At 32.1% G+C, this 72,089-nt stretch overlaps 6 protein-coding genes and 1 pseudogene across 7 annotated transcripts; 5 read left to right on the top strand and 2 right to left on the bottom strand.

Moving 5' to 3' along the window:
- Positions 1 to 618: 618 nt before the first annotated feature.
- Positions 619 to 3,990, top strand: LOC122585240 (probable leucine-rich repeat receptor-like protein kinase IMK3). Its single transcript, XM_043757360.1, has 2 exons — positions 619 to 2,468; positions 3,192 to 3,990. Exons 1-2 carry the CDS (start codon positions 656 to 658, stop codon positions 3,803 to 3,805), a joined length of 2,427 nt encoding a protein of 808 aa, XP_043613295.1. The 5' UTR covers positions 619 to 655; the 3' UTR covers positions 3,806 to 3,990.
- A 573-nt stretch (positions 3,991 to 4,563) lies between these two features.
- On the bottom strand, positions 4,564 to 10,674 carry LOC122585711 (annotated as a pseudogene).
- A 13,382-nt stretch (positions 10,675 to 24,056) lies between these two features.
- Positions 24,057 to 27,013, top strand: LOC122586712 (laccase-12-like). Its single transcript, XM_043758702.1, has 6 exons — positions 24,057 to 24,205; positions 24,302 to 24,453; positions 24,559 to 24,803; positions 24,888 to 25,016; positions 25,417 to 26,352; positions 26,641 to 27,013. The coding sequence occupies exons 1-6, from the start codon at positions 24,080 to 24,082 to the stop codon at positions 26,769 to 26,771; spliced, it is 1,719 nt and encodes a 572-aa protein (XP_043614637.1). The 5' UTR covers positions 24,057 to 24,079; the 3' UTR covers positions 26,772 to 27,013.
- Positions 27,014 to 29,905: 2,892 nt separating this feature from the next.
- LOC122584567 (laccase-12-like) lies at positions 29,906 to 32,812 on the top strand. Its single transcript, XM_043756652.1, has 6 exons — positions 29,906 to 30,041; positions 30,149 to 30,300; positions 30,406 to 30,650; positions 30,736 to 30,864; positions 31,173 to 32,108; positions 32,449 to 32,812. Exons 1-6 carry the CDS (start codon positions 29,916 to 29,918, stop codon positions 32,577 to 32,579), a joined length of 1,719 nt encoding a protein of 572 aa, XP_043612587.1. The 5' UTR covers positions 29,906 to 29,915; the 3' UTR covers positions 32,580 to 32,812.
- A 3,265-nt stretch (positions 32,813 to 36,077) lies between these two features.
- LOC122585791 (laccase-12-like) lies at positions 36,078 to 38,953 on the top strand. Its single transcript, XM_043757915.1, has 6 exons — positions 36,078 to 36,210; positions 36,292 to 36,443; positions 36,557 to 36,801; positions 36,887 to 37,015; positions 37,518 to 38,453; positions 38,823 to 38,953. The coding sequence occupies exons 1-6, from the start codon at positions 36,085 to 36,087 to the stop codon at positions 38,951 to 38,953; spliced, it is 1,719 nt and encodes a 572-aa protein (XP_043613850.1). The 5' UTR covers positions 36,078 to 36,084.
- On the bottom strand, positions 36,784 to 40,801 carry LOC122585790 (putative pentatricopeptide repeat-containing protein At5g40405). Of its 2 annotated transcripts, XR_006321782.1 has the most exons (4): positions 39,235 to 40,801; positions 38,827 to 39,075; positions 37,624 to 38,731; positions 36,784 to 37,058 (listed from the first exon to the last, which is right to left on the bottom strand). XR_006321782.1 is itself a non-coding variant. In XM_043757914.1 (1 exon), the coding sequence occupies exon 1, from the start codon at positions 40,799 to 40,801 to the stop codon at positions 39,308 to 39,310; it is 1,494 nt and encodes a 497-aa protein (XP_043613849.1). In that variant the 3' UTR covers positions 39,133 to 39,307. The 2 variants fall into 2 exon arrangements, 1 of the variants encoding a protein (XP_043613849.1); XM_043757914.1 differs by lacking the exons at positions 36,784 to 37,058; positions 37,624 to 38,731; positions 38,827 to 39,075 and having other exon boundaries at positions 39,133 to 40,801.
- A 2,420-nt stretch (positions 40,802 to 43,221) lies between these two features.
- On the top strand, positions 43,222 to 44,810 carry LOC122585049 (dehydration-responsive element-binding protein 2C-like). The gene is made up of 2 exons (XM_043757148.1): positions 43,222 to 43,423; positions 43,662 to 44,810. The coding sequence occupies exons 1-2, from the start codon at positions 43,401 to 43,403 to the stop codon at positions 44,584 to 44,586; spliced, it is 948 nt and encodes a 315-aa protein (XP_043613083.1). The 5' UTR covers positions 43,222 to 43,400; the 3' UTR covers positions 44,587 to 44,810.
- Positions 44,811 to 72,089: the final 27,279 nt, after the last annotated feature.

A 72,089-nucleotide genomic window follows, 5' to 3' on the forward strand; every position in this document is an offset into this window, starting at 1 on the left:
AGAATGATGTTGTAATGATAAATGATAAAAGAAAAGCCAATGACATCCATCTCAATTGATAATGGAAAGTGATATTAGTATTATGATACCAAATTACCAATATCATTTCTCATCTTGTCAAAATAGCACAAAGTTTTGGATTCACATCTGCACCCGTATAAGCACAACATTAGAGTGAGTAATTATCTTTTCATGTTATGAATAGGCAACTGATTTTGGTTATTGATTATTAAAATCAGGTCTTCCTACAAATAATATAAAAGAAAAACTATAACTCATAACTCACTTTTTTTGTCCCTAACTCCCTATTTTATAACATCTATTTTTTTTACATCAGTTTACAAAATCAAGGCAATTATTTAATTCTCATTCATCTTTTTCTTCGGCTTATATAAAGAGTCTACAATATTCTATTCAAAAAGTTAATATTAAAATTTTTTATTTTACTCAGTGTCGTAAAATTTCAACTCTATTCTTTTTACCAAGGTATCTGCATCTATCTCTGTGTCAAAGAAGCGTGCCCATCACGTGCAAACATCATCATCTTTAATCCTCACACTACAAAACCACTATTTCTTCTCACTGTTCCTTTAACACACTCTCACACTCACACAACAATAAAAAAGAGAGGATCTTCCTTCTCTTTGTTCCATCAATGGAGTCCAACTTTACTTTACAAAAATACCCTTTTCAAACAACCTTACCTTATGACCATTCCTGTGATTTCCAAAAATACCCATCTCAAAAAACACTTCATTTTTCAACAAAAACTGCATCTTTAGACCAATGCAACAACAAAAAGAAACAAATATGGAACAAAAACACACACTATTTCACCTTAATAGTACACCTACTAATTTTCACTTTCCCTTTTGTTGTTTCATCACAATCGTGGGATGGAATCATAGTCACAGAATCAAACCTTGAAGCACTAGAATCTTTAAAACAAGAACTCATTGACCCAAATGGTTTCTTGAAAAGCTGGAATGATAGTGGCTATGGTGCTTGTTCTGGTGGTTGGGAAGGCATCAAGTGTGCTCATGGTCAAGTTATTGTCATACAGCTACCATGGAGAGGTTTAGGTGGTCAACTCACTTCAAAAATTGGTCAGTTTCAAGCACTTAGAAAACTTAGTCTTCATGATAATGCCATAGGTGGTTCAATACCAAAAGAGTTGGGTTTCTTGCCAAATCTTAGAGGGATTCAGTTATACAACAACAAATTTACAGGTTCAATCCCACCTACATTGGGTTCATGCACATTGCTTCAAAATCTTGACTTTAGTAATAATTCTTTGATGGGTCAAATTCCTGATTCCTTTGAGAACTGCAGTATGCTTTTTAATGTCAATTTGAGTTTCAATTCATTGTCAAATTCCATTCCTTTGTCACTTACACAATCCAAATCTCTTATGTTTTTGTCACTTCAATACAACAACTTTTCAGGGGTGATTCCTGATTCCTGGGGTGGTGAGGGAAATGGTAGTAAATCAGTGGTCAAATCTTTGACCTTTGACCATAATTTCTTCACTGGAAAGATTCCTGTCTCTTTAAGCAAATTGACTGAACTTGAACATATTTCATTTAGCCATAACAAACTTAATGAGAAAATCCCAAATGAACTTGGGAAGCTTGTTAATTTAAGAAGCTTGGATCTTTCTTATAACTCAATTAATGGCAGCATACCTTTTGACTTTTCTAGTTTGACTTCACTCACTTCATTGAACTTAGCTCATAACAATATCACTGGTCAAATTCCTATTTTCTTAGGTAGTCAAATAAATGTTGCATTCTTGAATGTGTCATACAACAATCTTTCTGGTCAAGTCCCAATGCAACTTTCTAAAAAATTTGATCCAAGTGCTTTTGTTGGTAATCTTGATCTTTGTGGCTATAGCCCTTCAACCATGTGTCCGACATCTCCAGCGGAAAGCCGCCGCCACCGGAACGGTAACACCAGAGAGAAGTATCTCATTGTTGGTGTAGCTTTAATAGCAGCTTTGCTGTTACTTTGCATTGTATTTTTGTGTTGCTTGTTAAAGAAAAGAAACACAATGAAACAAAAGGATAGTGAAAAGGGTGTTGTAGGCACTAAAAAGGGGGTTGCGGCTAGCAAGAATACGGATGAGGCGGTGGCGGGAGACGGTGGTGGGAAACTAGTGCATTTTGAAGGTGGAATGGAGTTCACAGCTGATGATCTTTTGTGTGCAACAGCAGAGATAATGGGAAAAAGTACTTATGGAACTGTTTACAAGGCTACATTAGTGGAAGGGAATCAAGTGGCTGTGAAGAGATTAAGAGAAAGAATTACAAAGAGTCCAAAGGATTTTCAAAATGAAGTTAATTCAATTGGGAAAATTAGGCATCAAAATTTATTGGCAATGAGGGCTTATTACATGGGTCCGAAAGGGGAGAAGCTACTTGTTTTTGATTATATGCCTAAAGGAAGCCTTGCTTCATTCCTCCATGGTAATTTCCCTACATACATACATCTAATATACACATAAATATGATACATACATACATATACACGCACATTTGTGATATACATGTATATTTTTATTTGATATATAAATGTGCACACATACAGTACATATATGATATATGATGGTCCCTCCACATAGTGTTGGATGGGAGGTTGCATAATGTAAGTATGTCATGGGATCCACCATGTTAGTGTATACAGTGTTGTGTGCCTAAAGGTGGATCCATGATTTCTCATAACAGGTTCCATTAAGATACCTAATTACCTATATGTGTAGTGTGCTGCTTTGTACATATGTTCAATATGTATTATATGCAGATTTTAAAACCCGCGCCGTGAATTTTCAGTTTATTGAGATACAGCAAATTTTTAGGTAGTCTATATAGCCACTCCCCAACTTTATTCAACAGGTCTACCACGATCCGCAGTCTTGTAGGAATCTGTTTATATCTTGATGTCATTCATGTTACGTACTTAATATGTATATATACTAATGCATAGCTATACCCCTCCTATATACACGAAGGCCACTATCTACAGCATAAGGTAGGAGTTCATTGAAGTTAGCGATTCTAATAATTTAACAAATCCTAATAATTTGCAGGATGGGACTTTGAAAATTAAGACTCTGTGGTCATGAATCGAGATTTTTATTAGTATTATATTATATTGTTTGGAAATTAATCTTTTATTAAAATCTGATGTAGCCCGAGGACCCAATACACCGGTTGATTGGCCAACACGAATGGGAATAGCGAAAGGAATGACAAGAGGCTTACTCAACCTCCACACAGTTCAAAACATTATCCATGGAAACCTAACATCAAACAATGTTCTTCTTGATGACGATCTAAACCCAAAGATTGCAGATTTTGGGTTGTCACGGCTAATGACGACAGCTGCAAACTCGAACGTGATTGCAACTGCTGGTGCACTTGGGTATCGGGCACCTGAGCTTTCCAAGCTGAAAAAAGCCACCACCAAGACAGATATATACAGTCTTGGTGTCATTATGTTGGAACTTCTAACTGGAAAATCACCAGGAGAGGCAGAGGATGGTGTTGATTTACCACAATGGGTGGCTTCGATAGTGAAGGAAGAGTGGACTAATGAAGTTTTTGATTTGGAACTGATGAAAGATGCTTCTGCCATTGGTGATGAATTGTTGAATACGCTGAAATTGGCTTTGCATTGTGTTGATCCATCCCCGTCTGCTCGTCCAGAGGCTCAATTAGTTCTTCAGCAGCTGGAACAGATTAGACCAGACACCCCCACAAGTTCTGGTGATGATGGTGGTGGCGCTGGCCCATCAATGGGGTGAATTTTCTAAGTAGTAGTTTATGGACCATTCATTCATTCTTGAGTTTTTGGGGGGTTTTGTTGTAAATACAAGTTTATCAACTTGATTCAGTTTTTTAAAGCAGAAAGTTCTTTTTGGTAGTATTTGACTATTTGTCTAGGGTACTTGTGGAACTCAATAATCCTATTAAGAGTATGTTTGGTAAATGGTAAAGTAGCAGGCAGCGGAAGCTAAAACTCAAAGCTTATATTTACAGATACAAACTAAAAGTTATATTTTGTAAAGTGGCTGCAGCCATTATTTAAAATGTAAAATTACATAACAGTGCATCAAGAAAGCAAAAACATTTTAAGAGGTATTTATTTTTATAATTTAAAATATATTAAAGTGAAAGCTTAAACAAAAATTTACAAGCTATTAAAATGAGAAATAATATTAATACCATAAATTTTAATAAATCTATCATACTAATGAAGTACCCACATATACACTCTACTGTGAAAGTTATATATAGTGTGGTAATATAATCAAAATATGTGGTACATTCATCATCTTTCATTTAAAATGCTTTACTTTTTAAATACATTCAAAGCAAATGGTAAACTTAACAAAGACAGGGGCATAAAGCTAATAAAGAAGCTCAAGCCAAAAATAAGCTTCTGCAAGCTTAAGTCAAGAACTGATGTACAAAAAATGGTCAACTCTGATGTTCTAGTTTGGACAGGGGCCAGTGGGCCACTCAAAATATACAGGTACTAGAAGTCTAGAACGCTATTTTGGAGGGTTCAATTAAAATTTATCTAGGTCATTAATATGATGTTTTAATTGGACATGGGGGCCTCTCAAATACAAGTTCTAATACATTATTTGACCCATCTAGAAAAAAGGAAAAAAAAATACATTATTTGAGCGGGTGGTTGCTTCTGCACAAACTTTATGTACTTTTAAAACACTATTTCGGTGGTTGCCTGCAAAAATTTTTATGTACTTTTAAAACACCATTTGGGTGGGGCTGCAGAAATTTATGCAGTGACAGTTAGTAACATATACTGAAAAGATTTATTAACAAAAACGTACTTCCTAATCTCAGCTACACCTTTGGTGCATATCCACTTGTTTTGTTTGCAATCTTTTCCCATACATTTGCCAGCTTCTCTGCATACCCTGCCTGTTACACAAATGAGCTGTAACTTAAAAGGGTCAAATCTGACTAAATGATGAGAAATGATATACCCTCCTAGAAATCCATTGGTCATATTCATGTGATTTTAAGAGAATTTGTAGAAGAATAACTTAGGAGGATAAATCACTTTCCCTAATTTAAGTAACAACATATGAATGACTTGTTTTGGATATATCAGGTAAAGTGTGTAAAATAGAAATTACTTACATATTAAACGAGTCCAACATGTGGAAAATCGTAAATCTCTTAAATGATTTTATCCAAAAAGGCTATTATTATCGTAATAACAGTCACTGCATCATAAGGTAGAAAGCTAATTATTTTCTATTTGAGAAACTACAATCTTTTTCTTCACTATTACAGAATTTAAGTTCTTTTGCCACCATAATGAACATTCAATACATTTTAGTCAGTCCAAAAAACCTTAAATATCTTATTTAAGTAGTGAAAACTAGTCTCTACTTAAAAATACTCTAATTAATACCTTTGATTATTAAAAAAAAAGAAAATTTACTAATTTTTTGTTGCGTCCATTTTTTTTTATAAAAAAGCAAGAGTGTTTGCGGATCAGCCTAATAGGGCCCTCTTACAAAATTACCAGTTTTGCCCGAATCCGGTTTTGACAGCTACCCAATATGCCACATCTTACAAATTTACTACCTGACCACTTTGCCATATCTACCCAATATGCTCATCCATATATTTATTCGAAAAGATGACACGGCCTCCATGTCCATATCACAATTTCCAGTGGAATGGAATGACCTCCAACTCCCAGTACCAAGCATCATAGATAATAAAGGGTACCTGGTTAGCGACGAATCCTCTCAACATCACAGTGAAATCGTCATGCCTCTCTTTGTCAAGTCTCTCGAATTCAGTCTTATTTATCTCCTGCATTACAGTATAGTAATAATAATCAACCATCGAGATTCGAGAACTCTCGATAGTAGTAAGAACGATCAAGATGGGGGTACATATAGACATGAAAAAGTGGGAGGCTTGGGTAACCAACTAGATAGTCGAAATATATAATTATGAAAGTGATACATAAAAAGGTTGGATTTAGCAATCCGATTTACTCTGTTTATTTTCCATTCATGAACAATCTTGGAGGTGGACATATGGGTGGGTTGGGTCACGGGTCAAATGTGTAAGTGTTTGACAGGTCAAAATGCATGAGGTTCACGCAAATCAATTCTAGCTCTATACATGTCTTATTTACAATTAAAAGTAACTAGTATGTCATATATACACTTTTAAAACCATATTATTTCAACCATAACCTATCTATTTGGATTAAATCATGGGCTTTTATGCATTATAATATAACTTGGGTGACTACCAATCCAGTTTCCCGTTAGCTATATTTTGAAGTTATTTTAACAATCAGACTCGTCAACCAAAGAACATAACCTGAATCAACACCGCCATAAGTAGATGGGTTAAAATCGCCACCTTTTGACCAAAATACTGAAGTAACAAAATAATACGTCAATCAATTTTTTATTCGCATGGCCACATATATACCTCAGTCATACAGATGCAAATACATAATTTTAAATTATAACAAAATTATAAAACTTAATATATGATTTAAAATCCAGGTCATTTTTAATGTTCATCAAGCAAGCGATACCACCAATTTAGCACAGCCATATACCCCATACGCCACAGCCCAATCGATCCATCTGGGCCCTTTAAGAGTCCACATTACAAGACACAAAGCATAGTAAAAAGTCCCATTTCTTTTTTGCATGTAAATGGTCATTTGGGCTAATTAAAATGCATATGGGCGATGTATGGTTTGGGTTATGTCACCTTTATACGTTCATATTCTTTGACTGCACGACTTTTAGCATCCTCCGTAACTCTCATGGTTTCTTTCAACTCCTCTATTTTCTGGATTCGAGACCTATCTTCACCAAATATCTTGAATGCAACTGCTTCAAGTTTTCTAATTCTTGAATGTAAAGTTGTAAGCTCTGATAGAAGAGTCTGTACTGTCAACAAAGCATTTGATCGATCTAAATATGCACTATTCACATCTAACATCACCCCAAGGTAGTCATGAAGTTTGTCCTGTGCCACCAAAGCAAATTTAAATTAATAAGGGAAAAACAGTATGTTACTCGTACAGATTAACGTATAGAACAGTTACCAGATGTTTGATCGTTTGTGCATTCAATTCCCGATACAATCTACTTGCATTAACAGTGGAATTAGCCATGTTTTTCATATCTCCAGCTCTCGTTTTCTGAGCGACAAACACGGCTTCCTCAGTCTCGAATTTAGCTAATTTAACAAATGCTAGCCCCAATTCACCCATGGTTTCTGCAGTGTCTTGTTAGCTTTTACAAGAAATTCAGCCTGTATTTTCATAAGATAAGGAAATTAACTTGTATAACATTATGATCAGACGTTAACCTATTGTGCCAAAAGAAGATAGTGTTCACCAAGTCAACTAACTATACCTACACCTAATGTTCAAGTCAGTAACCAGTTTGAGGGCCTCTGTGGGATTAATACTGAGATGTTAGCATTCCTATTGTTTCACCTAATGAGAGAGCTAATCCAGACCCGGTTAATAAACCAGATGACCCTAGTGACCCTAATGGCCATATCGACGAGGGGGGGGAAGTAAAATAGAATAATGGTCACTCTGCCCACCTCATGATGCTGGATAGTTAGGGGTTTCCTTGTTAGTCCAGCTCTTATGTATTGTGTTATTTCAGATTGCTACACTAATTTCATTTGTTCTCATATGGGAGTACTGGGACTGTCTGGGACTCCCTAACTGATTTATTTATTCTATGCAACTTGGGCTTACCACTGGTGCCCAAGAGTGCTAGTTTATAATTATTATTTTATTTCATTTTAGTAAAATTTTCCAAGGGACAACTTGTCCATTTACCAAAACAAAAAAGAATTACACAACAAATAGGTTGGAGCATTTTGAAAAAGGTACTGATAGTTAAGTTTTGGGCAAATTAGTTTTTAAGGTATCCAAGTTTTCAGTGGTTGACTTGGTTAACACAATTTTCTCTTTCTGCCAACAAAATTAGTTTTTAAGGTATCCAACTCTTCGTTTTTAAGGTATCCAACCAGTGGTTATAGTTAACTTGGATACCAATTTTCATAACTTAAATACCATTTTTCTCACTGGTTGACCTGGTTAACACAATTTTCTCTTTTTGCCAACAAAGTTACTCCTCTATTTATATTTAAACGATCTCAAGAAGGTTAGGCTAAGTTTAGTGACTACAGACCTACAGTCATACCATATCTTCAAAAACAAACAAAACAACAAAGTAAGCAACAATTTTGGGAATTTAACTACCAATTTAGAGCCTACTCAAGATAATACCAACTTGTTACTTTACTTAATTAACAATGGGATCTCTACATAGCACTGAGAACTATTACAGAACAACACACTACTAAAGCATACCAGACTCTCTCACCATAAAACACAGAATCAGAAGTATAAGTAAGCTTAAAGATTTACAACGGAGATTCATATAAACCTTACAGAACCCAAATAATTCATTTGACTTGAAGAAACATAAGTAGAGAAAAGCATGAATCTTGCAGAGAGGCTTTCAGTAGATGGGAAGTATTTAAACTTCATGAACCGATTTCTTTTTTGGCCATTTATATTCTTTCCTCTCCTCTCTGTAAATACAATATTACTTTCATGGAATGATGCTTTTTCTCGTAATCCCGAAAAACTCCTCAAAAGAAGAATAATAACTACTGTATTTAAAAAAATAAGAGTTGAAGTAAATAAAGAAGAGAACGACTTCATATATATGCATTCAATAGAAAACAATAACAGTTAGGAAATAACATAATTAGCAAATAATTCAAGAAATAGATAGATTAAAATTCAAAAATTAAATCCATCATGAACTATCATGTCCTAGGGAAATACATCTGATCAAAGACTCTTAATTATACTTCAAAGATGTTGTATATGCTTATAACCACCACCAAGGTGGCCTAGTGGTCAAGCTCCCTGATGATCTCACGTCTCAGGTTCAAACCTCCCTACAAAGCATCTTGAGATGGACAGAGAGGGATAGCTCGGCTAGGCTGCATATATGAGAGTGAAAGACTCGCCTCCCCGAATCCCCGGGTAACAAACTCAGGGAAACCTCCCCGTTTACTATTTTAGATGGTTTATCTGTATATGGTTGTGTCTACTACTACAGTTTGATATTCCTCGATAATTATCTGTGTTTTACTCAATTAAAACTTTACCTTGCATCTAAGCATTTCAATTGCTAGCATCTCCTAACCTGCCAATCGCCATATTACACAACACCCACGGCCTAGAGTCCTAGACAACTATGAGTATCTTTCTCTGCATACATTGAGAATTTAGCAACATATTAAATCTCTCATAGTCATTTACAGGTGTTCGGATATGTGTTTTGAGAAGATTATCAAACTATTATGTTTAATATGTTTGCACTGTGTATTGCTAAGTTCCCTTCCAAAACTTCTAATCGTCGACATTTCCTACTTTCCGGTCACCACATTACACAATGCCACGCCCAAAACTGCTCTAAGTATCCTTCTCTGTACAAGTAGAAACATATACAATCTCGGAAATGCGTCTTGAGTATATCATCCAACCATTACATTTGTAAAATGCAAATAATCAGGTAACATCATTTAGGGAAATTAATAAAAGTGGCTCTCTGCATTTCCTGTTTTGATAAAAACCAGCTTTTACAAAAATGCTAAGTCAATCCCAAACTCCCTCTTAAGCGCATGTAGTTCACCAATCAAAATCCAAATATCATAATCAAACAAGCCAACTAACAACTAATTCGACATTAAAAACAACACAATAAAGAAAAAAACGAACCTGAGTACACACTTTACCCAACCGCACCTCAAACTCCCTCAACTTCCTCTTCTTCTCCAAAAACTCCATATCGTCTTCCACAACCAAAGGCGCCTTCGTCGCACCCCATCCAAACGTAACCGACTGCTTCAACTCCTTAAACCGTCTAACCAACTCTCCTCTTCCTATCATACTCTCACTCTTCACCCATTCCACCTTCTCTTTCGTCAAAAACACTCTCAAAATCTCACTATTCCGAATAACCGAATGATCACAAAGCTTCCTCAGATACCTCTCCAAATCATTCCTCCTCATTTCAACAAACTCAACCTTTTGCATCACTTTACTCTCAACCACACTTTTATCCGGCCTTATCGGCACGAAATAGCCTCGATAACATTCCGATAACCGGTCCGATACCTTCACAAATTCATTAAACCTTCTCCTAACACTAAATTCACTTCCATTAAATTCATTCAAATTCGTCCGTGTTGTTATTAAGTAAGTCGTGTATGTATTGTTATTACTTTTATTAACTGTATCTATATCTATTTCCTTTTTAGGATCAGTGACGGTTATTTTTAAGTAATCGGAAACTGTCTCCGGAGATGACGTGGCGCCGGAGTTTTCGCCGGAATTAAGATTGAAGGATTTGGAAACGGCTTCAGCGTATGACGAAGGTTCGATGAAGGAAGTGGAGGTAAACGACGTCGTTTGAGTTTCTTCATCCTCGTGTGTCATCATTTTGTAATATTATTATATAAATGTATGTAGACAGATTATTAATAGTGGTGGTCTGGCGGAGCGATTGAGATCATCGCCCGCGGTGGAGATTACACGGCGAGGGTTGACTTTTTATTAAGTTTTTCATTTTTTTATTAAGTTTGACTTTTGAGATATCTATATCTATACTTCTATACTACTCGTACTATATAAAAATTATAACCAAATGTTAAAAGTTTACATTTTTAAAACGCGCAAAATTACTATTTAACCCTTAATTACACAATCATGATTACATTATCTTTTAAAAGATATATACTACTCTTTTAAATCAAATATCTTTATATCAAATACCTACACCACTTAATGCATCAGCCGCCACTAACTATCACTATAATCGCTGCCGCATTGCGCAGGTAAAAATGTGTATATATAAGAATCAATTAAATTGTATAACTATATAAGAATCAATTAAATTGTAATTTTATTTTGTTTTTTGGAACATTAAATTGTAAAAATGTGTTTTTGTGGTGTTACCGTGCTACTTAATGATTTGGGCTTTGCAAATGTACAGCTAAAGCCCATATGTAGTAAGTACACCATAAACGTATGACTAGAAGACATTTTCTAATAAAAAATTTACTCTTATATTGTTGTGATACATTTCATATAAGCAATTTGTAATTAGTTCTAATTCTTATTCTTATTTACGTTGAACCCTCGATGCAACCGTTTGAAAATTTGTTTGAAACCTAACATGGTGTACTCATATCAACTTGTCACATCTCATTAGTGTTTTTTTATTAATTATTTCAAATAAAATAAGATCGAATCAGAACGAGATCATCTTATTATCAGGATCGAGATCCTATACAGATATTACACTTTTCTATAGATCCATTATAGAGATTTTAACACTCTTGATTTTAGGTTTATATATCAATGATTAAATGGAATCAACATTTTCAACTAGTAACATTATTTCGATATATTTTTAGACACTGCACTTGGAAGTCTATGTGTGTGACTTTGGCAATGTTCACCAAAAGGTATTATCTCATACGAGCCACATTTATCAAAACAATTTTCATTTTCACAGATAGTCATTAAGAATATGAATGTGGTACTTCATATGCTATAAGCCTATAAATACATACCAGTATGCGATTCAAAGACATAAATCGAGTAATCCGGGCCTTTGGCTTTCTTATCTAGACTTTATTTTCCTAAAGACCTTGTCTAACCATATATATGTTGGAAACAACTTATCAAATAATTCTATCTATATTTATTAATTTACAAATGTGATAAGGAAGCCGAAAAATCTTTGTTGTTCCACTCTTCAATTGAAAGCAAGATAGTTCTTTTCTACTTTGTTTTTTGTCATTTCAAATGTTACTTCATACACCTAAATCATTTGAAAACTTAGCTTTTCGTAACCACTATTTTCAATATTGTAATCAACTGCTTTACAAGAAGAAATTAAGAAAAGGAAAACACATGTGGTGCATATAATCCATATATACACTTTAATCCAAACTAATGTTCCATCACAAATGGAAAAGAAGAAAATTCATAAGTGTATACATTCAAAATGGATATTCGTATCATTGTATCATTCCACTTCCCCTTTTTTAAGATGCGTTTGGTCATACGAAATTACGAAGTATATTGTTGCTTTTAAGGTTACAAGTAATTATTGAGTAAAAATATATATACCAAAACTCCAAACAAGAAATCAAATATTTAAAAACCGTTGAACCGACAACTCATTCTGCTAAGAGGACTCACGGCACCCTTGTCCTTAGCTCGTCTTCCATCCATTCTCCGATGAAGGACGACTGCACACCACTAGGTGTGCAGTGCCGGCCCTGCTGCTGGGCTAAGTGGGCTCAAGCCCATAGAAGCAAACTTGTAGGGGGAATGGGCTTTTAATCCAAATTACTCGTAGTATATAATTGGTTCATGTTTTGTTTTCCACATTTATTATATTAAGCTCATTGAGGATTTGCATTATATAATTATATATAAGATAGAATCATGGAATTATAGAAAATTATAAACGACAATAATATCATGCTTTTTTTTCCACCGTTTATTTAATCTATATATATGAACTAGTTGTCAAATCTTTTGTTTGTCATTTTTCAGCCACAAACTTTAATACTCCGTAATTTCTATAAATTATTTGATCAGACAATTTTTTCTTTTCAAAAACCCACCAAATATATTAGTAAAAAAAAAATGCATAGCTTTTTTCTAACTATTTTGGCTTATGCTTTAAGTGATATCTATCTATAATTTTTGATTTCTTTTTATATTTTTGTTTATGCATGTAGTTTAATATAGCCTATTATACTTATATGTTTAGATTATGACAAATGAATTGAAGTTTTTGTATAAAAAATGTACGTTGATATCATTTTAAAGATTTGTATGTTGTAATCTCAATTCAAAGTTTACCTCCTTAAATTGTAAGTTTGTAATTTTTTATTTTATAATTAAAATCGGTACGGGGACGAGGCATCTAGCTGGACTAGGTTTCAAACCCTTATAAAAACTTGTCTCGTGTTATGTTAAGTTATTGAAATGGGCAAATTTATGAGCATCTAGCCCTGAGCATCCAAATCCCCAGGACCAGCTCTGTAGGTGTGACTCGTCCGCCCTCCATTTTCTGCTTGTCCGTCCCCACAGGGGCGGAACTCGTTCTTGTTTTCTATTTTATTATTTTTTTTTTTTAGATTTTAACGGCTTTATCCAAAGTTTTCAAAAAAGATACACATTTAGTCCCTTTAACGGCCAGATTCCACATTTTGAATAATTTTACATTTTTGGTTCTTATTTATCATCTATATATACAAACCATTTATTTTTTTTATTTTTTACATAAAAAACACATTCTTTTAAACAAAATAACAAATATTCATAAACACAGACACATTTTCAAAAGAAGCATGACAAACAACATACCAAATATGACCGTCTTTGATGCAAAAATAGTTATGCAGAATCACATGCTTAACGATTATAGACACAGATCTGGAGTTAACAATGTGACTCAGAGCATAACTTCTAATACAAGGCGGCTTACACAACTAAAATTGGACGACTTGAAACTGTAGGCCGGATTCGTAATACGTCAAAGATGAGTATGTTATTTATCTTCACGGAAGATCAAGTGGCTGGATTAAATTATTTTCCAGCTTACCACTGTCTCTTTCACTTTGAGTGCCACGTTAGACCACACAGTATTCTGGCAAGGCAATGTCATTAGTGGTTGTCCTATAGATTACCAGACTGACCTTGGGAAGGTGTACGCATCTTCTCAACCCGGTGACGCTGTCGGGTCTCTTGAACCCTATCGATACATTCATCGCAATGACAGTGACAGTACTGTGGACTCAGACTATTCAGAGTGTTAGTATTATGTATTTTAATATTATTTAATGTTTTAGTATTATGTGTGTTATAACTATTATGTAGGTTTTAGTATTATGTATGCTTTTTAGTCTTTATTAATGTTTTATTATGTACGTTTTTATTAAAATGAAAGAAAAAATATTATTGTAGTATGTTTTTTTTATTAATGGAGTATATGAATTTTGTTATAATTTTGGAGGGTTAAAAGTGAAAAGTTTAGATAAAAGTGTAGAATTAAATAAATAGTGGGTCCTAGATTAGTCTTGGCATTGTGAGTGTTTTGAGAGATTAATCCTTGGTTAGCCCTTAGGCTGATATAGAGCTGATTTGGTGCTGACATGAATTAGTCCTTGGAGAATGAGTAAAAAACACTGTGAGTGCTCTAACTACACAAAACTTTTTAGTCACTTCGTTGCTCCATTGAAATGTACAAACTGAACTTGGATATTGTGAGTTTGTGATACTTCTACATGTTTAAATTTTGAAGGATCTCGTGCCGTAGAAATAATTCCTCTTTTCTTTTTTTGATTTTGAGGGTTTTCTTTTTGGTCGTTGAATCGATGGCTAAAAAATGTATCGGATTCATTGCCAAGGTTAGTAGCTATCGAAAAAGCACATATTTTTCTTAGAGGCCACGTCACTTGGTACTTTGAATGAAAACCATATATACAATTGTCATTGTCATCTTTGTGTGAACGAGTTCAATGATAATGAATTAATTTAATCATCCATCCGATGTTGATGAATTAAATCCAATGCAAGTGTCATCTCATGTTCAACATATATAATATCTATATAATATTGTATGTATCTTATGAGCACATAAAAAGATCCATTCCATAGTAGCCATAAAATATGACCCACGCATGGAGCCATTAGCCATAGTAATCAAACAACAAATAAAAATATCAATATCGGTGCACATGTTTTTTTTCATAACTTTAAATTCTGATCTTTTACTAATATAATGTTGCCAATTTTATTTTTTATTTTTAAGTTTTTCCTTAATAACTTAACATTTAATTGGTTCATCTAATTTAACACATCAATTTGTTAAAATATATTTGTATTTAGTTTGTATACATAACATATTTAGTTTGTATACATAACATTTAGTTTGTATACATAACATTTCTCTTTCTATTATATTGCTTGCAAAGTGAGACACATGAGTCAGAAAGCTTTCTAAACTCTCTAAACATATGATTGTTGACATCGTATGTATTAAGAAGTTGATTTTTAATAACATTTAAAAAGGAACCAATAATGATTGCTAAAATTCTATAAACATATACAATTCAAATCATTAGATAGTTATATACACTGTCATTAAATCCATTTAAATTAAATCAGAGACGGAGCCAGAAAAGTTTTTGTAAGGGGGCAATTTTAAAAGTCGTTTTTCATACTTATGAGAGTCGTATCTGAGAATGTAAAAGAATTGGTCCCTAGCTCGGAAATAGAAAATGGACCGTCAAAAGAATTTCGTTCCTCACACCAAGTGTAACCCTCATATATAAAGAATTCCAGTTTTTTAAATAAATAAAGACCACACGTGTCAGGTAATTTCTTATTAAATGAAAACGTATTCAATCATAATGCAAGAACCCGAAAAATGTATTTTTTTATGAAATAAATAGTTTGTATATATATATTTCCTACATAACTACTACTACTACTACTACTATTATTATTATTATTATTATTATTATTATTATTATTATTATTAGTTGTTTGTCATAAATATATTAATTTGAAAGAAAATAATTTTTTCACAAACAACTAAACTATTAATGTATTACACATTTACATACTCAAACAAATAAAGTCTTTTATAACTTTTTTTCATTCTTTCTATTTAAAGTTACGAGTAATACAACTCAAGTTTTTTAATCTATCAATGGAAAGATCTATCTAAAAATTAATGTTTCGATAACCAATGACTTACAAAAAATATACTTATGACAACGAAGATAATATTTGTATGTATTTCCTATTATTTTTTCTTATTTTTTTTTTAAATTACAAATATAACATTTAAAATTTTAAAAATTACATTGTACCAAAATTGGAGTGGGGACAACTAACCCCGCTACCCTCATTGTGAATCCGTCCTTGAAATAAATGATAGTGTACATGAAAGAAATATATATATATATATATAGGTGCATATTGTTTGGTTTTTCGTAGTGTATTACCAAATACACAAGTCATTAATTTTATGTGAGAGGTGAAGGTGGGGTTGTCGCAATTTAACTTTGGGTAAAAACCTTTTACATCTTTTATTTCATAAAAATCAGAGCCCATTTATTCAAAACATATTTAAAAAATTTCCACCTAATCATTTTTCTCTGATTTTAAATTCTCTTTATGAAATCATTATAGTGACGACACTATACTCTTTGCAGTACATTAATAGACAAATCTTACTCACCGAAAGATAAAATGAGAACCCAAGAATAGTTTGTATATATTTTTTTCCACTAATTCGTTATCACAATGTTGAATGTACTAACTTGTGACACCATAAGTAAATCTTTGACTAAATTGTCGGTTAAAAATTGTCAACATGTATTTACATTTCTATCGAAGTTGCTTTTGTTTTATTATTCAAACTCTTCTAAAATGAAAACCTATAAAGTCTAACCTAATATAAAAAGATTACCTGAAATTATCTTAACGTACTCAATAATATGAGGGACATTGCTTTTTTCTTGGTCACTTGATCATATCATAACTCCTTTTTCTTGAGCATGCCTTTGTTTCATAAACACCATCAAATCGTTTTTCACATTAGTTTTATGATTCACATCAACTTTATTAATTACACAAGTGATTTCATTTTTATTTTAAATTCATACATATACACGTTAAATTCTGTTTGTACAATGGATTAGGTTAAAGGATTTGGAAGCGTTTGATGGGTTGTTAGGCGATTCCCTGTTGGTAGGAGTCTTCCTCCCTTGTACGCCGGTTTAGTTATGTTTAGATCTCTTAGGGTTTTGTCCGTGGATCGTGTATGTGTTTTAGGGTTTTTCCCGTAGTAGGCATCATGATAATGATTAGGGTTTTCCCCCTTTTATAGCTGCTTTTTCGTGGAGAATAAGTCTCTCACGCGTCTTTTATCTTTGGTAACGATCTCCCTTATTTAAGGAAGTGATATGATCGTATCTTTTCATGTTTATCTTCTTTTCCCCAGGCTATGTGATATCCTGGGTGACCTTTAAGCCTACCTAGGGTGAAGCTTTATTCTGGGTGACGGTGGGTACACCATCAAATTCAAAATGTAAAAGGAATAATGGTTAAAACAAAACTAACTGTATAGTTTAATTTAAGAAATAACTCGTAGATAGTAATTTGGACATACCTAGATCTCATAAATTTAAGCATAGGGTGAACTTTTGCATATCACCTTCTCTTGTGATCTTTCTTCATTACATTTTATTCGAAAGACTAATTTGAAATAGTGACGGATCGTATCATCGTAGTATCATCGTATCATCAGTGGTATCACCCGTTCGTATATATTCCAACACCAAGACATCAATTCTTGAAAAAACCAATTTTTATGAGAGAAACCTCTTTGTAAGATAGGGGTATGTTTTGACACTTCAACTTAAGCTAAAATATACTCGTGTGAAATAAACTGGTCTATAGACTCGTGTGAATTTAAAAATGATGTACAGTAATGATCTGTAAGTATTTGAATGGACAGATAAGTATACTTGAAAATGTTGTTTATGTGTATAAAGTACTGTGTATCATTATCATGTATGAGTCTTTAATTTCATGAGATTTAGATTTTTGTATGTGTATTCGTTATTTTTATTTGTGTTGGATTTCTTATCTCTTTTAGAGTAGTTTATAAAGTAAAATGATTTTTTTTTTTGTTTGGTAAAGAAAAAAGAAATTTTCATTGATATTTGTATCTACAATGGATTATTATTTCAACGACAAAATGGCCAAAGGTATTATTTTGGGACTCATAAAATGGCCAAATGTATTATCTTCAATGGATTAAACATCAATATATTCGTTAAATAACCTTCTATTAATTCTATGGATGATAATAGTCAAAAGCAACATGACTTGATAACCACTTTTCGATCTTGAAACATGACTAGGGTCCATCCCATATTTTTGGTTTAGATTGAATGGTAGTGTTTGTTTTTAGGGGTGAAATAAATAAAAAAGGAGAAAGACTTTTGCCTGGAAAAATAATTATTATAAAAAGAAAAGTAGAGCAAAGGATCCAACTTTGGATGGACAACCCACCAAACAAGGGAGAGAAGACATAATTATGAAACTATCTTTGTCACACTAACTAATCTTGTTTATTAACACCCAATTTTAACAGTATCTCACCTAAGCACGACTTTCTTTTAACTACTCACTTTGTTATCAGACATATATGATGACTTTTAAGCAATCTTATAGTCTTGTATCATCAATAACCATCGATTTTAATGAGTGTTAACTAATACACTATATAAAGGATTTATTAGTTTGATTTAATCAATACTGGTATACGTCTATCAAACTATAGGAAGCATTTAACTGTACGTTTGGAATGATTATCCGAAAACTAAGAGGATGGAAGCATCAATTTGTCAAGAGATGAGCTAAACCAATACCATAAGCACGGGCTTGTCGGTTGCTGGAAATCAATTTGGGAGTCGATATGATAAAGAGACGAGCTTATATGGGATTTCTATGTTTTATTCTCTTTAGTTGATTTATGTGTGTGCGGGTGTGTGGATATATCATATACGAGAGTAAGTATCCGCACATTGCGGCGGTAAGATGGTAGGGTGATAGGTCATAAGTTGTGATAGGTCATAGGGTGTGATTGCCATACGCCTTAGCTGTACAGGCTCCACCATCGAATTTAAAAATTTGTCAAAAGTATATCGAATGACATCTCTACTGCAAGAGCATGAAATTTTAAGAACATCCATATAATTTTTATAATTTATCGATTTACGGTTTTTGAGATAAAAGATTTTGAATGAATTAGAGAAATTTATGGATGAGAGAAAAAAATGAGTGGTTGAGATTTGAGGAAAGAGAAAAAAAAATGAGTAGTTGAGATTTATTCTAAGGGTATTTTGAATAAGTGATAGGAGTATTTTAGGGTTTTCACTTGTATAATGTTGAAAAAATAAAGGGAACAAATGCTTTATAATACAGGAGAGATAGAAATCTCCCAATAAATATAAAACAACCACCTAAATTAATTTTTTAAAAAGTCATAGCCATTAGATGAGAAACATGGTTGGATTCTAACCCTTAGATTAGTTTACTTGCATCATCTACCATATTTAGATTTATTCATTAAATTCACTATACTAAATTACTAAATATATTAAATACTAACTCATTTATATTTTCTTGAGATTTACGTTTACATCTAAAAATCAAACACTTATTTAAAAACTAAAACTCACATGGTTACATCTAAAATAATTATAATTATAGTTTTCTTTTTGGAGTAAACTTAATGTGGCTTATGCGATGGTATATATCCTACGTTGCATTTCATCAAGCTAAAACAGAACATTAAAATTACACTAAACGTTGTCAAAAAAAAAGTATTATACCACGTCTAATCGACAATCTTTATTATCGATTTAGAAAAACATTTTTGGTCTTTTATCTCTAGATGATTTTTGGGTTATTGTCGAGTATCCCTATAAATCTGTTTGTAGAAAATATATAGTTAGTTTTTGAGTTTTAGCTTAATGGTTGAAAGACCATCCTATTCAAAATTTTGTGTTCAAGTTTTGAGAGGACATAGGAAGTCCATTTATGAGAGCTTGACTTGGGTATATACCCAGGTTCTAAGAGGACAGTGTTTACTCCCATTAATCGTCTTGTCTTTAGGCGAATTAGTAGGGGGTTTACCCGCCATTGGGTATTTGAAATAAGCATTTCTACTTCAAGGTAGCTCTCTAACGCGGACCCAGTTAAAACAACATATGCTAGACTTTCCATTGTCGAATTGCCACACGAAATATCAAGCGAACATCACCTTTAAAAAAAAGAAAGAAAATATATAGTTATAGTTGGATAACTATTAATATTATACAATACAATATATTATATTATGTGGATATCAATTATGTAGACGTACATATCTAATTTAAACAACATATTTTATTTTTTTTTAGGTTTTCTTATAAATACTTATAAATTATGAGATGAACTCATGAACATGACTAATATTAATGAAAGGGAGGCTTTTAATTGGGTAATTTTTTTATATATAATTATTAATTTAAAGGTTGGAGGGTCTTTTCTACCATTTAGGTAGAAATGGAAGCAGTCTCTCTACTTGGGTAGAGGTAATGACTGCTTACATCTTAACCTCCCCAAACACCGTTGAGGTATTGGGGCTCAAAACCCACGGAAGGCGGAACTGAGTAAATTTCTTTCTTTCTTATTTTAAAAAAGGTTAAGAAAATGTAAATTGAGGTGTAAATATTTAATGACATCTGATTTAATTAACTTAAAAAAATTATTGAGAGTTGTAATTGGTTTAATATATATTAAAATTAAAATTAAAATTACTAATGTATATAAATCAACCCACTTTGCATATCACCAGGATTAATTTTATAATGGTTAAAACTTTATGTGTGAACAAAATATTTTCATTACGATATAGTTTATAAAAAATAAAACATGTTTATATTTATTGTTTGTTTGTAATTATAAGATTAAAAATGTATACGATTAATACCCAAACTGTTTTCAATATTTTCATAATTAGTTTTCAAAAATATTCTTTCCCAAAGGAAAATGATTAAACATTATGTTCTTTAACGAATCTTAATTAGAAAATGAATTGTATTAAAATTTACATCGGTTTATAATAGATATATATCACGTGACTTTAAATCAAAAGTATAATCAATCGGTGAAATAATATATAAATACATAATTAAGTATTTAAAAAATATATATAACACACTCATTGACTTAAAACCTTTATGAAATTATACCACTAAACATTATTAGATTTATATAACAAAAATAATTGTGTTATTACGAAAACTTAATAATTTCATCCCGCGTATTACGCGGGAAAATAGTCTAGTAGTAGAGATAAAAATGTATACAACAATAAAAAAAAATAAAAATTGATAGAGATATTTTGGTAGTTATGTACCAATCTATTACTAAGAAATCAATATTAAAACTAATGAGGTGAAACTGATGTAAGAAAATTGATTTCAAGTGATTGGCTCACCTTTGTTATAAAAAGTGTAACCCCAATTTTCGATCTTGCAACTAGATGTACGAGTCTCTTACTCCTCATTTGAGTCAATTACGTCGATTATAACGATTATAGAGAGATATATATAGATCTATAGTACTCCTTCCGTCCCAAATTAAATGTCCAATTTTGACTTGGTAAGTCTTTCTTCTCTAATTTTGATCGTAAATATTTTTGTTTGTACAATATAATACTAAATGAAAGTTATATCAATGAAAAGTACATCTAAAGCTTAATCTATCCATATATTTTACATCAAGTATTGTATAACACAAACAAAAATATTTACAGTCAAAGTTACAAAAGAAAGACTTCAATAGTCAAAATAGGACATTTAAATTGGGACGGAAGGAGTATAACAAAAGTATAGAACAAGTACAATTGTTGTGTTATATGGGGCTCATAATGTATGGTTCAGAGGTGTGCAGATTTAGTTATCGTCACAAACTAGGGTTGTCTATTAGGTCCAATTCGAATCCCAAATCAAGTAAGATAACTCAACCATAAGCTACTAACCTTACGAATCTTATTAAAATGTGTAAAACAAGTTTTCGGGTTGGTAAGTTAATTTCATGTTAGATAGCAAGGCTGGAGGTCCTATTCTACCTTTGGTAAAACCTGGAAGTAGCATCTCCACCTTTAGTAATGGTAAGACTGCCTAAATTTTCAACCTCCCATACATCGTCGACAACGGTATTGAGACCCAAAACCCGTGGAAGACGGCATTGAGAGTTACTTATACTTTTACTTTTTATCAAACAGGTTGGTAGGCCAACAAGCTGGTTTCAATTTAAATAAATAGATTTATGGTGAAACAAGTCAAACGAGTTGTCGGAATTGTTTTGCTTCCCCATTGTATCTGGTCAAAATGTAATGGTTTTAGGTCACGGGGGGTGGGGGGTGGAAAGGAAAAGAGCCACAATGAAATCGAAATAAGAACCAATTTAAAAAATTTTATTATTTTTATAAATGATAGTGCATATGCAATGAGAGTGCCTCACCCATGGGTTTTTTTTCCACAGCCTTGTGGAACATATGGAAGTGCCGAAATCGGTTGTTCATTCGGAGGCAGAATGCAAAACCTCAATCTTAGATACAGATGTATTGTATGGCCATTAATCTTCGTCGTCAAATAATTAGGTCTAAGTAACATATAAACTGCAATAAAAATATTGTCAAAAATACATTAATAAATAATAAGATTTGACCGTGACGTCAACCTATCTCAATTGGTTAATACTTCATATCATTGCTGTTGTTGAGGTTAAAGACTATAATCCAAAACAAAATTTACCCCACCTTATTTATTATTTTAGTTCTAACAAACTTATTTATTACGGTTAACATTAAGGTTTGGTCTTTACCATTTGGAACTTTAGCACGTAGCGATGAACTTTATGTTTCGTGTTCGAATTTTGTTGCTACTACCATCTTTTATTTGTTAAATATATACATATTTCCTATAATTAAATAAGCATTGCACAATTCCAAATGCAATGCGTGCCATTGGCCCAATCTAACATATTTGGTGACAAGTGACTTCACCTTAAAAGAGATCAAATTTAGGGCTTAATTTATCAGCATAATAATTAAAGTAATCAAAAAATACAGGAAAATATAGATAGTTCTACTTATGTTATTAAGTTACTAATAAAAAATTGTGTAAAAATTGATAAAAGAACCTGCAATGTAAATTATATAGTAATACCTAACACAAATTTCAAACACTAACACCGTGTTGTTTAGTTAACTTCAGAAAAAAGATGGGAGAGAAGAAAAGTTTTCCTTTTTAATCACCTAAAAAATGAGGAGAAAACTTTTGAAGAAAATTAGGAAAAAACAACTAAACTCCCCCCTTGAATCCTTAATTTCCATTCCTTCCTTTTCCACACTTAAAAAAATCTTAAGAATGCATTTTATAATTTTATCCTCTCCACCCTTAAAAAAACTAAACAATACAGTGTAAGCATATTATAAAAGGAATTGAGGCCTTACATTTTTTTTTTATTTTAGCCTTTAATAACTGTTGAGCCGTCTGAAACCTTTAGCATCGAAGAGATACATTTACACCATAAAGGGTGGATTTTGAAGCCATTTAATCCAAAATATACCGAGCATTTGAATAGTTGTACGATATGTGAGCATATGTTTTTCAAACACAAAAATGCACGAGATAGACAGATAGTAGACTTGAACTCAAATGTAACTAGATAAACATCTTCAAAGCTTAGATGTCCGTAACAGATCCTAGGACTTTGTATTTAGGAAATAAATCAATATGCAGGTCATAAAGTTTATATTGTTTTGCATATGAGATTTTTTGTTACATTCCAATACTGAAAACCGGCCCAAAAAACTATAGTCTTATGCGCCATAGCAACCTAACGGGCTAGCGTGGCACAGTGAGTCAGATTCTCTTTATAGCGCGCAAATGGGAAAAAAAATAGTTGTATCTACTGATTTCTGTTAAAGAATCAAACGACAGAGATACTTACAAATCTACATAATTAAATCTACTGATTTCTGTTAAAGGAAATCATGATGCTAATCTGTACGTTAGTGTAGAATAGAAGAGTAGAATTATAAAACAAGCATGCTCATGAAATCAAGTTAAATGATTACATTGTGATTTAGATTAGTGGGTGCACCAACTTGGGTTGGACCGTGGACCATTTTTCTTTTGTAGCTTGATCTTCAGCATCCATGGGCCATGAACTAAAACCTACTTTGCCAACATGAAACAACTCCCTTTATCTTCTCTATATAAGAGCCTCTTGTTTCTAACATTTCCAAACCATTCTTCCTACAAAAAAAGAATACACCATAACCCTTGACATGGAGCGCGTATTCAACAGTATAATTAGCACCACATTTCGCTCTTTCTTCCTAGTGAGCTTGTTGCTTCTTATTTCAAGTTTGACCTCTTCGGCAAATGCAAAGACTCACAACTATGACTTCGTCGTATGAGTTCTTTCTTGAAATTCTTCCTTTGTACTATGCTTATAATAAGTTGATTTGAAGTTGTTATATAATGCTATGTAATTCATTTGTGTTTAGGTTCAAGCAACAAACGTTAAGAGATTATGTGAAACCCATAATTCTATCACGGTCAATGGGCAGTTCCCGGGTCCAACCTTGGAAGTGAATAATGGCGATACTTTAGTGATACATGTTACAAACAAAGCTCAATATAATGTGACACTTCACTGGTAAAACTATATGCAAATAAATATAATCATTGGTAAAACCATATTGTAAAAAATATAAATGTAATCCTCACTGGTGTTGTTTATTGTATATTTTTGGCATTTTAGGCATGGTGTTAGACAAATGACGACTGCATGGGCAGATGGACCAGAGTTCATCACGCAATGCCCAATTAGACCAGGAGGTAGTTACACTTACCGGTTCACAATTTCAGGACAAGAAGGAACATTGTGGTGGCATGCACATAGCTCATGGCTTCGAGCCACAGTTTATGGTGCTATCATTATTCACCCGAAAGAAGGATATACTTACCCATTCCCTAAGCCAAATAGGGAATCAGTCATTGCTCTTGGTATGCAATTCATTTTCATAGTTAATAAACATTGTGCAACTTCAAAATTGAGATACCTGACACGTAGATGCTTATGACTATCAGGTGAATGGTGGGATGCAAACCCAATAGATGTTATAAGAGAAGCCACAAGAACTGGAGCAGCTCCAAATGTTTCTGATGCGTATACCATCAATGGACAACCTGGTGATCTCTATAAATGCTCTAGTAAAGGTTTGCTTCTATAAAACATACTGTCACATGAACAAGTCTGACTATTTGAAAACCAAAGCACTAGTGAAGAATGGACAGGTCAAGTAACAGGTCAAAATGGGTAAACTTTGGTACAGGTGAGGTTGATCTTAAAAGTTTTCTTATCCAACATTTTTATAAGTTATTGTCGCATCAGATATGATTACAAATATTACATACCTTATTACTTAAATATTATTGACATAAGAGGTTTCATTCATTAAAGCTACACTTAGGGTGACTAAAGCCATTTGACCCGTTTCTTTTTCAGCTGTTTTGGAGAACCTTAAACGTCTTACTTGACTCGTATAAATTTTAAAGGATTTAAATATGGTTTAAGTACTTTTTCTAATTCTGCTAGATACCCATTTTTTAAATGCAGAGACGGTCAGAGTACCAATAAATTCAGGAGAGACAAGCCTCCTTAGGGTCATCAACTCAGCCTTGAATCAACAACTTTTTCTCAAAATTGCCAACCACAAACTTACAGTGGTAGGAGCTGACGCTTCCTACGTAAAACCTTTCACCACCACAGTCCTCATGCTTGGACCAGGCCAAACCACAGATGTACTAATCAAGGCCGACCAGCCAGTAGGTCGATATTACATTGCTGCACGAGCTTATGCCAGTGCACAAGGTGCTCCATTTGATAATACCACCACCACTGCCATTTTAGAGTACAAAACTGCCTCTTCAAATCCCATTATGCCGTCTCTCCCAGCATTCAATGACACTGCAACTGCCACTGCCTTCACCACCAGCTTCAGAAGTCTGGAAAAATCCCTTGTTCCCACTGAAATAGATCACAATCTTTTCATTACTGCAGGACTTGGAATTAACCAATGCCCGCCAAAAACCCCAGCACGAAACTGTCAGGCCCCAAATGGGACCCGCTTCACTGCTAGCATGAACAACGTGTCTTTTGTACTCCCATCCAATTTTTCTGTACTTCAAGCATACCATCAAGGGATCCCTGGAGTTTATACTACTGATTTTCCTGCAAAACCTCCTGTGGCCTTTGACTATACAGGCAATGTAAGCCGCTCTTTGTGGCAGCCTACTCGTGGAACGAAGGTCTATAAGATGAAATACGGGTCAAGGGTGCAGATAGTGTTGCAAGGAACAAACATCTTCACTGCTGAGAACCACCCAATCCATCTTCATGGATATGATTTCTACATACTTGCAGAAGGATTTGGAAACTTCAACCCAAAAACTGACACTGCTAAATTTAACCTTGTGGATCCACCTCTCCGAAATACAGTTAGCTTACCTGTCAAAGGGTGGGCTGTCATTAGATTTGTTGCTGACAATCCAGGTAAAGATTGGGAAGCACATATATTGGGTCAGGCAAGGTGGGTAACAAGTCAAAAAAGTCAACTTCGTGTGGATCAAAATGATTCCATTCGGGTTGGCCTGATACAATTCCCTAGAAAAAAGTTCAAAATTTTATATGATAGTCATCACAAAAATTACATTTTGTCCATTTCACCCATTTCCTTTTAGCAACTATACTAGTTTGTTTTACCAGTTTTCTCTGCTATATATATAACAAATTCCATCAAACCTATTGAAAAGTTAACAAAAGTATCCTTTACTTTCTCAGGTACCTGGATTATGCATTGCCACTTAGATGTTCACATCGGCTGGGGTTTGGCCACAGTCTTTATCGTAGAAGATGGGGTCGGGCCAATGCAACAATTGGAGCAACCACCACCAGATTTACCTGTGTGTTGATATCAATGACCATCAAATTACACATCACAAAAATAGCTAGCGTTTTGTTGTCTAAAATTATATGTCTTCCCACATTGGGCCTATTTCTGTTTGTTTATGGTTTTCCTCATTATATTTTCCTCATCAAAAAAATAGCTAGCCTGTACCTACCCAAGCTGGTGTAGGACTTGACAGATAAATATATACTGAATACTATAATATATTGTACTTTATAATCAGAAATCAAACACCAACTTCTGTTACATTGTGGTGGAGCATATTGTTGTTTGTGTTTACAAAAACATCAAGATAAAATAATATGTGTATACTTGTGGCATCACAGTCAAATTATTACTGTATAAGAAAGTGAATATGGCACTGTCAAGGTGCATAGCCAGTCAAACATACATGAAGAGATGTTCTATAATTTGGCCAAAAATATATACAGATTTCAGTTAAGTTATAAAGATATGACCAAAACCATCACTCGGCAAGAAGTGGAAACAGTTGAATCGTTAGCTGCAGGTGTCGGGAATATGTTTGCTAGTGATCCTCGGTTGGCATAAAACAGTTGAAGCTTTAGGGTGACGGGCGTGGTTGCTCTATGTCAAAAATCAACACGGTGACATTCAGTCATACGTTGTCATGTGTACCAATCGTTGCCAAATCAAAAGGTGTGGATGCCAAATCATGCCAAAAAAACAGATTTTTTCTTATACAAAAATTAGGGCTCAGAATTGAGGGTCAGGACAAAAGAAAATGTGAAATCCGCCATAGCTTACCTCACCAACACATGGCTCGGATTTTTAATCTCCCTTTTCGACGTTTTCGTATTGATTATCTTCATAGCCCATTTTCTTATCGAATTCCGGCAACGTAAATATAGAAATCACAGGCAACGTAAATTTTAATCTACCTTTGGCATCCTTAACAAATATGGATCGTACATGCTTCAATTAGTAATAATTGTTTTAGATAAATTTAAAATTGTCTCGTGGCAAACATTAAAACCATGTTTTCACTCAATAAACAAATTCTTCTCAATCGCAATGATGGTCAGTCCAACTGCTCAAAGACATTACCAATTTTATCCAAGGTTTTGAGTTTGATCTTTAGGGATAGCAAAACCTTGTTTTCATTATGAATATTTGTAACGGCTCATGGTCAACATCTCGATGTCTAGGATATGTGTAAGGTTTCACCATTATATTATGAGACGGAATTGTTCGGCGAAAAAAAAAAATTCTTCTCAATCATCAATATATTACAGTATTATGTGATACGAATTAAGGAGTTATAAATGTATCATTGTCATGGGTATAACTAATTCTGTTAACGCCCAATCTAACAACATCTCACCTAAGCATATGACTTTTTTTTTCAGCTTCTCATTGTCAAATGAAAAACAAATTCAAGTTGCTTGCAATCATGAATAACTTATTAGAATGTCATTTTTGGTCATAGAAATTATAAGTTGCTTAAGTAATTAGAATTCCTCATATACTGAAACAGTTAGTTATCTAACTAAACTATAACTTTGTTTATTAATATCACATCATCATTATATAGCTGTTATAATTTAGGTTGCTGAACAAAACCAAGTTAAAACATATATAATAAATTACAGTTTAACAGATTGAATGAGTGTCACCTTTAAAAATAAAATCAAAGTAACCCTATCCATAGGATTTTTATAGAGGGAAGTGATATATTTACAACCTAAATTTATCATCTACAACAATTGGTTTTTTCAGATAGTTGTATATTATGTAATAAATACTTGTATTTGTTGTTAATGATAAATTTTTGTTGTGAGTATATCAATTCGCTTTTTATAGTTTAAAACAAATGTTATTGTTAATTGAGTAGAATCAAGCCAATGTGGGGTTAGCCCACTTGGTAGAAGCTCTTGCCTCTTGGTGTAGAGACCAAGTTTTAATCTTTGACATTGGGATAGTTGTATGATTATTTGCAAGGGCGTGCCTAGTAGGGGGGCAAAGGGGGCTAGTGCCCCTTTTAAATTTAAATTTTGTTATATACTTTTTTAATTTTTTATGGTTTTAAAAATTTTACTATAGATTTTTAACATTTTGTCATGTTCTACATTTATATTTCATGAATTTTTTAATTTTACCTGAAATTTTTTTCTGTTTAATAATTATATATGTCGTTAAAAGAAAAATCAGTAGAATCAAAAGATAACTTTAAGTTAGTGGTGGCTGTGACGTCAACTTATCAATTGGTTGGTTTATTACTATCATATCATTGCTCAGGTTAAAGACTAAAATCCAAAACATTATTTTAACCCACTTTATTAATTATTTTTAGTTCTAATAAACTTATTTATTACAGTAAACATTAAGGTTTGGTCAACCTAATAACATTTTGAACTCTAATACGTAGAGATTAATTTTATATATCGTGTTTGAGTTTTGTTCCTATTTTTGTTATTTATCTTTTTGTGATTAAACATCCAAATTCCCTTTAGTTATAAACATCATTTGTCCTATAAGAATTTAAGGTGTTCTATCAACCAAAAGATTTTGGGTCTAAGTCTCACGATATATATGCGATTAATTGTGTGCTGTGTGAATAGTTTTCTAAAAATGTACATGATGATAATTAAACTATACTCTTAATGCTCGACCCATGTACGCAAAAACCATAAGCTAGCCAAACTCGTTCACATAAAAGTATCTGGTAAGCAATGTTGTGTGGCCGAGTTGGGTTCTCTCTCTATGGCAGAACGGGGGAAATATGCGTATTGATCGAACTAAGTTATCAGTTAAAATGAAAATAAAAAAAGTGAGATTCAAAGAGTCACAAGGGAATGAATAATATTTACTGATTTCTGCTAATGGAAATCATGATGCTAATCGGTTAGTATACAAGACTATGTATATATTTGGTTGAATTATGAAACAAGCATTCATAATTCAAGTAAGTTGATCATATATTGTGATGTAGGTTAATTAGTGGGTACACCAACTGGGTTGAACCATTTTATGTTAGTAGCCAGACCATCAGCCATGGCCCATGAACCAAAACCTACTTTGCCAACCTCAAAACAACCCACTCTATCTTCTCTATATAAGAGCCTCTTGTTTCTAACATTTCCATAAGTCATTCTTTCACTTAAACATACTAACCATAACGTCGTTGACAATGAAGCGTGTGCTCAGCAATGTTACTAGCACCACATTTCGCTCTTTCTTCTTACTGAGCTTGTTGTTTCTCATTGCAAGTTTGAGCACTTTAGCAAATGCAAAAACTCACAACTATGACTTCGTCGTATGAGTTCTTATTTAAAGCTCTTTCTTTGCATAATGTGCTTATAATAGTTATTCTATATATGTTGAAGTATTTTATATAATGGTAGTTGTTTCATTTTTGTTTAGGTTCAAGCAACAAAAGTTAAGAGACTATGCAAAACTCATAATTCAATCACAGTTAATGGCCAGTTCCCGGGTCCAACCTTAGAAGTGAACAATGGCGATACTTTAGTGATACATGTTACAAACAAAGCTCGATATAATGTCACAATTCATTGGTATGACCATATGCAAGTGAATATAGTCTTTGATGAAAGGGATTTATTATCAGTATATAAATGTCATTCTCACTAGTGTTATTTATTATGTTCTTGGCATTTTAGGCATGGTGTTAGACAAATAACGACTGCATGGGCAGATGGACCCGAGTTCATCACGCAATGCCCGATTAGACCAGGAGGTAGTTACACTTACAGGTTCACAATTTCAGGACAAGAAGGAACATTGTGGTGGCATGCACATAGCTCGTGGCTTCGAGCCACAGTTTATGGTGCTATTATTATCCACCCAAAAGAAGGATATACTTATCCGTTCCCTAAGCCACATCGTGAATCTGTCATTGCTCTTGGTATACAACTTATTCACATAGCTAATGTGCATTTTACAAAATTCAAAACTGATATACCTGACATTAAGATTATTATGATGATCAGGTGAATGGTGGGATGCTAACCCGATAGATGTTATAAGAGAAGCCACAAGAACCGGAGCAGCTCCAAATGTTTCTGATGCGTATACCATCAATGGACAACCCGGTGATCTCTATAAATGCTCTAGCAAAGGTTTGCTTCTATAATACATACTGTCACATGAATAAGTCTGACAATATGAATACGATTGACTTGAGAGGCTTTTTTCATTAAAAATATACTTTGGGTCACTCTCAACCCATTTGACCTGTTACTTTCTTTTGGCTAGTATCTTGAGATAAATCGACTCATTTATAAGTAATGAGTGACTCTACAAGACGCTATGAAGATATAGGAGAATAATTGATCTCTTAGTTGACTCTTACAGTTTTAAATGAGATATTATTGTGCTGTAAGTACTTTCATCATTCTACTAAAAGACGAATTTTTTCTAAACGCAGATACGGTCAAAGTACCGATTAATTCAGGAGAGACAAGCCTCCTTAGGGTCATCAATTCAGCCTTGAATCAACAACTTTTTCTGAAAATTGCCAACCACAAACTTACTGTGGTAGGAGCGGATGCTTCTTATGTAAAACCCTTCACAACCACAGTTCTCATGCTTGGACCGGGCCAGACCACAGATGTACTAATCAAGGCCAACCAGCCAGTAGGGCGATATTACATTGCTGCACGAGCTTATGCCAGCGCACAAGGTGCTCCATTCGATAATACCACCACCACCGCCATCTTGGAGTACAAAAACACAACTTCCAAGCCCATTATGCCAGCTCTCCCGGCATACAATGACACTGCAACTGCCACTGCTTTCACCACCAGCTTCAGAAGTCTGGAAAAAGCTCTGGTTCCCACTAAAATCGATCACAATCTCTTCATTACCGCAGGACTTGGAATCAACCAATGCCCTCCAAAAACCCGGGCAAGAAACTGTCAGGCCCCAAATGGGACCCGCTTCACCGCTAGCATGAACAACGTGTCTTTTGTACTCCCATCTAATTTTTCCTTGCTTCAAGCATATCACCAAAAAATTCCGGGAGTTTATACCACTGACTTCCCTGCAAAACCTCCAGTGGCCTTTGATTATACTGGTAATGTAAGTCGCTCTTTGTGGCAGCCCACTCGTGGAACGAAAGTCTATAAGATGAAATATGGGTCAACGGTGCAGATAGTGTTGCAAGGGACAAACATCTTCACAGCTGAGAACCACCCAATCCATCTTCATGGATATGATTTCTATATACTTGCAGAAGGATTTGGAAACTTTAACCCAAAAACCGACACTGCTAAATTTAACCTTGTAGATCCACCTCTTCGAAATACAGTTAGCTTACCTGTCAAAGGGTGGGCTGTTATTCGATTTGTTGCTGACAATCCAGGTAAAGATTGGGAAGTACATATATACATTGGGTCAGGCAGGCTGGGTAAAAAGTCAAAACGGGTAAATTTGTACAACTCAAACTGATTTCGGTCGGGTTGCCCCAATACACTTTCCTAGAAAAATGTTGAACATTCTATCGATTGTCATCACAAAAACTAAATTTATTCAACAATAATCTAATCTTTAGAGGAAAAACAATTTACAAAGTCTTAAGTAATAGAAGTAATTTTGGATGACCCATTTGACCAATTTCCTTTTAACAGTTTTCCTTGCCAGATATAAAACACAACCCATGGAACCCATTGAAAAGTTAACAATGTTCTTCTTTATTTCCTCAGGTACCTGGATTATGCATTGCCACTTAGACGTTCACATTGGGTGGGGTTTGGCCACCGTATTCATTGTAGAAGATGGACCTGGGCCAATGCAAAAGTTGGAGAAGCCACCAGCAGATTTACCAGTGTGTTGAAATCATTGACCGACAAATTATAAAGCACAAGCTAACATTTTGTCATCTAAATTTATAAGGGTTATATGTATCCCTTCTCCCACATTGGGTCTAGTTTCTATCTTTGTTTATGATTCTTCCCTATTGTTTTGCAATTCATTTTTTCCTGGCATTTGTCATTTGTAGTAGTCTGCATGTATGAAAACTAGTGATGGACTTGGCAGATAAACATCTTGTACTTTTTAATCAGAAATCAAACGCGTACCAACATTTGATACATGTCTTATTTGTTATTGTACGACAAAAATAACTAAGATAATGTGTATACTTGTGACATCACAATCAGATTATCATAAGAAAGTATGTGAACAATGTTCAAAACTGCAAGTGAAAAGGGACAAGTATAGCTACTGATTAGTCGAACATCATGCATAAAAAAAAATTTGACTTTAAATTTTTGAGTGTTCACTAAATGCAGTGTCAAAGCTTTTCCGACTACATTATAAGTAGCAAAGGCAAAAAAGATCTTCCATGATTTGGTTAACACAAATATGACAGTAATCATACTTGTAAGTTTCATGTCCTCTTTGGAATGAAGAACATAGAGGTACATCCGTACAGGGCCATAGAAAGGACGATCTGGTTCATGTAAAGTCATCGTTTCATAAGCTTTTAGGATCCAACTTTCAAAAAGCTGCTCTTAAAGCAAAGGACATAGTTATTCATTGATCACTACAATTAAAATCATGATTTTAGTCATTTTACACTCTATAGGATCTAAAAGTGTTTAGCTTACATAGTTTCGTATTAAAAGTTTGTTAGTTTAGAACTACTCGTTTTTTCTTTACCTTCGTTTTCACCAAGTACAATCCGGGATTCCAGTCTAACTATGCAATTGTTGAAGCAGGGACAGATCAACTATAAATTTAGTCTTAACTTATATAACTTGAGCAATGAGCCGACATCTATATATGGCTTGTAAGAATTGCATAGATCGTGGTAGGCCGGTATTATCACCAGAACGGTAGAACGTTATTTTCCCTTTTTACAATATATTTTCTTTCACGTTTTTTTCTCTTTTCAGAATGGTTTTGCAGGTCAAATATAAGCTTTCCAGTGACGGATTTGAGATGAATCTAATTATTTAGATCATGACCAAGTCACAAGGTTTAAACAAGTATGCATAAATATATTTTTTTGATAAGTTATTATATGTATTGAACCATGATATAACTTTATATGAAATGTTTTTAGTTTTTTACCTAAATGGATAACCGACTCATTATTAGTCACTCATTGACTGGAATGGACTTATGGGATTGTTTGACACTTTGACATAGATGGATAGACATTCTAGCTGCAACTACTTCAACGTTGTTTAACGATATATTTCAATACATGTAATACTCGGATAAGATGTGACAAAAAACACAAAAAGGAATGATCAAGCTATGTATGTATATAAATGTATCTTTGTCATTGATAACTAACTTTGTTACTTAATTCCTAATCTAACAACATCTCACCTAAGCATGACTTTGTTTTCAGATATATTCAATATTCATATATCAAAAAACTCAAAACATATATGTAAGTTACTTGTAATTATGAATCACTTTGTGCAAGTAAAACTTTGACAATAAAAGGAAATAAAGATAAAGTTTGTACATGACTAGTGACCTAAATAAAAGTAGAAGGTTGAAAAGAGAGATTATTGCTCACTCAGGGATGAATTTTCTAAACCCAAAAAACTTTTCTATCAATTCCAAATTCTGGTATTTATTTCCAAATTTGAAATATAAATACCCACCATTGTACCATTTTACTTTCTCCCTCCACAAATCTATTTTAGTATAGTCCATTCGAATGTCCGGATTTTAGAAATAGATTGATAAATTTTTAAAATACCCCTTAATAGTTAAACATAACATTAAAATTGTCACTTCTATGTAAATTATAAACTAACATGGTACTCACTCGTTACAGCGGGTATATCATTAACAGAGTGCGAATGAAAGAAAGAGGGGATATTAAAAGAAAGTTGCATGTGTGTAAATGACTACAAATAAATAAGAGTATTAAACCTGTGTTTCAAAAAAAAAAAAACCACTATTGACTTTACAAGATATCGGGTTCAAATATCTTTACAGAAATAATTTTGGAATGACCCATTCACTAAAATTTTGCTAATTAATTATGCACTTTGATGCGATGATGATGGGAATGAAAAGAGACGAAACAATTTGATTTTTTTTTTAGATTGTGCTTTTTGCTCTATAACATACAATATATGTTTTTAGATACATGTTGTGTTACTTGTGTGTGTATTGTGTTGGTTTAGATCAAAGAATAATTTATTTGGTAGACTTTGAAAGATAGAGAATATAGAAGCTTACACTACATCACGATATATATTTAAGGTGCTTAATATTTTTGAACACCCATTGATAGAATTTACACTAGAGTGACGAACTAATTACAAACATATTTTTACAAACTCATTCTTGACCATTAAAAACAAAGAAAGAAGAAAGAGAACAAATTTTAACATGATTGGTCCGCTTCATAAGTCATATCAATTAGTAAAACTATGTTTGCAATTAGTTTGTACGACGCTATTCCATTTATATATAATTCCGCTATTCTTTTTATATATAATTCATAAGCTTTATTATATTTTAAAAATTAAAACTAAAATAGATGTACTCAATTTTGATTTGAAGGACAAAATGATTATGCGTTTCTCCAATTAGTGGAAGCAATGGACAATTGGACAATGGTTGATAATATTCCTAGGCATGTGAATAATAATATGTAACCTTGAAGTCAACCAATCAATTAGTTAACTGATGATCATTACACTTGTTGGAGGACAAAGACTTAACTCCAAAACATTTTTTACTTTGCTCTAAAATTTTTCAATTAAAATAAACCTTTTACACAATCTAGCAAACTTAATTTATAAAACATCTACGGTTTGGCTTACTCAGTTTCTAATGTATCAATTAAACTGAGATAGCCACACAAAACGGGATGAAGTTTTTCACGTTCAGTAAAGATGATATCTAACATTGTACTTATACCTAATGAAAGAGTATACTTCCTACAAGCTTAAATGTATTTGAAATGGGAAAACACACATAATAGGTATATTTGTTACTATAAATACAAAACCTACTTAAATCAGTAACAAGTACCTTGTATATAAACATCCAATTGGTAAGAGAGGTCTACTGATATCTGTTTAATATAATCATGATGCTAATCTAATCTAGTGAGTCGGGTTAAAAAGCAATCATTCATTGAAATTGATCAAGATTGTGATCTAGCCCATGTAGGTCAGTGGGTGCACCAACCTGTTTGACCTCTGTTTCTTTTGTAGCCTGAGCATCACCCTTGAACCAAAACCTACTTTGCCAACTTTAAACAACTTCCATTATGCCCTCCCTATATAAGAACCTCTTGGTTCCCATAACTCAACAGCACAACAAGTCATTCTTTTATCAAGACATACTAACTGTTGACAATGGACCGTTTGTACAGCAGCATTATTTGCAACACTTTACGCTCTGTCTTTCTGCTTAGCTTATTGCTTCTCTTTTCAAGTTTCACCTCTTTGGCAAATGCAAAGACTCACTACCATGACTTTGTTGTATGTGTTTTGTCTTGATTTTACTCTAGAATTGTGATACATTATATACAAATGCCAGTTTGCTAACTACTTTTTGATTAGGTTCAAGCAACAAAAGTTAAGAGGTTATGCGAAACCCACAATTCTATCACGGTTAATGGGCAGTTCCCAGGTCCAACCTTGGAAGTGAACAATGGCGATACTTTAGTGATACATGTTACAAACAAAGCCCGATATAATGTCACTATTCACTGGTATAAGTTATACTGTATAACCATATGGTCTTCAAAAACAAATCTATTAGAAGATTAATGATAGCATTCTCAGTAGTCAGTAGCACTATTTAATTATGTTTGTAACTTGGTAGGCATGGTGTCAGACAAATGTTAACAGCATGGGCAGACGGACCAGAGTTTATCACACAATGTCCGATCAGGCCAGGGGGAAGCTACACCTACAGGTTCACGATCTCAGGACAAGAAGGAACATTATGGTGGCATGCACATAGCTCCTGGCTTCGAGCTACTGTTTATGGTGCTATAATTATTCACCCAAAACAAGGATATTCTTACCCGTTCCCAGTGCCAAAGTGTGAATCGGTCATTGCTCTTGGTATATAACTTATTCACATAGCTAATGTGCATTTTACAATAATTAAAATTGATATACCTGACATTAAGGTTATTATGATGATCAGGTGAATGGTGGGATGCTAACCCGATAGATGTAATAAGAGAAGCCACAAGAACTGGAGCAGCTCCAAATGTTTCTGATGCTTACACCATCAATGGACAACCTGGGGATCTCTACAAATGCTCTAGCAAAGGTTTGCTTCTATAAAACATATTGGTTCCTTCATTTCTCCCAAACTACGACATGAATAAACAATTTAAATAATTAAAAAGACGGCATATAAAGGTGGCAAAATAGACAGGTCAAATAACGGTCAAAATGGGTACTCTTTGGTATGGGTCTGGCTAAACCTCACACTTTTGATCCCATCTTTTAGTAAACCATTTTGCTTGTCGATTGTCAAATATGGTTTTAAAATATATCACTATTATTTCAATAATAATCTTATAACTTGGATAAAAGCACTAAATATACGCTTAAGGCAACTCTCAAGTATCACCCTGATTAAACCATTTTCCTTTTTGCTTATTATTTCAAGATAAAGCATAACCTCAATCGGTCCATTAAGATGTAGATTGGTCAAAGATGCCAACACTACAATGCAAGGGAAAGTTTAAATATATTTATCGATTGGCATGTATGAAGTTAACTAGATACTTTGTTGATTATGCTTTGATTTTATCTTTTGAATCCAGATACCGTCAAAGTACCCATAAATTCAGGAGAGACGAGCCTCCTTCGTGTGATAAATTCAGCTTTAAATCAACAACTTTTCTTCACCATTGCCAACCACAAACTTACTGTGGTAGGAGCCGACGCATCTTATGTAAAACCATTCACCACCAAAGTCCTCATGCTTGGACCAGGTCAAACCACAGATGTACTCATCAAGGCTGACCAGCCACCGGGCAGATACTACATTGCTGCGAGAGCTTATGCCAGCGCACAAGGTGCTCCTTTTGATAATACGACCACCACCGCCATCTTGGAGTACAAAAACGCAACATCCAAGCCCATTATGCCACCTCTTCCAGCATACAATGACACTGCAACTGCCACCGCCTTCACCACCAGCTTCAGAAGTCTCGAAAAATCACTTGTTCCCACCGAAATTGATCACAATCTTTTTATCACTGCTGGGCTTGGAATCAACCAATGCCCGCCAAAGACCCGTGCTAGAAACTGTCAGGCCCCCAATGGGACCCGTTTCACTGCTAGCATGAACAACGTATCTTTTGCACTCCCGTCCAATTACTCCATACTTCAGGCATATCACCAAGGAATCCCGGGTGTTTTCACCACTGACTTCCCAGCCAAACCTCCGGTTGTCTTTGATTATACTGGTAATGTAAGCAGGTCTTTATGGCAGCCTATTCGTGGAACTAAGGTCTACAAGATGAAATACGGGTCAAGGGTGCAGATAGTGTTGCAAGGTACAAATATCTTCACTGCTGAGAACCACCCAATCCATCTTCATGGATATGATTTCTATATACTTGCAGAAGGATTTGGAAACTTTAACCCAAAAACTGACACTGCAAAATTCAACCTCGTGGATCCACCTCTCAGAAATACAGTTAGCTTACCAGTCAAAGGATGGGCAGTCATTAGATTTGTGGCTGATAATCCTGGTAAGTATGGGAAGCTCCCACATTGGATCAAGCGGGTTGGGTAATGGGTGAAGACAGGTTTGGTGAAAAAGGGATACGGGTCAAAATAGTTCATGTGTGGTTAAAAAACACTTCTTGTCAAAATATTGAAACTTTTTGAGTATATAAAGTAGAATCTAATATTTTGAAGAAAAATGATATAGGATGTTATACATAAGAACGATAATACATTATGAGCAATTTCAAAACAGTTCGACCCGTTTCCTCTTAAGCTGACATTTTTACTTCACCACTTTGACCTGTTAGAAATAAAACATAACCCATTTAAAAGTAAATAGATAGAAAGTTTGCCATTATCGTGTTGCTCAAATTTCTTCTTTATTATTTCAGGTACCTGGATTATGCACTGCCACTTGGATGTTCACATTGGCTGGGGTTTGGCCACAGTGTTTATTGTAGAAGATGGGGCTGGGCCACTGCAGAAATTGGAGAAACCGCCACCAGATTTCCCTGTGTGTTGATATCCACTCCCACTTAGCTAGCATTATGTTGTCTAAATTTATAAGGGCTAATGTCTTCTTCGTATTGGGAAATTTCCTTTTCTAGTTTTTGTTTGTACTAATCAATTTGTTACTCTTCTTTCCTGAAATTTGTTGTTATTCATTAATAGGTAGACAAAAAAAATTGTACTCTGTAATCAAAAATTCAACACAAATATGTGTTTCCAAAGCAATGGCAGATAACCGAGTTTCTTTTAGAATGACAAAACAAACCGATCGATCTATGTCCTCGGGACATGAACCTACAAACGCAAAAATGTGCAGCACCCTAGGTACTGCCAGGCATGCAAAGAGAAGTAAACTATTGTTAGTATTCTACCCAGTAACTATATTTCCCCAATTACTATTGTTGTCTATTGTGCTAACACCAGGGACCTTAGCAACCCTTTGTGACTTCATTGTGTGCCTCACGCCATCAACACTATCCCACTTGTTGATATCAGCATAAACATTTGACAATTGCACGTATGCACCATCATTCTTTGTTTCTAGTTCAACCATCTTACTAGAAGCAAGTTCAGCCAACTCTACATTGTTATGTACTTTGCTAGCGTTCAGCAGAGCTCCCCAAGCTTCCATATGGGCTGGAAATGGCATGCTATAGATGAACTTTAAGGCGTCATCTAAGCGTCCGGATTGACCATATAAATCAACCATACATCCATAATGCTCGACTTGAGGTTCGATACCATACTCTTTTATCATAGATTGAAAATGCTTTAAACCTTCTTCAACCAAGCCCAACACACAACAACCTTTTAAGACCGATGTAAATGTAACCTCATTTGGCTGGATCCCTTCTTGCAACATAAGTTTATAGAGCTCAAGACACTTCTCGCCATTTCCATTCATCGCTAATCCTCCCATGGCACAACTCCACGTATAAACGTTCTTCTCTTTCATCCCCCAAAATACATCCATCGCCATATCAATATCCCCACACTTTGCATACATATGAACAAGCGCACTCCCTAAAGTCAAGTCAATTCTTAGCCTTTCTTCCTCTATATACCTATGTGCATCACGGCCAGTATTCAAATCACTCAACTGCGAACAAGCAGACAACACGGAAACCATTGACACCTCATTAACTTTCAAACCCAACCTCTCCATCTCAAAAAACAATTGCAAACCCTCCAAGGATTCCCCAGCCTTAACATACCCCGCTATCATCGCATTCCACGCCACCACATCTCTCTCGGGCATTTCATCAAACACTTGGCGTGCAAAATCAGTATCTCCCAATCTAGCACAAGCAACCACCATCGCAGTTTGCGTAATCAAATCCGCTTTATTTATATCCTCAAAAAAATCTTTTAACTCCCTTAACAACCCCATTTCAGCATATAAATTAACCAACCCACTTTGAACATGTGGGTCATTATCCAACCCATATTTCAACACAGACCCATGCACAGCCAAGCCTAAATCTTTAACAAAAGCCAACCTCACACAAGACTTTATTAAAAATGTAAATGTATAATTATCTGGGCTCTTATTAAAATGTAAAATCTTTTTATAAAAATGTAAACTTTTTTCAGGATTTGAAGATTTTGAGTAAACCCTGATGAGGGAATTTAATGCAAAAAGAGAAGGATTTTCACATTGGTCTAAAATTTTTACAGAATAATGAATATTGTGTGAGTGTTTTAGTGCAATTGATGCAGCAAATTTGGATACAAGTTCTGGGTCATTTGCAAAACCCTTAACTAATAATTGAGTATGAATTTGGTTGATTTCTTTAAGTGTTTTGCATGTTTCTACTATTGAAATTGTTGGGTTTTTTAAAAAGTTCTTTAAAGCTTGCATTTTTATACAATCGAAAACAATCTTGTTAAAATTAAATTTATCTTAATGACAGTGATTTGGATTATGGAACAACGAAAGGGAGGGGGACATATAACAATAATTAGATAGAATGTCACAAATGGTCCCTCTTTTTGGCAATATTCACACGTCCCGTGCTTTTTATTTTCTGTTAACCATCCCTTGGTTTTACATTTTCATTGTTAATAGTCTCTACTAATAATCGTTAGTTTAAGGCCGTTAATAAGGGTATAATCATCCATTTTACTTATAAAAAAAACACTTTCCTATTGGAATAACCATGATTCGATTCGAGTGATAAAACATCTCAGATCGTCCTGTGGAACCTGTAAGAGCATAAAGCATTATTGCTATTGATTTCGGGTTTCCATAACAAGGTGATTAAGTAATAATGAGATGAGTAATTCGGCTGGAACATGATGCACGAATTTAGAGAGAAGAGACACACGAAAATTAGGATATTATGTGTGTAGGGATTAACCTTAACTTAGGATTAATGACTCTCTATATATAAGGAGAGTATTTATACTTTAAACCTTTTTGGTATTTAATGTGTGCACCTTTAGTCCTCTTAGTTACAATCACCTAATGGAAAACCCTATACTACGTCTTTAAGAGTAAATAAGCCCATTATATATTACTAGACATAGGGATTTCAGTTATCGTCAATTATCATATCAGGAATGATACATGATCAGTGACGGTCACACTAACATGGTTCCAACATTTCCTTCCTCCTCCGCTATCTCTCTTCTTCCGACCACCAACAACAACCGGCCAAACATGTCTTGTTTAGAATATTTTTTATCATTATATCCATATCCATATGAAAATACAAAAAACTAATCTTTATCCTCATCGAACAAAAGCATTCAATATATAAACAACCAGAGAGTGAACCAAACAAAAACAAAAAATATAGTTAACAATCACTGTCAAAAGGCACATACAAATACCCCTTAAATGATCTTTAGAAATATCTTCCAAAATTATAAAAAGCATAAGAATCGTTCTGTTGTTGTTGTTGTTCATGCCTTCACGGTCCATAAAAAACACCCTAAGTCTTCGAAACAAACAAAAGGGTCGTTGCAAAGAAATTCATTGAATTAAATTCACTTACTTTGTTGTGTCAAAGATTTGATTACAATTATTATCACATTGGCTTTTTGCTTGTGAATTTCACCTATATATTAAGCTAGGTGGTGGTTCTAGTGACCAGAAAATAGTGTTGTCAGAAACCCCTTCCTTCTTTACTTGCTGCTTCTATTGGATCTCACCACCACCGTAAACCTCTTTTTATTTACTGAATATATCATATCATATCACTTAAGAAAAATGATAAATCCTCCTAACCAATCATCTTAATATATTCACTTGTTAACTCATATAATCCATTAATTCTTTTTTATAATCTCACCCCTTGATTTTTCACATGTCACAATCCTATTAATTAGAAAGATTTTTAGGCTAAACAATTAGGAGGATTGATCATTACCCATCACTTAATACAAATGTATGTCTATAAGTTATATAGATATAGATAAATGGGCATAAATATAGATTCAAAGTAGTAATAATTTATTGGAAGGAAAAAAGAACTAGCGTAAAAGAATTTGATGCATAAAAAAAAGAATTGATTTAGAAAAAAAAAAAAAAGTTACACTTGTTAAAGGAAACATTTAATATTATATTTTAGATAGAGATAGAGATGTAGGCTAATGAAAAAATTTGAAAGAGAAAGTTTTATATGGTTTAGAGAACGTAGGCTATATACAAACACTTACATTGAGAATTTATTCCATAAATATGTTTTGCTTTATTAAATAGTTAAAAACATGTTATTTTAACCATAGATTCTAAGTTTTGGAGGCTCAAGATCTATTTTTACGATGTCAGTATTTTGTTACGTATAAAAAATGTTGGTGTCAGGGACCGGTAGTAATGAAATATGATAATCTATGGACGGTTAACAACGAAAAAAAGACACAAGGGATGAAATGCTAATATAAATAACTACAGGGACCAATTGTGAGTTGTGACATTTTCACCTGTAATTAGTTACAAACTACAAGGGTATTATCGGAAAACCAGAAAAAGTTTTGCCTTCGTCAGCAAGTAAAAATAAAAGGAGATAATAAAACCAATAAATTACCAAAAAAGCCCAAAGTTTTAGACAAATCAGGAACCTTCATTTGCCAGCCTTAAACTTTACACGGCCACGAATGCATACACGTCATCACCCAAATCAAAAGATATTTTTGTTTCCTTATTAAAACAACATATCTTTAATATTTTATTTCATCTAATAAATCTCAAATATCAGAAATATCTAGAGAAGTTGAGAGAAGTCTATAAATAGCCCCAAAACCCACGCACATACAAACTTTCTGATTTCCCTTACAGTTATTTTCTCTCCCAAATTTCACACAAGATCATCACAACTATTTTCTATATTTCATCATATAATCAATCGATACATACAATAAATCTGTATCTATATTTCTCTCTCTATATATATAAATTTAGTGAAACAAAGCTTGACAGGAATACGATCGTTCGATCAGATTATCATTCGCTACAAATGGCGTTAGGGTTTACCCCAAGGTATGTTTCCATCTTCTTTTTTCAATCTTTTTAAATAAATTATTCTATTTTTGTGATATTTTAAGCCATTAGATTTTAAATTTAATTTTCTTAATATTCGATAAACCCTAAACCCTGGTTTTTTAGAAATTAGGGTTTGTGATATTTGGGGATTTCGTTGAATTAGGGTTTTATTATATATATATATATAATTCTGTATCTATATATGTGCTGATGGATTTCTGTTAAAATTTTTCAGAGAAACTGAGATGGATTTAGGACAAGTGGATTGCTCAAAAAAGAGGAATAGAACCAGAAAAGAGGCACCGAAAACTGTGGCAGCAACTCTTGCTAAATGGGTTGAATATAATAAAGCTAATTCATTAGATGGAAAAGTGAAAACACGAAAACCGCCTGCAAAAGGGTCGAAAAAAGGATGTATGAAAGGTAAAGGAGGGCCAGAGAATTCGAGGGTTAATTTTCGAGGTGTGAGACAACGGACATGGGGTAAATGGGTTGCAGAGATTCGTGAACCGAATAGGGGCAAAAGATTATGGCTTGGGACATTTGGGAATGCTGTTGAAGCTGCATTGGCTTATGATGAGGCTGCAAAAGCAATGTATGGGCCGAATGCTCGTCTTAACTTGCCAGATTATCGCTCGAAGAATGATTGTGTTCAGATGATGTCTGCTGTGTCTGGTTCTAGTTGTGAATCGACAACGACGTATAGTCACTCTGAGGATAGCACAGTACTAGATTCTAAGGCTGGATTTGACGGGTTTTTGAAAACTGAACATGAGGAGAAAATGTATGATGTAAATGAAGCTGCATTTAGTCCAAAAGTCGAGATTAAAAAAGAACGTTTTGAGGATGAACATAAAAGTGCTGCTGATGCTTCCTTATGTACTGATGATGGTTACTTTCAGAACAACCCTGTTGATGTGATGTTTGATTTGGACGAGCTTATCTCGCTTATAGATCAAAGTGGTGCCCCTGCCTGCAATGCTAACAACGAGTCGCTGTTTGGATACAAACCAGATGGCCTAAATTGTTCAATGTATATGCAACAAGATCCTTACGGGGCGCTGGATTATAGTTTTGACTTGCTGGAGCAAGGAAGACCCGAAGATTTTAATTTCACATTGGAGGAGCTGGGTGTGAGTTTGGATTCCTTGCCAAAGTAGGCGTGTAATTAGAAACAAAACTAGAAACTAAAACTGACTGTTTAATTTCATATGGTGGTTTGTTTGTTCCACTTCACCTTGTTTGGACCGGTTCTCTGCAGGTTTTAATTTCATGAGGATTGGGTTTTTTTATGTATGGTTCAACCGAGATTGTAAATAATAAAACTAAACTATAGAAACCCAATATGCTGTGAGCTTTCAGCTGGGTATTTTGACCTGTGAAATTTTATGTTAGCTTCCCATTAGTTACTAATTTATTTGATATGATATGTCAAGTTTTATCTTATTCTTGTGGGTTACAGAATATATGCTTGTATGTGTACCATTTGAATGTGAATATTGTGGACCCTTCAGTTGGTCTTTGATATGATATCTAATGTGACTGATGAGTAATTTTTTGAGGATGATTTAGTGGTGTGATGTATAGATAATGTATAGACCATTGATCCAAATTTGATATGTTCTGTCTAGGACAGTGGAAGTTGACTGGGTCTAAACAGCCCCAATGGGTTTGGGACTTTGGGGTGGTTGGGTCTAGTTCTTAAATCTTGAATTGTGATTGCTCTGATCTCCTTTTATGCTCTTACTTGACTTTGAGTTCGACATTAGTACCTGTAAAAACTAGCAGAAGCCCTGAATCCTAAACTATTAGGCTAGTGACCCAGCTTGTTAATCTTCAGTATTTACGCTGATGAGGTGTTTAGCTATACGCTATGCTTGGTGGTTTACTTGAAAAAAGTACATCTCCAAATGAATCCAGAATCACCAAAAACTCGAATCACATGTGAATACGCTCTAACTTATACGTGATACGTGATCACATCTGCGAAGACTCGAATCACCTTTTGTGTTGGCATTACGAAACACCCTTTCTTATATCAGTACGGATCATTGCTGGCCACCATGGAAGCCACTGAAAGACCCGTCATGGCGTCATACATGATTATCATACAAGAATGTAACATCATAAGTCGTGTGCGATTATTATTCATAGGTAAGTGATATCATTATCACAAATATTGATATGTCTACTACACACAAAAGGTTCAGTTCAATTCAATGTTATGTGGGTTAAATATAGGTGACATAGTTCATCAATACTTCATAGTTATCAAATTAACTTTCCTCTATATATTACTCGTATTTAGTTTCCCTTTACCATAATATATGACTCTTACTAGAAAGTGTTGGTTTGGAATGTATTATATATGGACACGTCTGATAATACTAGTACTTCTCAAGGTCTCTTTCCCAATTTGAGCTATTCTTTGTGTTATATGATACTCGGTATGTAAATCAATCGTTCACTAGGCAATTGCTACCAATAATTCAAATCACGGATCGATCAATCCATAGATAATAATAAATATAAATATATAATAATTATATATTATATAACATTTATAGTTTTATTGTTAAATTTTACTTGAAGCTAGAAAAAAATATGTAAAAAAAAAAATATGTGCGTGTTCATTTGTGCTTGATTTTCATTATTAAATAACGACTGGTTAGTAAAGTACGTTCTCATACGATTCACTTTTATGTAGTTCCCATAAACAAATCAGATTTTATAAATGTACGACACGTACAAATTAAACTGAAAAGTAAAACGTTATTTGTGAAATGTAACAAAAATATGGTTGTTAAATCCTCGTATTTCATTCCGTCAACAAGTATTTGTTGCTTGCTAAATCTATTTATTTCTGTTGGTTAGTTTTAGATCAAGTAGTAACTATTCTTAATCCGTGAATGGTAGCCATTATAAAGGACTTTTGTAGAAATAGGTCCGTTTCTAAACTTTGTATGGATGGAAGATCTGTTTGTTTTTTAATCATTAAATTAAAAGTCTTATCTTATATATTAATAAAACAAGATTTTTATAATATCATTATTTTATAAATAATGCTTACTTGTCATTATTGGATTTATTTATATGAATTATATCTTTTTTATTTTCTTGATTTATGACATCATCTTATTTTAAATTTAGATTTTTTGTTTAATTTACTTATGATATTATAAGCATTTTTCTTCTTTAAGTTTATTTAAATTTTATATTTTTTATTTATGATGTCTTTTTTTATTAAAAAAATAGTTTTTTTTTTTGAAAACTCTAATATTTTATACATGGTCTTTTAGATTTTCATCATCGAAATAGTTTTATCATAATAGATTTTTTTAATTATTTGCATGATATGCGGGTTAATAATCTAATCATATATACTCGAAATATAAGGGTATACTATTCCGAGATTATGCGTATGGTTGAACTATCTCATAGTTCTTACACATCGACGTGACTTAATATTACAAAATTTTTATCAATAAGCCCGGGTTGAAACCGGGTTAATTAACTAGTAAGAAAATAATTAATTTTTTTAACTAAATAGTCTAAAAATCTTTATAGTTATAATATAATGACATGTAACAAAATTTAAAGATAAAATCTAAATGATAGAAAATAAATGGATTACACTTGTTATCTTTTAAGATTGTTAAAAATATTACTAAACTAATTTTTAAAAGTATATATCATTTCCTTAAAAATATCTTTACATATTTCATCATACATTAAACTTTTTATCTTTTATATATTAAAGTACTAGTGTTCAGGCCCGTCTAATGGACGGGTAGTCTTAAAATATATTAATCAAAGCTAAAAATTGAAATTCAAATATATTAAACAGATATACCGAAATCAACTTGGAAATTTGCTAGCTGAATAGCTACACCTCCGGTCAAAATACTCCAAAAATTATCCGTCCAAAGAAGAAACATACGAAAGTTAACTCCATATAAATATTGATTCCAATTTACCCCTTTTTTTCCAACTTTAGTTAAATAAAAAACTTACACTTTCTTATATTTTAAAAGTGTAAACTATATAAAAATATAATTAATTATTTTTAAATTGGCTTAAAGTGTAAATTGGTGATGGAAAATCAAAAAGTGTACGTTAATTAATTTAAATTGGGTTAAAGTGTAAATTGGTGATGAAAAACCAAAAGGTGTAAATTAATTTTTTTAGATTGGGGTTAAAGTGTAAATTGGTGATGGAAAACCAAAAAGTGTAAATTAATTTAGATTTATACTAAAAAATTAGAGGATTAATAAGAAGGGAGGATAAGACTCAAAGAGATGGATTAGGGGTGCCAAGTGTACCCCCAACCCTCTCTTTTAATTATATTATAGATGCTTAATATATTAAAACCCGTGTGTACTTTCTGCGCTGCATCGATTTAATACCTTTCTGCGCCTCCTTTTTTAACTTATATGTAGATATTATATGACTCGTATAATGGGAAATTTTCGTACCACAAATATTGATAAATTTATCATACAATACAACTGTTAAAATATATCGTACAAACTATTAAAGCATACATGTGGTAGATTTTATTAGTTAATATATGTGGTACAAGAATCACTTCCGTATTATAATCCACACCAAATCCCATATTTTGTTTGACGATTTATCTAGGCAATGACAACAAACGATTTGTTCTCATATTAGTTTTTTAGAAAAAATGTTAACATTTGGGTGTCAATTGTAGAGGAAGAAAACAAAATTAATCGATTTTTAATCACATTGATCATCTTTACAATCTATATAATTATTAAAAAAGTAGTAATTCAAGCTTTTTAAAGACATCTTTAAAATTAAACCTATAGTAAAAAGTTGCCACATAGGATTTTACCTACATGGCATCTCTATAATTTTTTTGACAATATTTATATATCTTTAATCAAATTAAATATTAAATATAAGAATAACTTATTACTTTAAAGTTAAATACAGTAAATATTAATAAAATAAATGAAACTATATAATACAAATTTAACAATGGAAATCCTGTTACTTTAAAAATAAAAAAAAGCATCTTACGTGTATAGGAAAAAAATGCAATCTTGGAAGTTATATCATGAAATCTCAAGATTATAGAGAATTATATATTTCAAGTTTTAGTAGTTGATATTGTTTACAAATTGCATTAATATAAAAACTACATATTTTTTTATCGAATTTTTATGTATTATTTTGAATACTTGAAGAACGAGCAACACCCCATGGAATTGTAGTAAAAGTATTTAAGATCAATATAAACCAAAAATTTGAAACTCTTTCTTGACATAATTTTATTATACATTATAAATATAATTGCATAACCATAAAATATAATTGCATAACCATAAGTTTATTGAGTATGTTGCCTTTTGTTGATAATATTATTGATCTTTTACATTTTATATGAGTAACGAGTGAGAATGACTTGGTATGATTTGAAACTTTTTGTTGACTAGCTTTATCACTATTTGTGATTTGCAAGTGATAGTTGTTTACCAATCCTAGGATAGAGCCACAAAGAAAAAAAATCCGAATACAAGTGATTGTCGTTAATGTTTCTTTTTTTTATTTATCTTATGAATTTTGTATAATTTAGAAATATCTACCAAATGGTTATGTATAATATGGTGATATAACAATAAAAACAACAAAACATCATGAACCAATCATGAATACATGTACATCTGAACTTTTATTTTTAAGTATTTTTGGACACTAATTATAATAGCTCACGCATCGCGCGGGTAAAATACCTAGGATTAAAACAGTAAGAATCCTGGTCTTCTAAAGCCTTCTTTTAACTTAATGCTAGCTTTAAAAATTGCCACATAGGATTTTGTCTTACGTGACATCTTCATAATTTTTTTACTATATTTATCTTAAATTAAATACATTACTGAATTTAAAATATATAGAAACTATATACATACAATATTTAAATAAATAAGTTACATACGTATATAAAAAAAGAAGCACCCTTTGTTTGAAAATTTAGATCCACTAGATCTAAATTTGGTAAACATATTTGACAAACTGTTTATGGATTGTGATGATTCACATATATGCTATATACAACGTAAAATTCATGAATATCCTTATTTGATAATATTTGCTTAAAACATATAATGTGTATATAATTTTTGGCATAACCATTCAAAGACCCACGAGTTATGGTCATTTATTCATCACCTTGAATCAAACGTTTAATATATTATAAGCCTATTAGTATAAATGTATGTATAACGATGGTATAAATGTATAACATACCAATACTAATAGGTGAAGCCTAAATGGGGTTTATACGGTTGAGTTAAGGGATGATGATGTTCGTGGATATATACAACACAATGGTTGCCCGCTTCGACTACCATTAAGTGTACAGTCTGTAAAACCACGGATGGTTACCGAAAATTGAAAGCAAACCGTCCGTGGTTTTACAGACTGTACACTTAATGGTAGTCGAAGCGGGCAACCATTGTGTTGTATATATCCACGAACATCATCATCCCTTAACTCAACTGTATAAACCCCATTTAGGCTTCACCTATTAGTATTGGTATGTTATACATTTATACCATTGTTATACATTTATACCTTCTTGTTATGGTTTCTAATTTAATACTTATGAATATGTTTATTATTTAAGTTTGTGGTAATACATCAATTTTAAATTACCACATAAGATTTTATCTTATTTGGCATCTCCATACATTTTTCATAATATTTATCTTATAATACTTCTTCTCAAACCAATATAATTTATTTTATTAAATATAATATAAAAATATTAAATCAATACTATATACATAAGATATAAAAAAAAAAAATTCAAAACTCATATTAAATTAAGAATAAAAAGTTGTCCAACACAATTGTGTTGTTTCTCTCCTTCGTTCTCTTGGCGGAAACACATAAAATAAAGTAATCAAATTGGTTGTTATTCTAACCACAAAACAAAGTCTATAATATAATGATAATAACAATAGTTATTTGAGTTTTACAAATGGGTTTTGGATTAACGGAGATAAAATACCTTATTTCTTAATTGTATTTAGGATTATTAAGGGTGTGTAATCACCAAAGTAGGTTAAATGACTGTGATATCGATTGTGATGTCAGAAAAGATAAAAGGTGATCAGAATGTTCCAGGATTTAACCATGAAGGCATGAACTATAACATAATTGATTTGCACAAGATAAACCTGTAGATTAACTATTTACTAATGCATAAAATAACTTTTTTAATTAGTCGCGCATCGCGCGGGGTAAAATACCTAGTATATATATATATAGGTAGGTAATACTCCGGTGAGAACACTCTTAAAATAAGAACGGTGAGAACACCTTAAAAACATCATTTTGATGCATTAAAAGTCTATAAAACTAACATATTGCATAACTAATTATCATTATTTAAATGTTTAACAACACATTTATCCGTCAAAATCGAAATAATCATGTTTTTTGTTTCGTGCATCCATCTTGGATGCATATTAATCAAAATGATGCATCCAACAAAAAACGTGATTTTTTCGATTTTGATGAATCAATGTGTTGTTAAACACTTAAATAATGATAATTAGTTATGAACTATGTCAGTTTTATGGAATTTTAATGCATCAAAATGATGATTTTAAGGTGTTCTCACCGTTCTTATTTTAAAACTGATCTTATTTGATTGTCCCCCTATATAGTGTTATATATATATATATATATAATAGTAGTTAACCAAATGACTTTAAAGCATTTGCAACTTAGAACCACCTTATAAAATTGTCACGTAGGATTTAATTCTATGTGTCATCTTCGTACCTTTTTACAATATTTTATTTTATATTTGTATAAATAATAAAATAAAATATTGAAAATAAAGACAGAAGTGAAATAAATCAAAAACCGTAAACATTATGAATAAAAAAAGCCCATTGATTTAGTAAAGATATCACTAACAAAAAAAAAACCATTAACTTATCAAATAATATTAACAAATCCTCTAATTATAGAAATTAAAATCTTTCTAATAGGATAAATCATACCAATGTCTACTCTATATATACACAAATTATTTTTCAGTCAGCATATCTCTTCATTGCTCTACACATTACACTTAAATCTGTAAGTTTTTATATAGCTTTTTTATTTATTCAAATTGCATGTAATTTAGGTTTTAGGCTTTATTTTTTCATGAAAAGCATGTCATTATATTGATATGAATTAGTTGGTGAATTTAAGTCTTGTGTATTTAAAGATTTAATATGGGTCATGATTATTTTTTAAGCTTTTATTTAGTTGTTCTGGAAACCTAAATAGAGTTGTAATTGAAAAACATGGCTGCAACCCAGATCTACCGAAAAACAACACCAATTGATATAGATTGACAACGTAAAGTAACGTTAAAACAGTTTAATTTGTGAAAGAGATTTGGACATGTATATTGTACGACACACACATAGTTGACGAGGCAGAATTACTATTGAAGAAGGGTGAGGATTCTTAAGGGGGTTGTTCGATAGCTTAAGGGTACTTCTTTCATCAAGATATTTTATATCTTTAGTTGTTTAAACTTTAAAGACTAAACAACACAGATCGTCCCTGTGGTTTGCCAAAACAATCACGTTTCGTCCTTTCTTTATCAAAACCTCATTAGCAATCCTTTATAGGTGAATAAGGTTCACGAATCGTCTTTTGACCGGTCAACCGTTAACCACTCTCCGTTAAACCTCCCACGTGATACCCACGTGAGGGGTAATCTTGGCATTTCCCATCTATGGACCCCCTTTTTTCTCCTTTTTTTATTTCTTTTTCTTTCTTATAAATATACGAACCTACCAAAAACCGGTCATTTTTCAATCCCCATAAAATCAAAACCTTTTCATACATCACCCTTTTTCATCATCTTCTTCGAATTCCATGATATAATCAAACAATCTAACCTAAATGACTTGTCCTTTATACACTATCAGGCCACCGGGTGAAGACCACTTATGGGATCTAGAGACTATATATCGTAAGTATTATAGTGTTTTAGGGTTTTGTATTTTATAATTTTTAATTAATTAAAAAGTTAATATTTTTATTATTTTTTTGGTTGGTTACACAATTTATGCTAGTTTGTTTTCATTGAGGGTTCACCATGGGGTTTTTTTCACCGAATGGCCAGGGTTGTCATATAATAGAGGTAAGGTTACATACGTTGACTGCATTCATTTTGATTAATTTTCAGTTCATGAGTTAAACTCCATAATGGAGCATTCGAGTTACACTGGAGGACAGGTTATGTATTATCATTTTCTAAAACCTGGGTGTTCATTAGATGATGGTCTACAACCCTTAGTTAGTGACCAAGATGTTCATAACTTGTCTAAATATGTGGAAGACAACAATCTGTTTGATGTTTTCACAGAACATGGTATGACAAATTTAGGAGACTACTTTTTGCCTAGAAAATCTAATGTTGTTATTCATGAGATCCCTGATGATGATACTATTGCTACCTCTCGTAAGGGCAAACCAGTGAAAAATAGGGGATCATATAGGAAGTTGTTGCTTGATTGGAATGAGGAACATGTCTTAACCCCTAGTACTTAAGAACGGATAGGGAATGCAAATGTAAATGCAAATTTAAATGAAAGTGAGAATGTGAAGGGTAAAGGTGCTTTAGAAGATCATGTTCTAGATGAAAATTCAAATTTAAGTGAAAGTGAGAATGTCAAGGGTAAAGCAGTTTTACAGGATGACACAGAATGTAGTAGTACTGGTGAAAGTGATAGCAGTGATGGTGAGGATCGTGAGGATAGTGACTTCATTGTAGACGAGGAAAATGAAATAGAAGATGTGGAAGTGGATATGAGGCAGTTTAGGCTGCATGTGGATGAAGATGTGGAATTCATGGGGTGTCATGTACCTATGCCTCAGCCTGCAGATGATGTACAAGAGGATGACCTAGATGTGATACACAATGATGAGTTTGAGAGTGCATCTGACCCAGAAGATGATGTTAATAGAGTTAGGAATAGACTATTGAAGAAAATGGTAAAGAAGAATTCAACTGGCGATGCTGTAATTACAAAAACTGGTTTTCATTTGTCTCATACTTTTGGCAATTCTAAAGAGGTAAAAGACTTAGTGAGGGCTCATGCAATAGAGACTAAGAGGGAACTGAAAATAATGAAAAATGACAATGAAAGTGTCACAGTTATATGTGAAGGAAAGTTGCCTGTATTTGATGATAATGTTGAAGTTGGGCCAAGTAAGACATATTTTGAAATTAGGCCTGTTAAGCATGTAGTTGGGCCAGGGGATGGGCCTAAAAAGAAAGCAACAAATGTTGGGCCTAGTCAACCAGCCAGGTCAAAGAAGATTGTTTTAGATAAGGGGACAATCTTGGAAAAAGAGTCATTAAAAACAAGTGGGGAGGTAGGTGGAGAATCTATTACAAAGAATAAAGGTGGTAGGGGAAAAAAGTCCAACAAAAACACATGTCCATAGAGATTACATGTGTCCAATGTTTGAGATCCAGATCCATCAAACACTTTACATCTAGATTGATTACTAAAAGTATCATATAACAAATTGAAGGTAATTGTTTTTTATCCTTTTTATTCTAATATTAGTTTCCTGATTCATTAAATAGTTTCAACAAATAATCAATGTATGTGGTTTTCTCATAGGGAAGTACAAGTATGGGAGGTCCAACTCAACCAACTGTTAGTGTGAGAACAACCAACACCAGGTTTATTTCCAATCCATGAGGCAAAAGGTGTTATCTAAAATCCCAATTGCCAAATTAGTGTAATTTGGAATCTGCCAGTCATGTAATGCTATTTAATTGTCATGTCTTTTGCTAGAATATGTATTATGGTACTTATTTGTGATGTCTGTTGCTACATTTCCAAACTTTGTTGTCATTTCTTTTGCTAAGTAATGTAACTTGCTACTTGTTGGTGATTTAGTTTGCTCCATTATGTAATCTGTTGCTTGTAGTTATAATCTGCCTCTTTTTTTCATGTTTAATGATACATTATGTAAAAGGCTAATTTGTTGTTGTCTAAATACATGAATCTTGCAAAAAGTAAAACCAATGTCATTACATAACCATAATAATATTCATTCATAGTTGGTACAAAAGACTGCCAAAATACTTGATTTTTATAACTTGATACAACCAAATATTTCAAACAAGCAACAAAGATACAAGAAAGACAATAACAATTGAAGCCAAAAACAACATCATGTTCAACTTTTTCACTTCCTCATCTCTTTCTTTAAGTCGTTCTTCAAGTTTATTCTTGGATCTTAACAACCCAAGGATGATGTCCATGGTACGTTGACACATTTGGGGATCATACCATCATATGAATTTGCATTTTGAACCCTGCCCAAAAAAAAATAAAACCCCAACAAAATTTAAGTAGCAAACCATAATCCCAAAAATTTTTAACAATACAAATCTGGTTGGGACAAGCATAGAATCGTCTTCCTAGATTTTTAGAAGTCCATGAGGTTAGGATTATTGCTTGCTTACCACACCCGCAAAAAACCATACTTGAATTGCGATAGTAGTTCAGACACGAGCAAAAAGAAGAAGAAAAGAAAAAACTAGGGTTTATACTAATTTGGGGGAATATATGTAATCTTGTGTGTGTGTCTATATATGAATATATGTATATGAATATAGATTTAAGAAATAAAAAAAAAAAAAGCAGAAAAAGGGGGTCCATCGATGGGAAATGCCAAGATTACCCCTCACGTGGGTATCACGTGGGAGGGTTAACGGAGAGTGGTTAATGGTTGACCGGTCAAAGGACGATTTGTGAACCTTATCCACCTATAAAGGATTGCCAATGAGGTTTTGATAAAGAAAGGACGAAACGTGATTGTTTTGGCAAACCACAAGGACGACATGTGTCGTTTAGTCAACTTTAAAGTATGAGATTGTTTATTCAAACTGCACAAGCATGGTGAGATATACAAATGTTGTTCACAAATAATTACGTTACTTGCTTTAATATGGCTATTCTCTAGCCATTTCTGTAGAGTACAAGAAAATAGAAAAGGCCTTGGGAAAGAATGTATGGAAAAGAAAATGAGAAGTAGGAAAACAAAAAGGGCGAAAATTTGATCGAAAGAAAAATAAAGTCTAATAAAAGGCTGACTAATAGTAATTAATAAATGAAGGAAACTACATTCAAATTAAAAAAGGAAATTTGTTAATTTAGAAAAAGGAAAAAAAGAAATCATACGTATATAGAGAAAGAAATGGTTAAATTTTGGAAGTTATAGGATGAAATCTCAACATTCTAGAAAATTATACATTTGAAGTTTTAATAGTTGATATTGTCTACTTAAAGGGAAATGCTAAATTAAGCCTTTTTAACGTGCATAAAAAAACTTTTATCTTCCATATTAAAAGTCTGCCCCCTGATTTTCATGGTAAATGTACAAACAATTTATGCAACTTAAACACAACCCTAAGGGTTGTATTTAGCAAACCCCTTAAATCATAAACATTATATATTTGTCTATCAAATTTTTATGTATTATATTGAACGCTAGAAGGACGAGTAACACCCCTGGAATTGATGTACCAACTCAAGTTCAAATTCTGGTAATGCCATAAAGGGTGTTCACCCATGTACCGTATTGGATTTGTATAACATTAAATGTTTTTGGCAGAGTTTGAACCCATGACCCCCACGGATAAAACCTCTTAGGGGAAATACCTCTGACCACTTGACCAAAATCGCAATGGTTATTGCATTGTTATGTGTTTTAAATGATACAAGATACAAGTCACTAAATGATTTTGTTACTTATTTGTTTCTTTGTAGTGAATATGTTTAAGATTAATCCAAAACAATTTAAAGTTCTTTCATCACGTCGTCTTATTTTACATTATAAATATAATTATATAACCATAAATTTATTGAGTCTGTTGTTTTTTGTTGATAATTTTATTGATCTTTTACGTCTTATATGAGTAAAAAACGGAAATGACATGGTATGATTAGAAACTTCTTTTATTAACTTTATCAATATTTGTAATTTACAAGTGATATTTGTTTACCACTCCTAGGATATTGACAAAAAAGAAAATCAAAATAGAAATGATTGTCTTAAATGTTTTTTTTTTAAAATGTTACGAAATTTGTATAATTTAGAAATATCTACCAAATGATTATGTATAAGATGGTGATATAACAATAAACATAACAAAACATCATAAACTAATCATCAATATGTGTATATCTAAACTTTTATTTTTAAACATTTTTAGAAAATAATTATAACAATTCGCGCATCGCACGGTTAACATACCTTTTATATATCATTTATCGATGATCTTTTATATATATTAAAAAAGAACCCTTAATTAGAACAATGAAAAAATCTAGATCTTACATTAAAGTTTATCCTTTATTTTCCACCATAGGATCAAAATGGTTACATAATCTTTGACTAGATTTTTAGTCAAATACGTTTATAGTCCTCCAACTTCTACTATTTTTCCGAACACTCACACATTTCGACTTTTTGCAACTCTCCACTATTGTTTTAATAATATAGATTGCAAGCTTGCAAGCAATTTGAAAAATGCTCTTTTAATTGTGATCAAACGATTTTTTTGTAAAAAAAATCATTTCTGATGTTTTAATAACAAAGCAATATGAGAAATGCTCTTTTAAACGAATATTTCTTTTTAACTCCGGTCCATATTTAAATAAGTGTTTTTATTTACAAGTTTACAAATTCTTGATTTTTTAGTATGACGATTATGATCGAGCCTTCACATTTTAATTAGGGTTTTCTTTACAAGATGATTAAAAATACAAGATAAATCTATAATACCATTACGGTATACTTTTTTTCTCAGTTTTTTATACCTTTTAGCCAGCTTTTTATATGTAAAAAAATTTAACTATTTTTATATGGTTTTTTAGCGTTTCACACGGGCTATAACCTAGTTCTAATGTGAAACGGAAGATTTGTAATAAGTAATAAAAAGATGGATTAAGATCATCTAAAGTTGTGTTCAACTTTATAGGTAAAGTTGAGCACATCATGACCTTTAGATTAAAATCAAAGGTCAAGATTCAAATATGACTTTTGAATCTTGGTCTTTGATTTTAATCCAAAGGCCAAGATGACAACTTTACCAATAAAGTTGGGTTTTAACTTTAAAAGATCTCATAGAGGAAAAATATGGTGTAAACAAGCAAAACATATTAGTGCATGCTACCACAATTATATGTTCCGAAAAACAACAATTTAACAACTATGTATCTACTATATTTATGTTAGCCGACTTCACAATTCCTTCCACAAGAAACAAATGTCGTTTCAAGAATATCCGAACAAAGATTATATAAGCAACTTGTGTGTTAACAAGGGATATCCCTTTAGTTCTAACTATGTTTCAAGAATATCGGAACAAAAATCATATAAGCAACCCGTGTGTTAAAACGTGATATCGCTCTAGTATATTATATATATAGAAGAATTTGTTTAAAACACAATAAGGAATGTATAAAAGGAGTAAACTGCTAAAGAAAATGACTTACGATGATAGATATTGCATAATCTAAATTATCCATGCATTTACCGACACTGACTCGACATGCTTCCTTTCTCTTTTCAATGGACCCCATGCTTCCTTTTCCTTTTCGATGAACCTCCTAGCCTCACTAACGAACTAAATTTTACTCCATGTCTCATTTTGTATATCATTTTCTGAACTTTTATTGTATCATATATACCCGTTTAAATCAAATATAACCAAAAAAGCAGTTTGATACGCCCTTGCCAATGGTTTCTAATTATCTATAAATAACATTATGACTGTTAAAAGTAATACTTAAATATTCATATAACCCATTTTTATCAAAATAATTCATAATAAAACCATTATATCCTTGAATTTCTCCCGCATATTGAACTACTATACACACAAACATTTGAAGTAGTTCATAAACCGTAACTTGGTCAAGATAGTTCACTATATAAAATATAGACTAACCTCATGAAGATAGTTCATAGAGCTACAAGTTAGATCTTTATTTTCCAGAATTTTGTTTTCCACCTGAAAAAAAAATCAAATATCAAATATGAAGTATAGTTTACATCCAAGGTGACATTCAAACCATTTCCGTGACTTTTTTAGGAATGGGAATACCTTACCTTGCATTTTACAATGATTTTGTCTACCACATTCCACGGACTTTGATAATAAGGCTTGGAGAATATTGATTTGTATAAGCGTCCAAACTAAAAGAAATACAATGATGATTGTTAATGTACATTCTTTAGTGGATAAGCTATATAGCTAGGACGGAACAATTAGTATGACCCTTCATATCACCTTACGTATTTTGTGCACTAACAACTTATTGTGCAGTAGGACAGTGGATACAAATAAGTCTATGACTAGTTCTTTTGTAAATGTAATCTCCATCTCCGCCAGAAACTTTGTAGATCAGCTGACTTGCGCAATAGTCATCATGATTCTCTTGATCAACCCAACTGTTATTTTAATTCATAAAAGTTATAAAAGTTATACTTTGAGGCAGTACCTTTCAAAATTAATAACGGTATCCTCATTGTTGTGATTAACACATTACCAGCCCTTCAATGAAGGTTTACGGGACATGTGTTAACCACAGCAACGAGGATAGAGTTATTAATTTGTTAATTTTGGAAGGAACTGCCTCAAAGTATAACTTTTTATGAATTAAAATAATAGCTGGGTTGATCAAGAGAATCATGATGACTATTGCGCAAGTCAGCTACGACAATTTGTCGATCTACAAAGTTTTTGGCGGAGATAGAGATTACATTTACAAAAGAACTAGTCACTGACTTATTTGTATCCACTGTCCTATTGCACAATAAGTTGTTTGTGCACGAAATACCCAAGGTGATATAAGGGGTCATACTAATTGTTTCGGCCTATTTATATAGCTTATCCACTAAAGAATATACATTAACAATCATCATTATATATCTTTTGGTTTGGACACTTATGCAAATCAATATTCTCCAAGCTTTGTTATCAAAGTTCGTGCAATGTGATAGACAAAATCGTTGCAAAATGCAAGGTAAGGTATTCCCATTCCTAAAAAAGGTCAGGGAAATGGGTTAAACGCCACCTTAAATGTAAACTATACTTCATATTTTGATATTTGATTTCCTTTTGTTTTTCAGGTGGAAAACAAAATTCTGGAAAATAAGGATCTTACTTGTAGCTCTATGAACTATTTTCATCAGGTCGGTATATATTTTATATAGTGATCTATCTTGACCAGGTAACGGTTTATGAACTACTTTAAACATTTGTGTGTATAGTAGTTTAATATGGGAGAGAAATTTAAGGATATGATGGTTTTATTTTGATAAAAATGGGTTACATGAATATTTAAGTGTTACTTTTAACAGCCACAATGTTATTAATAATTATATTAGAAACCAACGACAAGGGCGTATCTAACTATTTTTTTGGTTATATTTGATTTAAAGGGGTATATATGACACAATAAAAGTTCACAATAGGTTATAAAATTAACATGTGTATTTTTATGTTTAGCACCTTCAAGCTATGAAGTTTACAAACCAACTGTGACCGACTTTCTTTAAAGTATTAAGAGCTCAAATTGTCAATTTCATGCTCGATAAGATATGGAGTAAAAGTTTCTTGATCATTGAGGCTAGGGGGTTCATCGAAAAGGGAAAGGAAGCATGGGGGTCCATTGGAAAGAGAAAGGAAACATATCAAGTAAGTGTCCATAAATGCATTGATAATTTGGATTTTGCAATATCTATCATCGTAAGTCATCTTCCTTAGCAGTTTACTCTTTTTATACATTTCTTATTGTTTTTTAGACAAATTCTTCTATATTCATATTGTGTATTTTAATATATTAAGCAAAAAAAAAGTGGACAGACAAGAACATGGCTCTGCTTGCTACGATGAAACAAAGAATTTCTACCTGTATTGCAATAACAAGTACCAATCTAACAGGCTCTCTCGCTTTGTCTACACATACATTGTTCATCTTTCCCTTTCTTGTAAAGTTCGTAAAAGGGGACCCTTCCGAAGGATGCAATTTACCAAGTAACGTCTGTTTTTTGATCTTTTTTTGTTACAACCACATTGATTTACATACTCCAAAAATCCCTAAGGAGTATACTTCTCCATGCCCCAACCATGAATTTTTCATATGTCTGACCAACATAGAAAATTATCATATCAAAAAAAAGAAGTTATTACTGATGATGCAATACTACTATTAGAGGTGGCAAAATATAAATTTGGCTTTTTTATTTTTTCCATTTTAACAATATAATAACAATACTTTTGATACCATATCCTATTGGTCTCGTAGGGACAAACTATACCCCAAATACACAAATAATTAAGTTCATAAAAAAAAGATGTAAACCTCACCTCACAAAATACTCGAGTCATTCATTAAGCTCATTACTTCGTGCATCAAATAAAGTCGGATACATGTTTGATGGAAGAGCAAAACAATAAATGTTTTCCTTAGAGATTGTTTTGAAATGTGGAGTAATTTCATCAACAAAAGTTGCATTCCAACGGGTAACCCAAGCGAGGCCATTGCTCTTTAAAGCGTGGGGGGGAAGTCTATCACTACATGAAAGCACAAACATAAATTCATGATAAAATTCTAAATATTTCTTATAGCAAGTCTTTTGTAGATGAATACTTGTTGGACTCGTTATTCGATTCACAGGCAAAAACACAACTAGTGCAAATTGTGAATTAAACCTTGAAATCATCAAGCATGCTTTAGAAAAATTAAACCTTGAAATCATCAAGCATGCTTTAGAGAAATTGGTCGGCGGTAGTGAACTGAAAAGGCTTTTGTAGTCATCTCCAAGCATACTACAAAGTCAAGCTCCCCGGTCGACTTAGGTGTGAGCCATACTTGATTTAAACAAAGAAATTATTGTCGGATATTTTGATTGGTAGATTGAGTATAAAAAATCATATGAGATCATTGTTGGTTATTCTTTTCAGATCAAAGAGTTTGAGAATTAAAAAAGTATGATCACACTGTTGTAAATGGTTGTTTTTTCAAAGTCAAACTACAAAGATGAGAGTTTGGTGGGAATGGTGGTTGGTGGGTGGATAAGTGAGTAAAGAAAATGAAAGATGTAAATGGTGAACATATTATTTTGATAGAGTTAGAATAGTGGAAGATGCAAATAGTGAATATGGTGGTTGGTGGGTGGATAAGTTGAGTGATATATATATACATATATATATATATGCTTTTAATTTATAATAAATATTACTTATTTTGCAGTTCAATAAAAAAAAACTTATAATTATCAGTATAACTATGTATAATAAGAAATTATATACTAAAAACATAATATTGAGTATCATCCACATGTATATATGAAAATTATATGCAAAGCTTACAGACACTATATATATTATGGGATCATATACCTAACTCACATAAAAATCAATAAATGATATTTATTGTAGAACTGCTTTCAGTAAACGATATAAATTATACAACTACTTTCAATAAATGATATTAATTGTTTGAAACTACTTTCAATAACTGACATTAATTGTTTGGAACAACTTTCAACAAATGATATTAATTGTGTATAACTACTTATAGTTATCTTGTTTTTACATGTGATTTTTGAATATAAACAAATCCTTAACCGTCAAATGGTGAGTTTCTATCTCGATAGCGGATAGTCGGTGTCTAATTTAGGTCCCGCTAATAGGAGTTGAGCAGCAATGCCAAAGGGATAACCCCATTAGGCTCCCTCAACAACTAAGGATAGTTATAGACCAAGATTTTCTCAAATGAATTAGACAATATAAATTATACAACTACTTTCAATAAATTATATAAATTGTGTTTGGAACAACTTTCAATAAATGATGTTAATCATGTATAACTACTTACGATAGTTATCTTTTTTTTTTTAACATGTGACTTTTGAATAGAAACCCTTCACTGTCAAATGGTGAGATTCTATCTCGATAGCGGATAGTTGGTTTTTTAATTTGGATCCCGCTACCACGAGCCGAGGAGCAATGCCAAAGGGATAACCCCATTAGGCTTCCCCAACAACTAAGGATAGCATATAAAGTTCAAATGTTCAAAATATATCATGAACAAAGTGTATTATGTCATTGGACAAGCAATTAGTATAAAGGCGTTACTTACACAATATGAAATAACTGTAATTTATATATATCAATGCAAGGTCAACACACTTGGTAAGTTGTTAAGTTCTTTTCTCTTTGGTTTTTTAATTCAAAAGTAAAATCCTAACATAATTGTATTTAATATTATTGAAAGTACCGTAGATGTGGTAAAAATTCAATAAGTTATCGATGTTTCTTTTGGTAATGCAAATTTTTTCTTTTTTTAACTTTCAATTTTATTAAAATAAAGGTTAAAGACTTGTCGTCAACTAACAAATTACAAACTAAAATTACATCAATTTGTTCATAATGCGAGACGAGTTCATTATATATATATATATATATACACTAGCTAATCATCTCGGGTTAACTTATAAATAAATAAATCAAATTCTACCTGGGTAATTTTAAAATATGTTTTCATGTTAAAATGTATGATAACAACATTAAATAAATTGAAAAGTTGTGATAAGTTATTATGTAAATAATGTACCTAAATGGAAACAAAACTTGTGTAGCCGTGGACACATGTTGAAACACATACGAGTGGTAAAAACAAAATGTAAAACATATACTAAAAGACACCATACTTCGGCCTATTATAACGAAAATTAAGGTGATTAAAATCTTACATAATAGTGTGAGCATTTAATAAAAATCTATATTAATGAGATATATTTAAAAAAGGAAGGATATTTTATATTTTAAATCAATAAGTATGATGATGTCATAATTAATTAAAAGGATGCATGAAAATACACAATTTTTAAAAATCTTAGGTCATCATAATTTTCCTTTATTTATATAATAGATATATTTAAAAAATAGTGTGAGCATTTAATAAAAATCTATATTAATGAGATATATCTAAAAAAGGAAGGATATTTTATATTTTAAATCAATAAGTATGATGATGTCATAATTAATTAAAAGGATGCACGAAAATACACAATTTCTAAAAATCTTAGGTCATCACAATCTTCCTTTATTTATATAATAGATATTTATATATATAGTGAAAAGTTATTTTGAGAACCTTTTTTTTGCGAGAACCTTTGAGAACTTTTCAAATCAAGCCCAACCGATGATTATTCTTTACATGAAAATTGTTTTTTGATTGTTTTCTGAATAATTAATGTGTAATTTTAAAGTTTATAATTGTGTGGAGGCATGGATTATCATCCGTTATACAATTATGTGGAGATTTGGATTCTTAATCACATTTGCATGAATATTGCTATGATTACATATGATCGACTTGCATACATGTGATCATAGCAATATTCGTGCACATATGATCAAGTATCCAAATCTCCACATAATTGTATAACGGATGATAATCCATGCCTCCACACAAAATTACACATAAGTTATTTAGAAAACAATCAAAAAACAATTTTCATGTAAAGAACAATCATCGGTTGAGCTTGATTTGAAAAGTTCTCAAAGGTTCTCGCAAAAAAAAGGTTCTCAAAATAACTTTTCCCTATATATATATATATATATATATTAGAACAGCAAGAGCCGGGCCACAGGTATCCGAACTGGTTATCGTGGACCTAAGACCCGTTTCCCTCCCCCCTGCCCGCCACACCCGGTAAATGCTCCACGAAGGCCTAGGAAAGCTAAATCCTGGCCAGTATATTTGACATACTTCAGGACTTCTCAAGTGGTGGAAACTTTGGCAGCTTGGGAAATGTGGGCTCTTCAACCTGAATTTACACATCCATAGTAGCTATTTATTTGTTGGATGTTTACACATACCGATTAAAAAAAAATTTCATTTAAAAAAAAATCACATTCAGCAATCAGCAATCACCTGTCGTACTTCACAAATGGTGAAAATTTGGCAACTTGGGACCTCTTATGGGCTATCGACCTAACATTACACATTTAGAGTAGCTTTCCATTTGCTGGATGTATACAAATACCGATTAAAAGTTTTTTATTAAAAGAAAACACAATCAGCAATACTCACCTGTCTGTAAGAACCAAACTCTTTTAAATTTGAAAACTGTATTTATTTATTTTTTTGAAGCCTCCACTGCGGCGCAGTGAAGCAAAACACTCCCACTGCGGCGCAGTGGAAAATTACGGACCAGAATGACCAAAAGCTTCCACTGCGGCGCAGTGGAAATCACTGCCTAGGAAATTTTATAACCAACATCAATTTTCCTGCATTCGACTCCACTTTCAAACATCAAAACACCATTTTACCTTTAAACAACATATGACAACTAAAGTTATATATATACACATCATTATCTCCCAAAATGTGATAGGATCAAGGGGTGAGTTACCCAAGCTACATCAAAATGGGTCAATTATGCAAACCATCGAGCTACCAAATTTTACATATCCATACACTATACAAAAACCAAAAACCTGACATATTCAAAAGTTTTCCAAAATTTTGATATGAAATAAGACCAACCAAAAAGACATAGTATCAGGAGCCACCATGGTTACTAGGGATGGTCTATCAACAATTACCCAAGATGTCAACCTTCAAGACAATGATCTACAAACTTCAACTTTAACTTCACTTGTTCACCTCCTTCTCTTTGCTACTACCACTCCCTATAAAAAAAATCAAACAACCAAAACATAAGCAATTTGCTTAGTGAATACATATGAATATGATCAATATCTAGTTATACAACACTTAGTGCATATAACAATTTGAGTCATTCACTTAACAATCAATACAACAACAACAACAACAATTCATGATCATGTATATTCTACTTAGCCAAGGATATATGCTAGTAGGTATCTCATCATCTACTAGTCTAACACAAAATCAATATATGTTAGTAGGTATCTCATCATCTACTAGTCTTACACTGAATATATGCTAGAAGGTACATCATCATCTACTAGTCTTACATAAAATCAACACATGATTGGGTCATAGGAATTTACTCACCTATGTCCTCTATATAACAAAACTATGAACATATACATATGCACTCACCTTGATTTTGGCTATTAGGCTCTACTTGACTATTATGCACAATATGGCTACTAGACTCAACAAGATGATCTCCACCACCTACACAATATAATATATAACTATGAGTTCTATAAACTCAATTCTTTCACAATCATCTAACAATTTTCACCATGAACTCAATCTTTAGGTGTTTGGCTATACAAAATATTTCATTATAGCTCTCATAATCAACTTCATAATAACATTCTAGCCAAACACCTAAAATGCATAATTTATCACTATGGGGTTCATCATCATATAAACTCATTACATTAACCCCTAATTTTCCCTTTAATTCCATCAGGGTTCCTTAAGAAAATCCCCAAATTATAAAATTCCCAATTTCATTAGTCAAGAACCCTAATTTCAATAACTAAAACCCTAATTTTTTAATTCAACAAGTATGAAGAATTCCTTACCTCAAAAAACAATCAAACAAATATAAATCTCCAATTTCTCTTCCTTTCTTCTTGTAAAATTCAGCTACCACCAAGCCACTATAAACCCTAAATTTGTTTCTTTACTACTTGAATTACTTAATTGAATTTAGGAGGATGAATTTCATGTATCACTTGTGAATTAAGAAGATGGTGGAATGATATTCTTGAAAGATAAGAATTTGGAAGAGAAAATAGGAAAAGGTAATTTCACCAACATCATGTGGCTGGATATTTCCTCCTTATGCCACGTTTTTATCAAATAAATTAAGGGTATTATATCCGCTAACCACTAAAGTTCTAACTAAATTAACCCCTTATCTCAAAACAAAATACTAGGAAATTAATTAAATGTCAAAACTATAAAAAGGGTTAATTTTCTATTACCTTAAAATATTGGGGTGTTACACTGTCGTACTTCGCAATTTGTCGAAGCTTTGGCTCCTCAGGTGCGGGCTCTTCAACCTAAATTTACACATTCAGAGTAGCTTTTTATTTGTTGGATGTATACACTATACACATACCCATATTATATATATCTATATATTTATTAAAACAGTAATAATCCGAACGATTCTAGGCCATACTCAAAATTAAAACATTGCCACGTAGGATTTTATCCTATGTGGCATCTTTATACTTTTTTACAATATTTTATCTTATATTCATATAAAATAAAAAAAATATAAATATAATATGAATTATAGTAAAAGAAAAAGTGAATAAATTGTCGGCCATAATATTATTATTTTTTAATGTATCTTAAAATTGTGCATCAAATCTGTTAATTTGATAACACCCGTAATTACATAATGAAAATATGTACCAAATCTTATAATTTAATAAATAATATCCTTTTCTATATTTGAAACATAAACGTAATCAAGATTAAGAAAAGTCGCACAAATGTTTTATTTTACTTTATTTTATGCTTCATTAGACTCAATATATAATGAAAAGAGAACATCAAATATGAATCATAAACACAATTTCCGTCAGCTTTTTGTTTAGTACGAGTATTTCTTAATCCTCTACTTTGATGTCATCATTCTTTACACAATAAGATGCACATAATGTGATACAGAGAATTTTTACGTGTTTTCTTTACTTTCTCGAAGTTATAGATTTGATTACATAATCTTGTGTTGAAATTCCCTAACAACGAATTTAAACTACATTTTTTTTTACAGGATGGTGATGACGACGATCAATCCAAGTCTCTTTTAGTTTACGTTATTAATATTGAAAAATATGAAGATATTATCTTGAAAATATATACCAAATAGTTCACATGTATTCGTTTATTATATTTTTTTAGCGACAGTTATACCTGAAATCAGTTTTTAGACTTTTTTTAGCTGTTTTTTTTATTATATTTTGACAGAAAAAGTTTGTAGTTAATTAATTTGGATATAGCCCTATCATCTTTCATATATTTTGTTTCATGATATAATGATAAAGTTTTTAATTTAATAAAACATGTATGATGTGTCAAGTAAAATGTCTAGGTGAGCATGTTTTCTATTTGTAAACTAAATGCAAATTATATGGGACTTTATAGTTTAATGTTTTATTTTTGTGATATGAAATGAAATAGGTACATGGTCCTTTGAGATTAGCTAAGTAATACCGAATGGTGTTTCACCATATACAGGAACTTCAAATTTTGTATGTTTCATAATTAAGTATTTTTCATGTGGTATATCTTTTATATCATTTTTTTTTCCCAAACATTCAGTAGGAATATTGTTTTAGAAAAACTTCATTGTATGATGTTAAAGTCTTGCACGTATCTTAAACAACGAAATGTTGACCATGAACCATAACAAGTACTTAGAAAGAAAAACCCAAATCAACATTTGAGAAGAAATAAAATTCATATCTATGTAGGAAGATATAGTAATTTTGTTTTTTTTTTGTTCTTATTTAATCTTAGTTGGTTTTTGAAAAAATTTACAAAAGATACAATGTTAATTAACATTGAAAATAAAAACTTTAGACAACCGCACATCGTGCGGATAAAATACCTAGTATATATATATATATAATATTTTATAATTTTAAAATTTTAATTAGCATGTCCAAATTGAACCTGAGATGATATATAGATGAAAAGAACAATAATGATGTGACAATTTCCCCCTCCACAAACGCCATCAAACGTGTAGGTGTGAAATAAAGCCCGACATCTTATAAAAATTATACTATAATGTAATTAATATTATATTTTTATTTTAAACTAGACTTGTTGTATATTACTTACTACATTATATCTTGCATAATATGCGGATGAATATATATAACTGTTAAAATACTAATATTTCATGATATTTTATATATTTTATATTTACAAATTTAAATAAAAAGTATTAAAAAACAATAATGTTATATTTGTTTACATAGAATTAAGTGAGTTAAAATAATTCAATGGGTTGGTGGTCCATTGGTAAGGTCTTAGATCTTGGAGAAATCTACCAGGGTTCGAATTGAATCCCACTTTCTACATTTGTAGAAATGGATTATTGGTGGGGGGGGGGGGGGGGGTTCAAGAGTTTTGGGTTTCATCGCAGACATGCATGGTTCGAGCTCCGCATACTACTCAATTGGATGTCACTTTAGTGTTTCGAATGCTAACTGCTAAGAATTAACTACTAACTCGCTGTTAAAAAAGGTTAAAATATATATGCAAAAACAAAAAATAAAAAAAATTGCATGATGTAGATATAAAATAAAAAACAGGGATTCTAGTGATCAATTCTCCATATATTAATCTTGATATTATATCAATATTATTTTATTAATTTAATAGTCAATGGGTTGGTGACTCATTGGTAAAGTATTAAAACTTGTGGAAATCCATCAGGGTCATATAGGAGTGGATTATTAGGGGGAGTTTTCGAGAGTTCTGGTTTCATCCGAGACATGTGTAGTTCGAGCAACACATACTGTTTAATTGGATGTCACTGTGGTATCTCGAATACTAACTACTAACCACCAATTATTAACCTGTTCAAAAAAAAATTATTTACTATAACAATATAAATAAAAATTGTTGAAAAACGATGAAGTTGTCATTTTTATATTTTTTTATTATTTTCTAGACATCATATACAGATCAGAAATATCTTTTATTTAAATATCATCATATATTAATATTGTAAAATTAACTACTTATAGCTATAACCAAGATTTATTACGTTATATGATAGAAATATATATATATATATATAATCATAATGTAAAAAACATATAAAGTTTAAGAATTACTTTTTCATTAATTTAATTACTTTTTATAATTATAAGATGTAGGAAATTACTTTTCATAATTACATGTTTAAATTTATTAATTTAAAATTAAATCTAAAAAAATTATAAAAGGTATATGACATCAACATTCTGATCTAATGGTTCGAATTAAAAGTTGAGTTTCATCTAAGGGTTCAAATTTCTTCATTTTGAAATTAAGGCTTCTATTTTATATATATTTAAAATGTTACGTGTATTTTTGTAAAAAAAAAATAATTTACTCTTTGAATCAACACTATTATATTGTACTAGTTTTTAGACCTGTAAAGACATATAATTTGTATGTATTTTAAAGATTTGACTAAATTATATTTTTCGCCTTACGGTTGATATGAGAACAGGGATTTCATCATCTCTTGAAACTACTAAGAAGATCATTGATTTCGGCACTCATCAACACTTTGGCCGAGTCCACAGACAACTGCTAATGACGTCGTCTATATTACGCATGTGACTTACACATCTAGGGTACATTACTTATTTCCTTTGTCGTACTTCTTTTTGAACACAAAACACACAACCGTTTGTGTATTGGGACCCAAATCTTGCTCCACCTTTACTATTCTCCCTTGTTCATCTTTGTCCTTCCTTTTTTCTTCTCCACAAATGGCTATTGATGTGATTGTAAATTGTTGTTTTTCGAAACATATAATTGTGGTAGCATGGACTAATATGTTTTGCTTGTTCACACCATATTTTTTCTCTATCTTTTTTGGATTGAGATCATCTAAAGTTAAAACCAAACTTTGTTGGTAAAGTTGGCATCTTGACCTTTGGATTAAAATCAAAGGCCAAGATTCAAAGATTCAAAAGTCATATTTGAATCTTGACCTTTGATTTTAATCCAAAAGTCAAGATGTGTTCAACTTTACCTATAAAGTTGAACACAACTTTAGATGCTCTTCATCCATCTTTTTATTACTTATTACAAACCTTCCTTTCACATTAGAATTAGCTTATAGCCCGCGTGAAACGCGAGAAAACCATATAAAAATAGTTAAAAATTTTTACATATAAAAAGTTGGCTAAAAGGTATAAAAAACTGAGAAAAAAATATACCGTAATGAGGAAAATATTTTCTTTGATAATTATATATATATATATATATATATGGTATTTTAGATTTATCTTGTATTTTTAATCATCTTGTATAGAAAACCCTAATTAAAATGTGAAGGCTCGATCATAATCATCATACTAAATTATCAAGAATTTATAAACTTGTAAATAAAAACCCTTATTTAAATATGGACCGGAGTTAAAAAGAAATATTCGTTTAAAAGAGCATTTCTTATATTGCTTTGTTATCAAAACATCGGAAATGATTTTTTTGTAAACATTTGTTTGATCGCAATTAAAAGAGCGTTTTTCAGATTGCTTGCAAGCTTGCAATCTATATTATGAAAACAATAGTGGAGAGTTGCAAAAAGTCAAAATGTATGAGTATTCGGAAAAACAATGGAAGTTGGAGGACTATAAACGTATTTGACTAAAACTTTAGTCAAAGATGATGTAAACATTTTGATCCTATGGTGGAAAATAAAGGATAAACTTTAATGTAAGGTCTAGATTCTTTCATTGTTCTAATTAAGGGTTCTTTTTTAATATATATAAAAGATTATATAGTTAATAATCAACTAACACAATAATAATTTAAAAAATAAAAATAGCTATTGCATTAAGTAAATATAAAGGACATTTTATTTTTATATTATATAAGATAGAGTTTTTTATTTTTAATAAGTCATTAATATTTGTATTAAAGATGTAAGGGACTATTTCTATTTTTTCTTATATGATATCAAAACTAAATAAAATCTTTTAAAATAACATATGGGCTTGCCACATCAAAAAATTTCTAAAAATAGTTATAAAAAACAATCTTGTTTTATTTATTATATAAAGAGGATATATATACTTGTATACTATATTATAAAAAAATCACATTTTATTTTTAGAAGTGTTAAAAAATGTATAATATTTTCACTTATCATAAATAATTGAATTACACTATCAATCATTTAGTTTTAAAAACAATTCTATTAACCATTTACATCAATTATTTTTACATAAAATTATTTACACCACTGACGCCTCATCTACCACCAACAATTACCCCCCACCACCACGTCGTTGCTGCCACAACCACCGCCCCATTGTGTCAAGTAATGTGCTAGTTTATCTAAATAATGATGTCACGACTTATTGACGATAAAATGATAATGACAGAATAATATCGAGCTAAGATTGAAAAGTATGTGACACGGCATTCCCTTCAAAAAGCGAACCTTGTTTCTTAATTTAATTTATCCATTCATTCCAAATTTAGTTGTAGTTCATTATTTTATTTTAGTATGTTAATAAATACCTAATTGTCCTCCATTAATAAAATTTGTATAGGTTTAATGAAGTCGAAACATATTTTTTCTTGTGCCATTTATGTAATCTTTTTCTTACCAATTAAATTATACCTCGCTATCTTTAACGGTCAATATACCAACCAAAATGTTTGACTAAGCGTCATGAAAAGTATGTTATCACTGAAGCTACAAAATGCTCATCGGTATGCTTCATCAAAATGTTACGGAGCATATTGAAGGTATGCTGATTTTCACAGGGCCAACTTTTTTTTATGTATTTCCTTTTTAACATATGTGTATGTATATGTATATATGAATGTTATTTAAATTTAATATAAATAATGATATGACATAGACATAT

This window comes from Erigeron canadensis, chromosome 1, assembly GCF_010389155.1.
Source record: "Erigeron canadensis isolate Cc75 chromosome 1, C_canadensis_v1, whole genome shotgun sequence".
NCBI lineage: Eukaryota > Viridiplantae > Streptophyta > Magnoliopsida > Asterales > Asteraceae > Erigeron > Erigeron canadensis.

What these genes read in the sequence shown, in the direction of transcription:
- LOC122585240 (XM_043757360.1), top strand. Translation starts at nt 656, where the DNA reads ATGGAGTCCAACTTTACTTTACAAAAATACCCTTTTCAAACAACCTTA. An exon ending in CCTTGCTTCATTCCTCCATG is followed by an intron (nt 2,469 to 3,191) that starts GTAATTTCCCTA and finishes AATCTGATGTAG; the next exon opens with CCCGAGGACCCAATACACCG.
- LOC122586712 (XM_043758702.1), top strand. Translation starts at nt 24,080, where the DNA reads ATGGAGCGCGTATTCAACAGTATAATTAGCACCACATTTCGCTCTTTC. An exon ending in CTCACAACTATGACTTCGTC is followed by an intron (nt 24,206 to 24,301) that starts GTATGAGTTCTT and finishes ATTTGTGTTTAG; the next exon opens with GTTCAAGCAACAAACGTTAA. An exon ending in ATTTGTTGCTGACAATCCAG is followed by an intron (nt 26,353 to 26,640) that starts GTAAAGATTGGG and finishes TTACTTTCTCAG; the next exon opens with GTACCTGGATTATGCATTGC.
- LOC122584567 (XM_043756652.1), top strand. Translation starts at nt 29,916, where the DNA reads ATGAAGCGTGTGCTCAGCAATGTTACTAGCACCACATTTCGCTCTTTC. An exon ending in CTATAAATGCTCTAGCAAAG is followed by an intron (nt 30,865 to 31,172) that starts GTTTGCTTCTAT and finishes TTCTAAACGCAG; the next exon opens with ATACGGTCAAAGTACCGATT. An exon ending in ATTTGTTGCTGACAATCCAG is followed by an intron (nt 32,109 to 32,448) that starts GTAAAGATTGGG and finishes TTATTTCCTCAG; the next exon opens with GTACCTGGATTATGCATTGC.
- LOC122585791 (XM_043757915.1), top strand. Translation starts at nt 36,085, where the DNA reads ATGGACCGTTTGTACAGCAGCATTATTTGCAACACTTTACGCTCTGTC. An exon ending in TATAATGTCACTATTCACTG is followed by an intron (nt 36,444 to 36,556) that starts GTATAAGTTATA and finishes GTAACTTGGTAG; the next exon opens with GCATGGTGTCAGACAAATGT. An exon ending in ATTTGTGGCTGATAATCCTG is followed by an intron (nt 38,454 to 38,822) that starts GTAAGTATGGGA and finishes TTATTATTTCAG; the next exon opens with GTACCTGGATTATGCACTGC.
- LOC122585790 (XM_043757914.1), bottom strand. Translation starts at nt 40,801, where the DNA reads ATGCAAGCTTTAAAGAACTTTTTAAAAAACCCAACAATTTCAATAGTA.
- LOC122585049 (XM_043757148.1), top strand. Translation starts at nt 43,401, where the DNA reads ATGGCGTTAGGGTTTACCCCAAG. An exon ending in GCGTTAGGGTTTACCCCAAG is followed by an intron (nt 43,424 to 43,661) that starts GTATGTTTCCAT and finishes AAAATTTTTCAG; the next exon opens with AGAAACTGAGATGGATTTAG.